This window comes from Myotis myotis, unplaced genomic scaffold (genome assembly GCF_014108235.1).
Source record: "Myotis myotis isolate mMyoMyo1 unplaced genomic scaffold, mMyoMyo1.p scaffold_m19_p_10, whole genome shotgun sequence".
NCBI lineage: Eukaryota > Metazoa > Chordata > Mammalia > Chiroptera > Vespertilionidae > Myotis > Myotis myotis.
Window position 1 is genome coordinate 65,133,884 of NW_023416314.1, and position 72,089 is coordinate 65,205,972.

The 72,089-nt window shown below is 39.9% G+C and overlaps 2 protein-coding genes and 1 long non-coding RNA gene across 15 annotated transcripts in view; 1 reads left to right on the forward strand and 2 right to left on the reverse strand.

Annotated features, from left to right (window-relative positions):
- LOC118663787 (putative olfactory receptor 5AK3) overlaps positions 1 to 4,872 on the reverse strand; it is a 10,030-nt gene extending 5,158 nt beyond the window's left edge. The window contains exons 1-2 of the mRNA XM_036323744.1: positions 4,849 to 4,872; positions 3,952 to 4,033 (exon numbers count right to left, since the gene is read on the reverse strand). Coding sequence (XP_036179637.1) covers positions 3,952 to 4,033; positions 4,849 to 4,872 — 106 coding nt within the window. The remainder of the gene's footprint in view (positions 1 to 3,951; positions 4,034 to 4,848) is intronic.
- A 2,532-nt stretch (positions 4,873 to 7,404) lies between these two features.
- LOC118665033 (fatty acid desaturase 2-like protein FADS2B) lies at positions 7,405 to 39,069 on the reverse strand. 13 transcript variants are annotated; one of them, XM_036325861.1, is made up of 12 exons: positions 38,446 to 39,054; positions 31,084 to 31,194; positions 27,486 to 27,683; positions 25,780 to 25,881; positions 20,482 to 20,607; positions 17,936 to 17,996; positions 16,754 to 16,830; positions 16,463 to 16,560; positions 14,799 to 14,895; positions 12,702 to 12,781; positions 11,333 to 11,458; positions 7,405 to 9,849 (listed from the first exon to the last, which is right to left on the reverse strand). In XM_036325861.1, exons 1-12 carry the CDS (start codon positions 38,833 to 38,835, stop codon positions 9,798 to 9,800), a joined length of 1,518 nt encoding a protein of 505 aa, XP_036181754.1. In that variant the 5' UTR covers positions 38,836 to 39,054; the 3' UTR covers positions 7,405 to 9,797. The 13 variants fall into 13 exon arrangements, 11 of the variants coding, with proteins under 11 accessions (XP_036181754.1, XP_036181756.1, XP_036181755.1 ...); XR_004970518.1 differs by lacking the exon at positions 7,405 to 9,849 and adding an exon at positions 12,208 to 12,314 and having other exon boundaries at positions 38,446 to 39,055; XR_004970519.1 differs by lacking the exon at positions 7,405 to 9,849 and adding an exon at positions 13,381 to 13,506 and having other exon boundaries at positions 11,408 to 11,458.
- Positions 30,829 to 60,423, forward strand: LOC118665036. Its single transcript, XR_004970520.1, has 4 exons — positions 30,829 to 31,013; positions 46,774 to 46,870; positions 57,901 to 57,991; positions 60,370 to 60,423. It is a non-coding gene; the product is annotated as an uncharacterized LOC118665036 (long non-coding RNA).
- Positions 60,424 to 72,089: the final 11,666 nt, after the last annotated feature.

Here is a 72,089-nt window from a genome sequence, read left to right on the forward strand (position 1 = left end):
TATGGAGTAAGTACTGTTATTGTCTGAATTTTACAGAGAAAGGAGCTGAGGCTCAGCGATGTGAAGTGAGTCAGGCATGACTACATGCCTAGTACAACATGGAGTTCAAATAAGTCAATTTGAATACGGAATTGGAGATCTCATTCATTAGGCTGAGCCAGACCCAAAGTTTAAAAAGAACCAGAATCCAAGATGTAAACTCTCTTCATCAGTTAAAATGTTGTTTTTAACAGTAGGGGAAATCTGTTTGCAGGTTCTCTATTTGAATTTAAAGCTCCCCAAAAGAGCTTAAAACAAAATAAAGTGTATTGGTATTTACAGCCCTCATATCGGTCACATTTTGCTCTAAAATAAAGCATTCTGTGTGTGTGTGTGTGTGGGGGGGGGGGGTGGAGAACCAGAATCTTCTGTTTTCTTAAGAAAACACATAAATTCAGCGATTCTATGTGAAATGTTTTATGTCAAGGCAATAGATAATATTAGCACATACTATGTGCCAGGCACTGTTCTAGGCACTTGAGACACATGGAAATCAAGAACATATGGATATGACTCATGGAATTTGCATCTTTGTGTGTGTGGAGAACACACTGCAAACAAAGAGATTCACTAATAAGCAAGACAATTTCTGCTACAAAGAAAATACAATACTATGAAGTGAAGGTGCCTGAGAGGAGACCACCTCAGCCAGGAAAAGCCTCCTTAAGGGATGATACAGTGGGGAAAGCAAACCCAACTGAGGGAAAAGATGGCAACTGGCTTGAGCTTGCTTGTGTGTGCCAAGGACAAGAATGCAGCCTGGAGGGATTGAAGGGGAACATGTTACATACACATGGGATCAGAGACCTAGCAAGGATCTTATCATAAAAGGCCTTGGTGTAGGATAAGGAGTCATTGTAGCTTAAGCAGAGGAAGTGACATTAGATCATTGCACTGGACAGATTGCTCTTGCTGCTGCCTGGAGTATAGATTAAAAGAACAAGAATGAAAATCGAGAGCCCATATATGAGACTCTGTGGTTTTTTGATTGAGGGATAATAGTGGCTTGACTAGAGTAATATAAGGGAAATGGAGACAATGGTACTTTAATTATGCTATTTTGAGAAGGCAGCCTTTAAAGGAATTGATTTTGGTCTGAAATTAGGAAGTAAAAGAAAGAGAGAAATGAAGTCTGACTCTTAAATTTTGGATCTGACCAATTGTGTGAATGGTGGTGCCATTTAACGGTGATAGAGAAGACTGAATAGGTTAAAATGAAGTGCAGATAAATCAGATAAGACATTACCCAAAACCAACAGAAACAATCCTCGGTGTAGTTGAAACATAAACGTAAAACGAATTTCAAAGGCGTAAAGAACCTTGTCAAAACGGAAAATGCTGAAAAGCTGCTAACGGGTACAGAGGGGCCTAAGGAGACAAAGACTGGATTCCTCGGGCCTCTTTAGAGAACTTTTCAACAGCTGCTAACACAGTAAACAATCCCATGAAGCCCCCTCAGCAGCATGGGGCACATGGCAACGCAGGGAGCTTACTGCAAAGGCAAATGGAAACCAAACCACCAGAGCTCACAGTCCTTGTATTTCACTCATCATCAGTGAATAAAGGGGATAATTTCTAGAGAGGAAAGGACAATCCCATGATCACATGGTTAGTTGGAAGTAGATGTGTAATGATTAAAACCCAAGTTCAGGGCTCTAGAAACACCCCATTGTGGCTTAGGGCAGCCTGACTTTCTTGTCTCTTGGCTCTGCCCGGTTCTTTCCCCAATAAATCATGTATCAGAATGCACGTACTAGAATTTTCTTGTTGTGAGTGATTGTTTGGGTCTGTCCCAATGAGAAGGGGATCCAAATTGCTCTTGGGCAACCTTTCTCAATTGCCTGAGCAAAGGGTTTCAAGTCACAGGCCTTAACAATTCCATCCACTTAGGCATTTTTTTGGTCCCCATACTGAACAGAGAGCATCAGAATGACACTTGGCTTCTGGGCAGCAATTACCAAAATTTTTTGGAATGCTTGTCATGAGGAGAAAGATTATTTACTGTTTTCATTACTAGGTAGTGACATTTTGTGATTTCTGTTGTTGCTCTTAATTGGGAGATTTTGTAGGCCACATTGAAATCGTCAAACTCAAATCAGCCGAGGCCTAGAGGTTAAATATTATTTTGTCTTTTGTAAATAAGCTGTGTTATCATTACACTGAACAGGACTTAAAAGGTATAAAAAAGTCCAGCCAATGTGGCTCAGTGGTTGAGTGTCGATCTATGAAGCAGGAGGTCACGGTTCAATTCCTGGTCAGGCCAGATGCCGGGTTGTGGGCTTGATCCCCAGTAGGGGGCATGCAGGAGGTAGCCTATCAATGATTCTCTCTCATCATTGATGTTTCTCTCTCTCTCTCTCCCTCTCCCTTCCTCTCTGAAATCAATAATAAACAATTTTTTTTAAAAAGGTATGAAAAAGTACCTCCTACCTACCAACCCAATTATCCCCATTCTGAGGCAGTGAAGGGGTGTGTCCTGGCAGAGGGCCTGGGCATCAGGGGGACAGGAACCTAAGGAAGAAGGTAGTGGTTATTTACTAACTGATATCGTGGATTCCGTCTTTTAGTAAATGATACAGCTGAAGTGGTTGGTTACTATCTCTGGCTGTAGGACTAGTCTCCAGACATGTTCCTTGAGGTGGGGTAGACCAGAACTTTCCAACCTGTTTTCTGGGACATCCTGTCATGCTGAATATTGATTCCCTCATTTTTCAGTTTAGCTGGATGGGGCTTGGGCAGCCATAATTCTGGGTCGGTCATCTTGTGGGATGAGCATCCGGTTCCATTTATCCTTGCCCTTATATTTCATATAAACATTCTCATTTATGTTTGTATCATTACAGAAATTTTTTCATGGAATTGAAATATGGACTCTTTCTCTCTGTTTATTAAAATGATGACAAATTTTCAAACATTAGCAATAGAATGCTTTTAGAAGATGGTGATGACATGTCCAGTACATATACTCCAGCCTGGATGTTTAGTTCCTTCTTGAGATGAACCCAACTCAACTTTTGCAAACCAAACAAAGCAAAATTAAATAGACTTTGTTCCATAATGCCTTCTCTCCATATTTGACTTTGCTCATTATCCACTTTTCTAAACCTTCTCCTCTCCCACCTTCTGCCCCATATCTTCTCTTCTATTTTTTGCTAGGACTCAGCTAACCATTATTTTTTCTGGCTCATCTTCTCCCCCCAACTCTACATTGGGAACATTTTTAAAATTCTCTGTCAAATCAAGTCTCTCCCTCTACTCTCTTTCTTGGTTATCTCTCTGGAGAGTATGTCCAAGTTAGTATAATTTTTCCTTTATTTCCTTGACAAAGTCCAGAAGGGATTTTCTCCAATTACTTGTTTGGCATCTCCACTTAGGTTTTCTTTCAATACTATAAACTCAAGATGTTTAAAAGCAACTCTTCCCTTTTGTTCCATCTTCTACTTTTCTGTCCTTAGTTAATGTCACCACCTATAATATGTAAACTTTGCATTGTCTTTAGGTTTCCCCAGTGTTGAGGTACTTACCATGTTCCATAGATCCAGGCTCCACACCTGTCTCCATCTATTTCTTTCTGTTTCATGTTTGTACCACCAGTTGAACTTAGGTTCTCATGATCTCTTACCCAGGTTGTTGCAACAGTCACCTTGCTGGTCTCCCACCTGCATGCCACCCACTTTTCAAAACTTTCGTTTGTATGATTTCAAGATGGTTCTTTCCAGAGCCCAATTCCAATCTCCCCCTCGCTCCAGCTTGAAATTCTCTGTGAACCCATCTAGTCTACTAACCAAGCATATACTTTCCAATCTAGCATTGCAGATTTATTTTCAATATAAACCCAATTTAACTTTCCAAGCTTACCTACCATCATTCTAACTAATTAATTATTTATTAAAACATCGGTTGGACACTCACTTAATGATAAACAATGGACTGCTGCTGGTGATAAAATTGTGAATAACAGCATCAACGTCATAGTCCTCATGGAGTTTTCAGTCTAGTGGGTGTGCAGGCAGAAATAAATAAAATTTGTGAGGTGCACAGGCCATAAGAGCTTATAAATGGAGAATTAACCTGTTCATTTAAATCTGGGAAGACTTCCCAGAGAAAACAATGCTCACACAAATAAGAGAAAATTACTTTTGAATGCTGCTGAAAAGCCATGGCAAAACACACGTATGAAGAAATGATGTTAATTGACAGTGAGGGAAAAACCTGCTGCTTGCAAGTGTCCCTAGTAATAGACACCTCCTGTTCTGTTCTCAGCACAGAATCTTGTTCCTGCCTCAGGACTTTGCTTCTAATGATCTTGCTCATCAGGATCTCAGAGCAGGCTTCTTCACATTCTTCTCATGTTCCCCTTCCCCAGATCCCTTTACCCAAACTAGTTCTCTGCTTGTTATTCTCTCACACTATCATTTTATTTTCTTTACTCTCAGAGGCCCAGTGAACGAAATTCATGCACTCAGGGGGGATCCCTCAGCCCAGCCTGCACCCTCTCGCAGTCTGGGAGCCCTTGGGGGATGTCCAACTGATAGCTTAGGCAGTTGGACATCCTTAGCGCTGCCACAGAGGTGGGAGAGGCTCCTGCCACCACCGCTGCATATGCCAGCCGTGAGCCCAGCTTCTGGCTGAGCGGCACTTACACAGGGGGAGCACACTGACCACCATGGGGCAGCTTCTACATTGAGCGTCTGCCCCCTGGTGGTCAGTGCACATCATAGCAATCGGTCATTCTGCTGTTTGGTCAATTTGCATATTAGCCTTTTATTATATAGGATATATAGTAACCTTGATTTTTGTTCTATTTACTTGTTTATTGACTGTCTTCTCCATTGAAATGTAAGCTTCAAGAGGCTGGCTCCTGTCCCTCTTGTTCACATCACCAGTGTCTGACACCTGGTAAGTGCTCAATAAATGTTGCCAGATGAAAGAGAATAATGAAGATAAATATTTATATGCATAAATAAAAGATGATGAAAGATAAATGTATATATGAGAAGGTTTATTCTATTTTGAGTTAATAATTGATTTTGCAGAAAGTTAACTATGTTATAGTCTCGTAATGAAGCAAAATTTCCTAAAAATTCCCCCAAAGATGAAGCTGCTACACAATTTTCACCAATTCTTTATTGAAGAGAAGAGATATATTTTGTTGTTTGCATAATCTGAGGTTTATTTTTAAAAGTCAGCTCCTAGAAATTTATTTTCAAATGCATAAAAAATAAGGGAATTAATAAGTGGATGGATAGATAGTAAATGAAAAAATGTTTGCTAAGATGTTCAAGTTGAAATTTAGGTGATGGCTATATTGATGCTCACTGTAAAATTCTTTCAACATTGCTCTGTTTACAAACTTTCATAAATAATGTTGAGAAAGGAAAAATACCTGAGCATATTCATACCCTCAATAGAGTTTAGGTTCAGTCTCCTATATTTTCTGCATCTTTAGAGTTGATGATTAGGTGATTAGCAGGGAGATAGTCAAGAAAGTTTTTTATAATATGCTGATTATGCAATACTTATTGTTTCATTTGTATACTTATATTTGGCATAATTTCCAACCAGGATAATTGTGTACTCACTTGGTTAATCAAAAGTTTGGCAACTAGAACCTTTGGCCCTCTCCTCTTCCTCCAGCCTGCGCTCTCAAAGCTGGGCCCAGGGGAGTGAATACAGTCAGACCTTGAGGGTGACTCCTGAGTCTTAGTTGTTGCAACAAGAGGAATCATTTTCTCGATTGTGGGGAAAGTCTGTCATCCTTTCATTTTAAAAATGATTCACTACCTCTCCATCTTGTGTTTCTGTGTGACTCTAAGGCTTCTCTTGCATTTGGTGGGTCTAGGGTGGGAGGAACCCTCACTATAATAACAATAACCAGTATCAGACGGGATGGGTGTTTCTGGCTTGTGAAACTATCCCATTTGCCTTGCTTCATTTGATTGTTCTGACTATGCTGTGATACATGTAGGCCAGGTAATATTATGCACCACACCTATTTTACACATTGAAGTATGGAGTGTATACATGACCTGGCCAATTTCATTGTAGAATATTAAAGAGATGAAATAAGAATCTAGGTCCCTGACCTCTAAGGCAGTCACTCTTACTTAATGCCTAACTGAAAACACATGCAATTTCTCAGAGGTGAATTTCGCCAGGAGGAATACAGTTTTAAAGGAAATAGGATTCAGGTAAGGCCACATAAAGACAGCCACAGAGAAAGTGAATTTTCCTTGGGTTGAAATCATGCTAAGTCATCACAAAATCCCAAATCCATGTCTTTACCCTGTTCTTCCATGTTTAATGCAGTTAAAGGTTAAATCTCAGCTTGACTACGTCCAAGTGAAACTTGTCTGAGCTGAGTACTCTTTTAGGATTGGTGAGTAGAAGTTTGTCAACAGGAGCTCTTTCCAAGTGGCCACTGTGCCTTTCATGGGCCCCTCCCGCCTTCCCCTTCCCAGGTACGTGCTCTTGCTGAGGTAGAAATGCTTATTTCATTAGCTTCTGGGAAGCTATTAGAGATATTCCAGAAACACCAACTGCCATGTCTTCTAATGCCACTTAATTCCCCATTACTTTGAATTTTCTGGCATGGAAATTAATGAGCATTGACTATGGAGTCAGACATCTCTGAGTCTGAAACGCTACTCCACCACTTTCTATCTTGTGACATCAGGCAAGTTGCTTGGCCTCCCTAGGCCCCAACTTTTTCTTTTATAAAATAAGATTAATTATAGGACAGTGTCATGGGACCATTAGGAGGGTTAAATAAAATAATGCCAATGAGAGGTACAGTTCAGTACTAAGTGGCTGGTAGATACTCTTAAGTATTGGTAATAATTTTAATAATTCAGAGTTAGAATATGGAAGTGCTTTTCCTATATTAGAAAAAATTTACCTTTCTATGTAGTTAGAAAGAATTACATTTATATACATCCTTTCCTTCCTTCCTCCCTTTTTTTTCCTTCCTCCCTTCCTTCCCCCCTTCCTTCTTTCTTCCCTTTCTTTCCTTCCTTCTGTACATCTTTACTGATTCTGCAAGCTAGGGTGTAATAAAAATTAATTAAGGAGTCACACAAATGAATGTAAAATTATACCTGTAGTAATTGTTATAGAGCATATCACAGTGGAGAAGCTTCCCTGGGATGTGCAGGTGAGTGACAGCTAACCAAATGAGAAGGTGTGAGAGCAGGGAGAGTGACAGAGAGGTTCAGACACTGGGTTCAGGAGCAAAGACCCTGTCACAGAAGAAACTGTGAGGACTCAAAAGAAGCCATTGGGGCTGCAGCAGAGAGAGCACGTGCCAGAGTGTTATAAGGGGGGGCAAGGTACACGGGGAAGGGACAGTGCAGGCAAAGTCTGTAGGCATTTTTCCAGGTTGTTCTTTATTCAAAGAGCCATGGGAATCCATTGAAGTGTTTCAGGGAGGACTGTATTATAACAATCAGGAGTCATTAGAAACCTACATTATGAAGGGCAGAAATGGAATGCCCTGCAGGCTGGATCATCTAAATTCCAAATCAGTGCTCAGAGACCTTGGAAACTGTCATAGTAACAGGCCTTGGTTCTCCTCCTCTGGGAAATTTATTGAACAAGTAATATAAATATAGTCATGTGTCTCCCCAGACGCAAATACCAGTCACTGCAGGGTGAGATAGAGAAATCAATTGAGAGACTGAATTCAGAAAAAGGACTATTTTATTGACTAGCACTAGTAAGTTAAAATGTATTCCATTATAAACTTTTGTTCTTACCTAGCACCTGTTTTGAACTGTAAGTGAGAGCAGGGAGAGTGACAGAGAGGTTCAGTAACTAGTATAGTGTGTCTGTGCTTTTGCTCATATATTCATGTGGGAAGGGGGGTGGGAGGGGGAACAGCTTACAGATGACCTCAGCTGCAGGGAGAGAAAGCAAAGGGCATGACCTCCATTTAGTTTTCACGTTTCCTGTACATCATCTGTCTAAATCTCCCAGATTTGTTCCATTTCACAGTAACCAACTCCATTTGGGGAATTGCAACATGGGCTAGTTTCCACCTTGAGGAAGGAAGGTCTTGAGGTAGTGTGTCCAGGGAGAGGTCTGGTTGTTATTTCTAGTGACTAGGAGGACAAATCATGCTTGAACTTCTCTGGGAGTTGGATAGAGAAAGCAACCACTGTGCTCCATTCCTACTTGCAACCTGATTTCAGGCAGGAGTAATCTGTAGATCCACTGGCAGGAGGATTCGTGGCTCTTCCACCCAGGGCTTACATTATGAAGAATTATGAAGTCAACAAAACTTTTCTCCCTTTTCATTCCCTAACCAACTTCCCAATTGAATATTACTGGTAGTTTAATGCCCAGTCCTCCCAGACTACCCGTTCTCATTTTCTTAGCTTTGGCACGCATGGCTTACCCTTAGGACATGTGAGTAATTTAATGTATTTTCCTTCATTGCCCCTCCGTGGCCCCTGCTCCCTTTGAGTCAACCCCAGTGGCTTCTTTCAAGTCTCCACACTTTTTTTTTCTGCCACAGGGTCTTTGCTTCACAACCCAGGGATTAAATTAAGAAACAAACAAACAAACAAACAAACAAAACAAAAAAACCCCAAATATTTTGCAGAGTTTGGAAGAAGGGGATGAAATGCTTCCTGGTAGAATGTCAGACAACAGATAAACCCCTAACGCGGGGATGGAAGACGTGCCATTTGTTTTCTTTCCCTGCAGACAAGGTCGTGTGTAAACTGCCCCCTCCCATCCCACCCCCCACCCCCTGACTAGATGAGCAAAAGCACAGACATATTAAACATCACTATACTAGCTACTGAGAGTGTCGACTCATCCTTCTAATATTGAAACTCTTTCGTCTTAAGACATGCTTCAGCAGGGGGTTATGTAACAGATGAAAATGCCTTGACATAGCCTATGGTCTAGTTTATAGAAAATATATCCCTCTCTTGCAGTAGGGTCACCTAGAAATGAGGTTTGGCAGTTCTGTTTTGGTGGTTAGGGATTAGGCAAACAAATCTTATAGTCAGGGAGAGTCTATTCTTACTTTACCAGTTGCTGTTGGGACTAAATGTAGAGAGCACTTTTAAGAAATGTTACAACTTGGAAACAAATTATATATATATATATATATATATATATATATATATATATATATATATATATATGTATATATATGCCAATTACAGATGTGCAGTACAATAATGAAAATCTGAAATGAATATTTAAATATTTAGAGATTTTAATGTTAATTATACTCAACATTTAAAGAAAAAGAAGTTCAACTGTTTAAAAAAGGAAAAAGCAAAAAATTTGTGCTTTACCAGGAACTTCTAAAATGTATGATTCTCTTCAAAGAGCATTTGCCCTGTTTTTCAAAAAGTGCTCTATCTGAAGTCTCTCCTTAACCTTCTTCTCATTGACCCTTGACATTGTCAGTGAGACTTTTACATGGCTCCTGTACTTATGCCCAGCAACTGAGATGATTTGAATAAGGCCTGTTGGTAGGACTAAGTTAAAGATCTTTTGGAAAAAATAATAACATTGGACTCCACTTCCCATTTGACACTCTGGTCAAAGCTATCTTGTGTTCCCTCTGCTTCTTATTTGCAGAGGAAACCTTCAGGGAAAGTTATCATGTATCCTTAGAGTTCACACTCCTGGCACACTCCAGTATGCCAATGGCACTGATAGGTAAGCAGGAAGTTCCTACACATTCACCAGCCTCCTTGAAAGATGCAATTACGTGCACATCAAGGCTGGCATCTGCATCATGTTTCATAGTATGCATCCATCCAGAGGGCTGCGGATTTCTTCAAGGACCTGTGGGAAGAGTGAACGAGATTATCAGGAGGTGAGACTCTAAGATAAAAGCTGCTACTCCATGGAACATATGCTCTTTTACTTGGTTCAGGGACACGTTGTCATTTCAGTTATATGTGAAAAATATCTTCTTCTGTAGCCCAGTGAAGGGAGTCAAATACACTGACTTGTGTTTTTAGCAGGTGAGGTCACCTTTCCTTTATGGAAGAGATTGTTCTTCTTTCAATTACTCTCTTCTGTATCCCAAACCATCACCTACCCTTTTCTCTCATTTTTTTAAAATCTTTTGAGATTCTTTAAGATAAAGCATGCAACTGTATAACAATCCATCCAATATACATCTACCCATCTTATTTTATAATGTGCAAGATACTTTTCTAGGCTCTGGGGATGCAACAGTGCATAGGAGAGAGGTAGGTCCTGTCCACGTGGAGTTTTTGGTCTAGTGGGAGACACATATTAAAGAATTTGTTACCTAATTTGTTGTTTAGTCATGATTATGACACAAGTCACGAATGAAGAGAGCCAGGTGCTGCAAGAGCATGTGACTTAGTCATAGGCGTCAGGGAAGACTGAGGAGGAAAAGGCATTTGAGATGAACCTTGAAAAGTGAATGAAAATTGACAAGGTGATAAGGACAGGTTGGAAGAACATTCTAGGCAGAAGAAAAGGTGACAAAGTAAGTGAAATGGCAAGGGCAGGGGGTTATGTAACAGATGAAGGGAGGCCAGGTATCTGGAGGGCAGAGAAGGAGGAGGAGAGGGGTAGAGTCGGACACTGGAGCACTAGGCAGGATCAGATCAGAATAGGACTGGCCTTGTTGGCTTCTTTCAAGATACTGTTGTGGTTTTACTTGCTTGTCTACCCGCCCCCCCCCCCCCCGCCCCAATCCTAAAAGGAAGTCATTAAACCCAGATCACTGGCTGTTAGTCTGAGCAGCACAATGCTTTCTAGGGAACTGAATGCTTTGGGATGGATATGAATTTCCAGTTCCCTCAGGGCTTGCCATTCTTGGTCAGTTACCCCTGGGGTCAGTCTATAGAGGATCAGTCATCCCTGCCCGATTCACACATTTATGTCCTGCTGGACTCTGCAAGCATCTTCGTTTGCAACCCTGGAGCCGAATCTTTGAGAGTCCCTCCCACCACTTAAGTTGTCAAGCATGCAAAGGCTCTATAGGGGACACAAAGGCAAATAGTACACAGCCCTGGTGTTAAGAAGCTTGAACTTAAGTAGAGCAGAAAGGCATTTCCACTAAGAAATACCTAGAAGGCAGAAGGTACATGGTAAAATTATTATTATTATTATTATTATTATTATTATTGTTATTATTATCAAATCTGCAGTTGATGCTGTCCATGTCCATGCCGGGCATACAGGAGTCTCTTAATAAATGGTTCCTGGGTGAATGAATCACAAGCCAGTGAATAGTCTGGGGACATAAAGAAAAATGAGAGCTGAATGGAGGAGACGCTGCTATTACCTGACAATATCTCCAAATGCCTTCAATATGGGCTTATTCACATACTGCAATCCATGCTTGGCGCACAGGGACCTCACCAGAGGTGCCACCTTCTGATAATTATGGCGGGGCATAGTGGGAAACAGACTAGGGGAACAGAAACAGGAGATACACAACTTAGACATACAGAGCAACCGGAAAGAAGTTCTTTCCCCCGTTACTAAATAAAATTATGTCAGCAATGCAGACCCAACCGTGACTTTGCACAATACTGCTACAGGGAGTTAAAAAAAACTCTTGCCAAACACTCTTCTCTTATCTCTTAAACTTCTGTGAGCCCTGTTGGTTGGCAATGTTTGGGAAGAGCTAAGAAAATAAATATTAGCACCATAAAAAAATATTTATATTTGGCAGCTCAAATGAAAGTATGGATTTATTTATTTATTTATTTATTTATTTATTTATTTATTTATTTATTTACCATTCTAAATTATCTAGAGAGCTGGAGATATTCACCTTCCATCTCTGTCTGTCTGTCTGTCTGTTTCTCTATCCATCTAACTCCAGCATCATGAATACATACGTTCTAGTAATGGCATATGGGGAAAAGTTCTAGGATAGGAGTAAGAAGTGAGGAAAGACGGGCTTTCATCCAAGGCTTTAACTAATCAGCCAGATGACTTTCTTGGGTTTTTATCTCCTCTTTGATAAAATATAAATAATAATAATTTCTTGTTCTGCTGGGATTTTAATATGAAAGAAAGGATAAAAAAAATCCTATGAGTAGGTATAAGATCTCTTCCTTCACTATCACAGAAATGGCTTAGATAAAGAGGTTATAGAAAGTCTCTCCTCTGAATATTCTGGGGAGATTAACTCAAAGGGTTATCACTTACTCTTTCTTTAGGGCATGTTTGCCTAGCTGACCCATTGGTAAAGTATTTCCAGATACCATTTGGAAATTGCAGCAGAGACTGGATTTCATTGTTGGTTATTTTGTAACCTCAGTGTAAAGATATAGAGAGATAGGCATGTAAATTAAGTTGCAATTAAGTTTCAACCTAACTTGGTTACCCAGGTGTCATGTTTTTTCTTGGGTTTTGCCAACAAACCGAATGCAAAGAAAACAATCAACAATTTCTAAATCCATGGGAATCTGTAAACCAAATCACTGGTAGTTTCTAAGATTTCACTCTATTTACTCACTATTGTTCTACTTCCTTCTTTTCTTTTTTACCCTTAATGTTAGTTGAAAGATAGCAGTCTTTAAAGAATTCTGGTTCATTTTTCCCCCTCTGTGATCCCAACCCTAGGGCTCTGCTCTGGACTGTATGGAGGCTATTATAAGTCAGAGCCCATTCCCCTATCATGGGTTGTTTCTATCACTTACTGGTGCTCAATTTGGAAGTTCAGGTGCCCAGTGAACCAGTCATTGAAAAAGGACTGTTCAACATTACAGGTTGCCAGGACCTGCAAAGAAAAAGTTTACATTAGATATAAATAAGCTCAAGTGTCAAACAGAGAAAATGTTTAGTTCCCTCTCCAGCCCCACCCCCCCGCCAAGGCAATCATTCAATAAGTGCTCATTGATTACCTCTTTTGTGTAAGAAACGAAGAGGAATATAAAAGATAGGTGGTCCCAGGTAAATAGCTTACAATTTAAAACATAAATAAGACATTTTGCAAAGAAATATATATAAGGTAATAGATATGAAAAAGTGCATAGAATTTGAGGGGGCTAAGTCACCATCAGCTCTTAGATACAAAAGACTAAGGTGTCACCAATGAGGACCTTGGCAGATGAAAGTGAGAATACAGGATTTTGGGAGAGATTGTAGGGTTTAGAATCTATTTCCATAGAATGGAATTGAAGGGCTTCTCAATGGGGAATAAGGCATTAAGGGTTTTAACCAAGGGTTCTGTGCATAAAAGTACATTCAATGTAAAGATTTTCCTTTGTAATCTAATGTATTTTATTTTATACATTGAAAAGTATTATCATGAGGAGATTGTAGCTTCTTCAGACTGCAAAGATTAAGATCCTTTGTGAATGTTATTTTACTCAATACCTTTCTAAGGTTTAATTCCAGTTGAGTTGACATTTTGCATATTATTTTTGTGGTTGTTCTATGTCAGCATTTCTCAAAGCATTCTTCAGAAAACCTTGGGGTTTCCTAGGACTTTTTTCAGGGGATCTGCAAGGTCAAAATTACTTCTGTAACACTTCCAAGACTTTTTTTTTTCCTTTTCATTCTCATTCTCTCATGCTTGTACAGCAGATTTTCCCAGAGGCTACTAAGATAGGATGGCACCATCACTCTGAGGTATTGCTTTGATTCTTATATTAATTAATAATGAATTCATAAATGTTTGAAAGTATTTTAATTTCAACTACAGTAAATATCCATGAATATAAATAACTGATATAAATACAAACTCTTTCAGGTTCGCAGTGACTTTTACGAGTGTCAAATGGTTCTGTAACCAAAACATAGGAGAACCACTACTTGATGCCCTATGGAAGGTCCACTGAACTTGGGAGTGAGTTTGGAGAAGGAAGCAGAATTATGACTGGATTCCCCAGTCAATCGTGGCACAGCAGGTGGAAGGCCGAGGAGGTAGGGCTCTTCTGCACTGGTTAGAACTCTGAATCGTTCACAGATGCTCAGAGAGCATGTCATGTCTCCTCACTGAGGCTCTCTACCTATACAAAGAAATGAGGTGCATTCCAGTGTCCTTTTTGGTGTAAATTCATTCTGTAATTGAAAAGCTGTGTCATGTGGTCAGCAAATCTTTTCTATAAAGTATCGAACTGCAGATATTTTAATTCTCTGTCAGAGCTACTTAATTCTGCTGTTGTTGCATGAAAGCATTCATAAATAATATAAAATGTATGAACATGGTTGTGTTCTAAGAAAACCTTATTTACAGAAATAGAAAGTGGATCAGATTTGGCCCTTGAACTGTAGTTTACTGACCCTTGGTTTAGAGCAGTGGTTCTCAACCTTCTGGCCCTTTAAATACAGTTCCTCATATGACCCAACCATAAAATTATTTTCGTTGCTACTTCATAACTGTAATGCTGCTGCTGTTATGAATCGTAATGTAAATATCTGACATGCAGGATGGTCTTAGGCGACCCCTGTGAAAGGGTCGTTCGACTGCCAAAGGGGTCTCGACCCACAGGTTGAGAACCGCTGGTTTAGAGCAAAGGCTCTGAAATCAAACTGCCTGTGTTTAAAACCTGTTTGTAACACCTATTAGCTATGTGATCTTATGCAAGTTACCCAACTTCTTCATAACTCAATTTTATCATTTGCAATGTGGGAGTAATCGTAGCACCTATCTCATGCAGTTCGATGCACAGTAGTTGACAGTGCTTGGTCTCTGGCAAGCATTGGATAAGAATGAATTCATATTATTGGAGATAACCAGACTCTAAATCATTATGCTTTGAAGGATCCTCTCCCAGGAACTTCATTACTACCTGAGTACTGAGCCAGTCTCTGTTCTCCTCTCTGCTCATTTTCATTGGTATGTGGCTCATCTGTGTAACACATGCAATCCAGGGACTTTCAAGAAACCTTTTGGAGAATAAAAGGAGGAATTGATGACTCCTTGAGGTGTTACAGTTCCAATCACTGGGCTTACATAATTGCTGACAGAGTTGGCTGAGTATTGGAGGAAGTAAAAGTGACTCCAGGGTTCGAGTAAAATAGTGGTCATTTATTTTTCTCTTTAAATCTAGAAATGACACAGTAGGCATTTGGTCACAAGACCTACCTTGCTGCCTAATGTGCAGAAGCAGTGCCCCAAAGTTTGCTGTAGCATTGGTGCAAGGATAAAAAAGTACCTAACTTAAGGGCATACACAGCCTAGGCTTTGTCATCAGATAGAGCTGGGTTCAAGGTCTGGTTTGGTACTGCCATTGGACCTTACAAGCTCTGTAGCCTTGGGCAAGTGATTAAATCTCCCTTAGCTCCAGCTTCCTTAGCAGAAAATAAGATGATACTATCTACAATACAGGTTCATGCGAGGATTGCAGCAAATAAGAGAATGACTATTAAGCCTTTAGCAAAGTGCCTAATGCAGAGTAGCTATTATTGTCTTTACTAGAGGCCTGTTGCAGGAAGATTCCTGCAAGAATAGGGCTTCCTGAGACTGCAGTGAAGCAGAGAAGGGAGCAAAGTCCACTGAGGCGGGCTTCGCCCCCTTCTCCGCTGCCTCGCTCCCTCCCTTCGCCGCTTAGCCCTCGGCTCCCTCCCTTCTCTGCCACCTGGGCTCTCTCCCTTCTCTGCTGCTATGCTCCTTCGCTGGGTCACGGGTCCGGGTCCAGGTCCCGGGTCCCGCGGGCAGCATCGTGCGCTGCCGGCCCGCCTGCAGTATGGAAATTAGCCGCCATCTTTGTTGGAAGTTAATTTGCATATCACACTGATTAGCCAATGGGAGGCGTAGCAAAGGTATGGTCAATTACCATGTTTGTCTATTATTAGATAGGATTATTATGTAGGATTTAGAATAACAAAATAAAATAATGAGGGGGGTAAATTGGGAAGTTGAAGGGGGCTATTCAGTGGGAAGTCATTTTTGGTTTTGGGAAAATTCCTAGTCATAAAGACATGTGTTAGACAATACTCATGTGAATGGGCCAAAAACAAAACAAAACTCGAGGACTGTGTTTGTGACTAATTGTATAACAGGTTATTTTAATTTCTGTTCTGTGGAAAGTGCAAAGCATTCCAACAAAAGGTTTTAATGTAGTTGGTTGGTTTTTTTTGCACCAATGCTCTTGATTGCTAAACGCAATGGTCTGATCATGACGCTGAATAAATGTGTCTTTTAAAAAAAATTTCTTCTCTTCCATTATCTTTGGAAGGATTATGATGTCCAACTGGATTACAGTTTTAAAAGATTTTTGGGTCAGGTGAAATACTTTATTGGGAATTAAGAAAATGGGCACAAAAAGAGAAGATTGGGCCAATATTTTTTTCTAAGGAGCACTTCTTACTCAGACATTTCAACTTTTTTTTTTTCCTTCACAGTTACAGAGAATGGGGCATGGTGTCATAATCTTATGCTAATCACAAATGGTTTAGATAAGGAAGATAAGAGAATTATCTAAGGAATAAATGGATATTCTTGCTTTCTTACTTGACCAAATATATGAGCAATACTGTTCCGAAGATTCCATAGAAAGGGCCAAATGTGATGAAATAGCGGATGTAAAAACTGCTGACCCAGACAATGTCCTGCAGAGAGAAGTGCCTGAAAGTTAGATGCTCTGAACATAATCTCATTTCCCCCTTCATTGGTCTAGGGTCCCTTCATGTACTGGCTAAATCTTATGTCTCACTATTCAAAAAGCTCTATCTGGAAGAGACTAAGCACTTTCATTTTCCATTTTCTGCTTGATTTAGCTTCAGAGAATGAGTTGTTACTCACCCTCCAATATCTTCCCAGGTACATCACTTGCATGGATTGCAGGTTGAAATATACTGGCATGAGGAGGGGAAGCCCAACTGAAAACAACAATAATAACAAAAAATATGTTGAATAAATGACTAGAATGTGTCCTCAGTGCAAGTCAGCAGGGCTCTATCTCCTTAACATGCCACCCTGCAATGTTGCCTCTGAGAAAGACAGAAGGCTTGAGATCCAAAATGGGATTTTTTGATTCTACGAGGCTAAACCAGGAATTTGGTTCAAGCTCCCTCAAGAAGACTAGGGAAGCTTTCAAGATTTGAGTCATTCTTGATGGGGGCATCCTAAAAGAGCTTTTGCTGTGAGCTTTCAAGTTATCTCAAGGTCTATGGAAACCTTCCATCCTTCACAATCCTCAGGATAGGGTCTGGTCACAATATGTCAAGGTGGCATATATAAAGAAGCTGTACTCCTTTCTTGGCTTAAGAATTATTTACCTGCCTTTCCGCCAGGGTCAGTGAGGCCAGAGCACAAACAAGTCTTATGTAGAACCTTTGGGTTTTCATAGACTCTCTCCGTGACCACACTTTAGTCAGGTCCTCTGAGTCCTCTTCTAGACTAGGCTGTGTCCGCCTGCAAACTCTCAAACTATGTAACCTCTCAGCACAAATGATTTCATCCTTCCCACATACTAAGAAACTTGAACAAATACTAGCATAGTTTCTAACAGCTCAAGGCCACATCCCTGGGATGCCTTTCTTTTCTTAGAGCATTTATGTTAGAAATCTTACAATTGTAAATGCTTTCTCTGTCCCTCTGAGATATATCTTCTGTGACCCAGAAATGGCTTCCTTAAGGACTTTATTCTTTTCTTCTTGTAGGTGTTTAGTCTTTCCACAATTAGAGTCCTAGATTCAAGACTCTTTGATTGGCATCCTGTCTTCCATCCTTATCAGAGCATTTCCTTTTTTACCCAATATCCAGAGTGATGAAATGCCTATTAAAGATTCCTATTTGCTTCTCCATTTTTCCTTTTCAGTTTTCCACACCAGTAAGTCTAAAAGAAGGCATTCTGCTTTTCTCAGTTATAAGATAACATGGGCTGGTCTCTCTGTGAGAATACACCAGTCATGTCTTCTAGCTTGACTACTGCTTGCTTTAAGGAAATGGAATGATAAGGAATTTGGCTCCAAGGAGACTCACCCATGTAGAAGTAAAGGTGCTGCTTTTCATAGTCAATGTATTTGATTTTCTTCTTGCCATACTAAAGGGAGAGAGAATACAACTTAAATAAGAGACAATACTTCTGGCCATTACACTCGAGGACATCTATGTGTTTGTGAGTGTCTAAAATCTCTACAGAAAGAGCCATCTGATCAGAGTTCATTGGTTGTTGAACTTAAGGCACTAGAAGAAGCAGAGGTGGAGTGGGGAGAAATATTGTGGCATCTTTTTGCCTTAATTAAATATGAACAATTCTTGTATAGATGGTTTATTCCATTTGACTATGTGGATTATGATCATTTTTTTAAAATTTTATTACCTTAGAAGCCATTTTGAGATTTTTTTGGTCCTTCTGTGGAGTGGTGATTGAAAAGGCACATTTCTGATGAATTTTTCTAGCTCTTCTTTAACAGTGGTGTTTACAATTCTGCTTGAAGCTCAGTCTCTATCTACATTCATTCAATAGATACCATGTGATAAAAGATACAGGCATGGCCTCTCCTATCTGTTCCATCTTTCCTCATTTGTGTTCTGATCATGGATCTCATGCTGTAATTTACTATTTGTAAAGTACAGTGATATTATATATATCAGTACTGGAAATTTGATTTATTTTCTATGGGTCTCCATTCATTTAATCTGTTCTCAGTGCATGAAGACAGAAAATACCTTGAGAGGAGGAATAAAAGTAATGGTTATATCTTCAATAACTAGCAGGCACTCAATAAATATTTAATTGAATCAATGAATGGTAAGTCACATCCTGCTGTATATTTTATCTGTATATTCACTCAGTTACACTATAGGCAAGGTTTGACTCTTGCTTTCCCCATTCTTTTAATACTTTCCCACCTACATATAGATTTCTTCTCTTATTTGGAAAGTAGGTCTGATCCTTTCTTCTCATATTGTTATAAATAAAAAGAAATATCATGGTGATGACATAATAATAGCTATTTGCAGTTACTCTCAAACTTCCAAATATTTAAGTGGTAGAAAAATGGAAAAGGAAATACATGAAGAAAGCTTGGGAGCTAGCAAAGCTAGGAGAAAGGCTGGTTTTGAGTGTCATTCTAAAGGAGGATGCTAAGTCTTCCCGGAGCATAGGAACTGGCACATAGAAGATTTAATTAATGCTTGTTGAAAGAATGAATGTTTGAAGAAAGTGATAGAAATATTGACAAGAAAATGTGAGAATGCAAATATTCTAGACTCATCCGAACTATTTTTTGACGTGAAACAACTGAATTTTAGAGTATAAATAATTTTAAGTAATGTTTTGTGCAGTAGCTTTGAAACTATGTTATATAGATCCCTAAGATGCTAGGGATATGTCCCAAGAGCAACTGTAAAACTTGGGGAGGTGGCCCCAATAATTTGTGAAGCTCTAGAGAAGCCCCTTCTGAAGAAGGTCAAGCTGCTTCATGAACTTCAGTGGGACAAATCTCTTTGTCAGGGGGGGATGATAAATCAGATGCCACAATTTTCGTGATGAGCATGAAGTTCACAAACATCAGAGAGGTCCAATTTGTTTGTGGAGTCCTGGTCAAAAGCAACTGATTCTCAATCACAGCCAGGGCTTTTGTTTTTCAAAATATAGGCAAGAGAATTTATTTCCTAATTCAGATGGAAAAGAGAGGACTACAAGACCCAGACAGCAACCGACTAAGCTAGATTCTTATTTTTATAAAACTCCAGAATAGTCCTAGTCCTAGGAACATAGCAGATTCTTCCTAAGTACCCAACTCCCAGGATCGATGTCCTTAGACCTCCTCTAGTGAATGAAGACTTCAAAGAAACTTGTTGACTGTCCTTTCCATGATGACATTAAGTGAGGTTTTTAAAAATATCAACCATTGAGAAATTCTGGAGTTGACTTTTTCCTTCCTTTTTCTATATTTTAAAAAATATAAATTACAGGTGTGGTCTCTAAGTATCTTAAGAAGCATTTGGGCTGTGGTTCATGTGTAAATGTACCAAAATAAACACAAACTAAAAAGAATAGCATTGTTTCTTCTAACTGAGCTAGAATTAGTTGAAATCATTAGAGATTTAGATGTTTGTGCTTTAGTGCTTATTGAATGTACTGACCTGTTTCCCTGAGTGAATGTCTCCATATTCTTGGAGAGTCATTGCTGACCTCACATCACCTGGTTTTACTACCTAACATTAGCATATGTTGCTTCAAAGCTAGTGACAGGAAGTGGGCAGGTACCTGCTTGTCATCGGGATTGCTCAAGCAGAGTGATATGAGTTATATTTCTTACACTAGGAGGTTGTACTGAATGATTTTTAAGGACATAGAGTCATGCACTCCACACCTCCTAATTTTACAATCCCAGGTTCAGTTATTTCAAATCCACATCCTGGACTTAAAAAGAGAGATGTTTTCAGAACACGTGTGAAGTTGGAAGCTCTAGTTTGATCTTTCCAAAACAAGGCAATAGGCCTTTCTAAGAACATCTTATAGGAACTTCTAGAAACCACTTCTAGGAACTTCTGTTGGCCAGGACATCTAAACATACCTTGATAGGTTGCAAATCTCCAACCAGGAAAAGTGGACCCACATCAATATCTGGGTCTTTTGGGTAAATGTTTGGTTTTGTGTGATGTTGGAAGTGTCGGTGATTCCACCATTTCACTGACAGGCCCTGAGGAAAAGAGAGGATTCATTAGTGGTGGCAAGATTTCTCTTTTGAAATGCCCTTCAGATTAGAATTTTTTACATGTATCTCCAAAGTCAAAACAAGATATTTGAGCTTCTCAAACTTGCTCCCACTGCTGGGTCACAGAATGATTCACTGGACAGGCATTCTCAAAGCCTACAGACAAATACTCATCTGAGTCAGGAACATAAATTCAAGCTCAAACAACACCTGATGGTGAAAAATTTTAAGAATCTGGTGAAATGAAACAATTTCCTATCTTTCTATTTTGATTCTCATTAAAATTTCTGGCCCTAGGTGGTTTGGCTCAGTGGATAGAACATTGACCTCCAGACTGAAGGGTCCTGGGTTTGATTCTGGTCAAAGGCAGTTACCTTGGTTGCAGGCTCCTCCCTGGCCCAGGCCCCTGGTTGGGGCTTGTGCAGGAGGCAACCAATTAATGTGTTTCTCTCACATTGCTATTTCTCTCTGTCTTTCCCTCTCTCTTCCTCTTCCTCTTCCTCTTTCTCTCTCTCTCTCTCTCTCTCTCTCTCTCTCTCTCTCTCTCTCTCTCTCTCTCTCTCTCTCTCTCAAAAAAAATCCTTGGGTGAGTATTAAAAAAAATATTCTTATAAAAAAAATTCTGGATGTAGGTGGGGCAGAGAGTAGTTTTTCTATTTAAAAATCTAAAAGGAAACCTCAGCTCTAAAACTTTAATTAGTTGTGTAGAAAAAATGGCCCCAGGAATTCTACTTCAATGAATATTTCAAAGACTATGAATTTGAAGTGATCTCCTAGGGGAGCTTGGCTCAGATCATTGCATGTCCAGGCTTCAGTGCTCTCATCCTATCTAATAAAGAGGGAACATGCAAATTGACCATCACTCTGCCACAAAGAGGGAAGTGCCCATAGCCATAAGATGGCAGTGCCCAGTCCCCTCAGCCCCGCCAGAATCCTTCAGTCCTTTCAGTCCAGCAGGGCGAGGGGGAGGGGTGGAGCGGCAGGTGCACAGTGCAGCCGGACCCACCCTCAGCCCCCCCAGCTTCCCAGGGCTGGCCCGAGGCGCAGGCAAGCCTGGGTGGCTGGGGGGCTGAGGGCAGGTCCAGTTGCACTGTGCTCCTGCTGCCCCCCCAGCTGGGCTGAAAGGACTGTGGGACTTTTGTGGGGCTGAAGGGACTGGGCGCCGTCATCTTGTGGCTATAGGTATTGCCATCTTTGTGATGGAGCGATAGCAATTTGCATATTCCCTCTTTATTAGATAGAATTTGACATCTCTTAATAACTGGCCAATACATGTTTTAGATCTTCACTAGCCAATACAGTAGCCATAGCCATTTGTGGTTATTGAATATTTGAAATGTGACCAAATTAAGATGGATTGTAAGTGTATAATACATATTGAATTTTGAAGATTCAAGATAAAAAAATACAAATATCTTAATTTTTATACTGATTACCCACTGAAATGATGATATTCTAATACATGGAGTAATAAAATTACCTTTTAAAATGTAGCTATTAGAAAATTTAAAGTGACTTACCAGGAACACACTATACAACTATGGTACAAGAGATGTCTTTGAAAAATCTGTTAGCATTGCCTTCCCATAGTCTTCACTGCAGATTTCTTTTAGCAAGCCAAGCCCTCAGTCATCAGGAGCAGTAGTCTCTTCTCATTTCTAACATTCCCTAATGTCCTTCCAGTGGAATCTCTCTCCAGTCCAGCTCTCTCTCCTGAATCTCATGCTTGAATGGGAGATCACTTTCAAAACATTTCCTTTGGATGTCTCATGACATCTCAAACTCAACATGGAGTCATCAGTTTCTGTTCCCCCTTTTGGGGCTCCAATGGACTCTGCATTTCTCCTATCAAATTGTACACCACCCACTCACTCTTACAATTGTGTATTCACTCATTTATTCACCCACTCATTATGTACTTTGAAGTTTGTCCCATGTATCAGATACTGAAGTAGGCAATATTTAGAATATAAAGATAGACATGATAAGATGGGATTCTCACATTTATGAAACATATAATTTAATAAGTGCAGGAGACAACAAGGACACTGTGATAAGCAATGGTTCTCTCTTTCAATTAAATCCTCTGATAGCCAATATCTTGGCCTCTTCTACCAGCTTACTATACCCTTCAGCCAACAACTATCTATGGAAATTGGTAATATGAGAGACAGGGTTTGATTCACGAAGGTCAGAGAGTGTCTGCTCAAGGTTGTGGAACTTAGAACAGTGGTCAGAGTGGTGTGGGTGTGATCTAAAGCACCTGGCTCCTCCCTGGCTCCTCTGTCTGGAAGCTATAATTTCTGGAGATAAGGGAGAGAGTGATCCCTGGGGAAGTAAGGATTATCAACTTCGTGCAAAACAGGCTACCGGGCACCTAGTTCCATACAGGAACCACCCTAAGTCATTCATTTTCACATTATGTCCTTTCTTAGGACAGTAGCCAGGGTTTGGACTGAAACCATCCTGAATCTAAAGTCCTGCTACTAGGTGTGTGCCCTTGACCAGTTTCATCATCTGTAAAATGGATGAGGTTACTGGAAGGATTACAGGAAATACCATGCTTGACACTCTTCCTCCTAAAATGTTTTAGGATGTAGTCATGGAAACAACATAAGCCAGATTTTTAAGGAAGGTTTTAATTTCAACTGTTCTGCTTCTTTAACTCTATAATAACACTTGATTCTTATAGTCTGCAAAATATGCATATGGGAGTGAGGGGTGAAAATATGCTACAGGGAGTCCATTTTGATTTTCATGTTGCACAGAAGTCCAAAATGTATGCAGACATTTCATGGTTTATTTTCAGAAACACTATTTTCTTATGTGAGCATGGCAAAGACCAAAATGTATATATTTTTGCACAGCTGGTGGATGAAAATTCCAAAAGAATTTCAATATCTGTGCCTTTTCCAGGTGGGAGGAGGGTAAATTAATGTGAAATCAAGCTTTGAAATTTAAAATTGTCATACATGTACAAAGCGGGGATGTTTGCTGTTTATCGGATAATTTTCTTTGTTACCCCCCTGCCCCCAGCCCACCTTTCTTCCCCACAGGTAACTCTCTCCTGTGCATAGTTGAAGCCTATATTAGTTTTGCTCAGAAATCACTAGTTTTGCCTGAGTGCACTTGATTTGCTTTTACTTACTTTTAAAATCTTTATTGTTGAAAGTATTACAGATGTCTCCCTTTTCCCCCATTGATCCATTATAGACCACTCTTGATTTGCTTTTAGAGCCATTTACCATTTATTTACTCTGGTCATGAGTCATCAAGATTATATTCAAAATTGTTTCTGGAGACACAATTTATAACAAGAGAACTGTGTACAAATTTGGATCAATGGGAAAGCAGTAGTTTTTTTTAAAGTACTAGCAAGGGTGGAGTTGATTGAAATATTCCATTCACTGGCACCAAATCAATTGTCAATTATCTCCAGAGAAGATGAGTCTCATTTTTCCTCTGACTTCCTCAGAGTGGGGGAGGTAGGCTGAGAGGGTACACTACCTGAATCCCACAATCCTATAAAGAACTATCTCTAGCCGGAACCGGTTTGGCTCAGTGGATAGAGCGTCGGCCTGCAGACTGAAAGGTCCCAGGTTGGATTCTGGTCAAGGGCATGTACCTGGGTTGTGGGCACATCCCCAGTGTGAGGTGTGCAGGAGGCAGCTGATCGATGTTTCTCTCTCATCGATGTTTCTAGCTCTCTATCTCTCTCCCTTCCTCTCTGTAAAAACTCAATGAAATATATTTAGAGAGGAAAAAAAAAAGCTATCTCTGCTTTATTTCTGTGTTAAAGATTTCTAAGTGAATCCCAAAACACTTCATCCAACACTAGTGGATAAAGGGCCGAATAGTGTATTTACAGGAATTTTACCATTAAACTTGTTACATAAAATGACAATGTATTATTCCTTCTAACCATGTGGGAGAACAGATATTTCTGACCTTAATCCTGACTCAATTCTGTTATTTTAAGGTATTTAAGCCTCATTTTGCTCAACTGAAAACAGGGTAGGATTAGATGGTGATTCTAACCAAGTATCTTCCAATTCAATATGAAATCAGTTCAATAAGAAAAAACAAAGAGGCTCTGAAGCAGGGCTTATGAGTTTCTCCTACGAGGGTCTGGCTTGAATGGAAGGATTTGGCTTAGTGAAAGGCTCAGAGGCATTTCCTATCTTCCTGAGCCAGAGCACATAGTCATCAAATCCTAGAATGTCATAGAAAAACAGAGATCAAATTTATCTCCTAATATTACAGATGACAACACTTGAGGGCCAGGGATAGAAAGTGACTCCCTCAAGGTCACACAGTGAACTTTATCAGAGTCAGGACTAAGAGTCATTATTAACAGTCCTTGGTTGACTTCATTCATTCATTCAATCATGAATTAATAAGTAATTAATTCATCCATCCATCCATTCATCCACTCATTCAACAAATGCTCATTGAAGAACTACTATGTGCTGGACACTTTGCTGGGTGCTGCATTGCAATGGTGCATAGGACACTGTGGCTGCCCTTCTGGAGCTTATGTTAGTGAGGATAAGACCAACTGCCATCATGGGCACCTGCTTTTTCCAGCAGACTGGGTTTTGCAACCTTCGACTCTTGACCAAAGCCATCTGAGCTTCCTTGCCCACTCTTCCTCTTTCTCTTCATTTTTATCTATTCGTCTGCATCATTTCCTTTATTTCTTCACAGCCACACCCTTTTAGGACTATTCAGGTTTGCTGGATTTCCCTAGCTTCCCAGCAGTAAATGTTCAGAGCCCTCCTAAAAATATTCCTATTCATGAATTTATAGGACATATCTTCATTTTTAAAGGCACAACCCTTCTTCTGTGAGGAGTTCCTTAACCGGGTGCCAGGGATTGGGTCGAAAAGCTTACTTGGGTAAGAAAAAATGTTAGAGCTTCTTAAATAAAAATAAATCTTTATAAAAATTTAAAATTCTATTTTCAGCATATGTATTATAATGTAATCTTACATATTTGCATATATGCATAGTATCTACACTGCTAGTATATTTATATTTATTTTCAGGGTGGCCACAAACATTTTTTAATGATCTGAGTGCACAAGCAAATTTGGAAACCACTTCCTTAGGAAATGACCTTTGAGAATTTCCTCCTACTCCCTGAACATCCTGTACCTTGAGATGACACATCACAAATCTGTGCATCAGGTGGTTCCACTTGGACTTCTTAAATATGGAAAGATGACCTGTGTCATGCTGCAAAAATGAACTCTGGGCCTAGAAGAGATAAAGTTGTTAGAGGAGCTGAGAAGGGAAGAAAAATTAACAAATGCGTCCACTAGTTGATTCAGGAGCCCTTTTGGGAAGAACAGTAGGAGATTTCGTCTGACCTCAAGGCAAATGCACTTTCTGTTTCCCACACATAGCACATTCTGTCCTGCCTCTGTGCCTTTGTGCAGGTGGTTTCCTCAGCCTAGAATGCTCTCTTTGCCACCACCATCAAAATCTTCCGGTGTGGAGTGGAAAGAGCATGGCCTTTGGAGTCAGGAAGATGTGGGTTCTAAACCGTTCTTCACCACTTCTGAGCTGCAGGATTCTTAGCAAGTTATTAGTAGCTCTGAAGCTCATCCTTCATCTGATAAGCAGGGATAATAGCACTTCACTCTTTGGGCTGTTGTGCAACATAAATACATGTAAAGTTCCTGGCCAAAGTTTGCTTCTTTTCTTGCTTCTAAAGTTGCTTTTCAAGGAATCGTGCAATGTGGCTTTCAAGAAATAAGTTAATATAAAATATTCTGGAATTAACATTGATATTAATTCCCCATAAAACCTTCCCCATTTATCCCATTCAGAATTAAATGCCTTTTTCTGCTCCAACAGCACATGCCTGTCCCTCTCCTTGGCATCAATGTCATTGTGTCATGTAATATGTTTAGATACTTCAATGGCAATCTTCCTCACTGGATGGCTCATTTCCAAGGCAGGGACCAGGTGCATGTCCCTTTGTGTCCAAAACACAGTGTTGTGCTCACAGAAGGCTATGTTCAGACATTCATACTTTAGTCAGCAAAGATTTATCGAGTCTACATGCCAGGTGTTGGTTGTCATTTATGGCAGAATCTGTATGTTCTTATTCTCATACTAGAGGCCTGGTGCATGGATTTCTGCACCGGTGGGGCCCCTCAGCTTGGCCTGTGGTGATCCAGCCAAAACTGGCTCTCCAAAATCCCCCAAAGGGTCCCGGATTGAGAGAGGGCAGTTCTCGGGCGAGCACCCCAGAATCAGGTTCCCTCCTCTCTGGTTCTGGGTGCGTCACCCAAGAACTGCAGCTGCCAAGTCACAGCAGCTTGGCAGCTCCTGAGTTGAGTGTCTGCCCCCTGGTGGTCAGTGCATGTCATAGCTACCAGTCAGATGGTCGAATGGTCGGTCGGTCACTTAGGCTTTTATATATATAGATAAGATGTATTCTCTGCTCTTGAAGAATTCATGGTCTATGCATTGATAAATGTTGGTTGGTTAATGAATGAAAAATAAAGATGAATGTTACGTGACTGAAAACTGAACTTCTGTGGACAAAATTGGGTAAGGAGTAGCAACTGTCATAAATTAAATATTTGCATTATGCCAGTGATTGTGCTAGGTGGTGTTCACATTAACTTGATTAGTCCTCCTCAGAAGATTTTTATAAAAAAATTGTTATCCCCCCATTTTACAGTCAAGAGAACTTGGGCCCAGCAAGGTTTGATAATCTGCTGGGTCAGACACCAATGATTAGTTTGCCAAGAAGTATCCAGCAGCAGCTGACACCAATCTAAAGAGAGAAGAAGAAACTCTGAACCTCCCCCCAAAAGCCATTGTCTGGGCTTAGGATACCTGCTTACCTGAGAAATTGTGAGAAGAAAGGAAATACATATTGTAATTGGCCAGCCATTGCCAAAATGCCACAGCATTAGCCAAGCCAGCGCTTCCAAAATCAAGATCTGGATGAGGTGAAGGGAAAAGAACCCCAGGTTGGCACTGAACATGTTCATAGCCTCTAATGTCCTCCGCAGTTCTTGGAAATCTTCCACCAACTGGGCCTGTGAAATATTCAAGGAGGAAATTAGTTCTTTCAGGAGAAAGAAAGCTCAAATGATCATAATTACTAATATATTTTATTAAGTTATTAATACCTTAATTTTATAAATAGAAATTTATGAGTATTAATATATATAATAGGGCAGAATTAAAAACAAAAAACAATGAGCAAAAAAAATCCTTTGAAAAATGTTATAATAACTTTTTTTTCTTTAGAAAGGAGAAAGATGAGGAGTGGTTTGTCAACTGTACTCAAGCTGCATGGAACTTAGAGTTAATGTCTTTTTTTTAGGGGTGGTGGTGGTCAGTAAAGATATATAAAAGTCAGCCTGGTCAGCATGGCTCAGTGGTTGAATGTTGACCTATAAACCAGGAAGTCACGGTTCAATTCTCTGTCAGGGCACAGGTGGGCTCGATCCCTAGTTGGGGGCGTGCAGGAGGCAGCCGATCAATGATTCTCTCTCATCATGCTTCTATCTCTCCCTCCCTCACCCTTCCTCTCTGAAATCAATAAAAATATATTTTAAAAAAAGATATACAAAAGTCTAACAGTTGTTTTTGAAACAATCAGTATTATTTCAGGTGTTGACTGATTTCTGGTTATGCTTTGGAGAACTTTGTTGTCTGTATGGATCTATGTTACCATAGATACTGGTACAGTTTATAAGTGATATTTTACAGTTTTAAAAAAGTATTTTTATTGTTGACAGTATTACAGTTATCCCCCATTTCTGCCCCTTTGTCCCCTCCACCTGGCCCCTGCCCCACCTCAGGCCTTCACTTCACTGTTGTCTGTCCATAGGTTATGCATATATGCATATAAATTCTTTGGTTAATCTCTTCCTGCCCTCCCACTCTCCTTCCCTCTGAGATCTGTCATTCTGTTACACTGTCAGTTGTTTATATGTTCAAAGGGCTGGTTCATAGAAGATGATGAAGATAAATAGATATAGGTCACTTAGATTAGCTCAATGGATAAATTCACTGTGAGATGCTCAAAAGAGCCCCAGAAACAAGACAGATCTCTAGTGGCATTAGAGTGTCTGCTTGCTGGAAAGGTCCTGGTTCTGTGCACATGCACCGGGCATATGTGCATGTGTGTGTATGTACAATGCTAGCCTCCATTGTCACATCATACTAGAGAGCCAGCTCAAAGACTGGGCAGAAATATCTCTTAGCTTAATGACTATTATGGGGTTGAAACCAGGCCTGTTGGGAAGGTGACAAGAGTATAAGAAAGAGCAGGAATGTTCAGATGTAAGAAAGGAAGAAATCTGAAATAAAAAAGAGCTAGAAACATAATTCTAGAAGTCAAACAATTTCATTTAAAAATTCACTGATGCAACGTTTAAAGGATCTACTGCCTGGGAAAAGTCTGGATGGGCTCATCGATGAGGCCCTCATCAACCCTGGAATCTGGAGGCCATAGATAATTTTAATAGGTTGTCTCTAGAGTGCCTCAGAGCTTGGTCATGTTTTCCAACCTATTTATTTACAGAGATAGGGTTGCCAAAGCCCAGAAGAGTGATTGGTCTGAAACCATCAGCAAGTCAGTGACAGATGCCGGATTTAAACTTACACTTCCTGACACCCAGTTTTGTGCTTAAACATTAATTGTCTACATATATATATATATCTGGGTAAATACAAGACAATAAGTATTGTCTAAAAGAGTGTTGATCTCTGGGGGTAACCCTAAATTTTCTTTAGTTTTCTATCCATCTGTACTTACATATGTATCTTCACATAGATGCACTAAAGAAAATTTATGGTAGATCGTTACCTCCAGAGACCAACACTCTTTTAAAAAATGAACACTTATAGCTCTTAGCCATTAGTGGGAGTTTCTTTTCCCTAGAGAATATTTTTGGGAAAAACAAAGCTTTGCATCATCTTCCTCTTTTAACTCAGGGCCTCCTGCCCTAAGTGATATAAAGTTCACGATAATGATAGCATCTAAAATTTATTGAGCATTTACTGTGTTCCAGACACTGGTCTGAGCATTTAAATGCCTTTAACTCTTTCCATAATATTCCAACAACTCTGATGATGTTGGTTCTATTGTTGCCATTTACACAGAGAGAAGCTGAGCTACAGAGAGTTTTGGTAAATGGCCTAAACTTAGACAAATTATGGCAGGGCTAGGTTGTGAGTCTAAGCTGTCTACCCTCAGAGCCCACCCTTCTGAACATAGAGCCATGCTTCTTGACACACAAATCCTTGTGGATGCACATGGATCTAAGCAGTGGTTCTCAACCTTCCTAATGCCGCGACCCTTTAATACAGTTCCTCATGTTGTGGTGACCCCCAACCATAAAATTATTTTCGTTGCTACTTCATAACTGTAATTTTGCTACTGTTATGAATCGTAATGTAAATATCTGATATGCAGGATGTATTTAAGCGACCCCTGTGAAAGGGTCATTCGACCCCCAAAGGGGTCGCGACCCACAGGTTGAGAACCACTGAGTGAGCTGAAGTGTTTGTCTCAGGTCTACACATAACCAGTTCTATATCCTCAGATTCTCCCTGGACCTCTGTGAGTTTGATTCCTCATTTCTTAAAGTGGAAATATAATCCTTATTCTACCTGCCTCACAGAGATAGATGGGGTCAGCACTTTGTACAAATTATTTCCAAAGAATTATAAAGTGCAAGCTGTTTATTAGCTGAAATCCCTTTAAGCTTTATGTAAAATCATCCTGGTGATTTTTAATCTTATAAAGACCCTGTCCTTTGGAAGACAGTGTTCAGGTAGCCAAAGTATTGGAGGAAGAAAGAGTGATGTCCTTCCTTGGGAATCCCTAATGGATAGAGGTCAGAAAAGAGTGACTTGGAGTCCCAGTATTTCAACACACCAGCTGTGGGACTTTCAGAAAGGAATTCATTTTCCCTGGACTATAATTCCCCCAAATCTCAAAAGGGCAGTAGTCAGAATATAGTCACATCTTTGATGCAACAGCTATTTATGTAGTTTCTATTATATGTCTGATCCTGTGCAGATGAGTCCTGAGGACATAGGGATAAGCCACATAGACACAATCTCTTCTCTCATGGAACACAGTGTATCAGAGAGCATAGACATAGACATTAAACTAATAATTACAAGCAGTCACTGGCAAAAATTATATGTATAAATTACCTGGCATGGAGTAGGTGTTTAGAGACATGGAATTACTGTTTGGCACAGGACCAAAAATTCTATTCCTTTGTTTCACAGAGGTTTCAGAGTTCTGAGTTGGAGGAGAACATTGTTTGGAAATATGTGGCATTCACTTATTCATACTACTGCAGGTCCACCCAGGCATGATGGCTGGGTGCTCACAGAAAATGGTAAGTTGAACCTGAAATATACCTTGGCCCCATCCCTCCACATACTCTTGAGGCCTGAGACATCACTCACGTTTTTGTTTCTCTCCTGGCTTGGCTCTCCTGGGGCAAGCTCTCCAATGAGCAGTGGCTTAAGGTACAATCGTGCAATGTCAATATCCAGGTGCATGGCTCTGAAAACATCCTGTAGACCAGAGGGAATTGTTAGAGGCTAGAAGTGACATGCTTATCTACAGATTAGTCCCCTTCCTGACTTCACCCTGTGCCCATCTTGAGAACCAGCACAGACTCTGTTGTAGAGAATTTGCTTACAATTCCTGGTTGATGCTTCAAGTGGACTAAGCAAAACTACCCTTGGAAATACTCTATGAAAGCTGGAGATCCACCTACTGAATGAACTGATTCATTAGGCAAGTCCAATGCAGCCAGATTATCCCCAAGAATTGGAAGAGACCTCTATATTATTGAGAACCAGAAGAAATAATGGCTTGAGTTTATGGGCCATGATAAATCTTTCAAATCCAACAACATGCTTGGGGTTGAAGTTGCTTACACTAGCTAAGGCATGCAGCAATCAAGACTGGCTATGCAGATCATGTCTTCCATCCAAGTCTGCTGCTGGGTTCTTACCCAAGGACCAGAGGAATTGGGTTCTTGAATTAAATTATTTAAAAACAAAAACAAAAACCACAAAGTTGATAATGGTTGTTTAAGAAAAATATGGAAGAAAATGTGGGAGTATAGCCCTTGAGCTCTGGGTTATCTGGAGTAGCACACTCTTGGCTAAGTTTGTCACTGATCCTAAAAACATGAGGCAGTATCTGCAGGGGCTTGTGGTAGCCAGACACAGAATTGAGTTGATCAATTATATTTTTCCATCTCAGGTCCCTTGCTAAGTAAATATTTCAAATGGCTATGAGAAGCAGGAGTGGTTCCTATATCATGCTTATATTTGGAAGTGAGAAACATCCTCTTCCTTTGGGGATTTAAAGTTTTGGAGGGAGGGGGATTTTCTAAGAGGAAGATGCTAGACTTTCTGCTATTATGGCTTTGGGGATGAGGGTGATTAAAAATGAAGAAATATAAACAAGGTTGTAACTTGAATACATGGAAACCATACACATTACTCTGAGTTATGTTGTTGCATAGTACTAATTAAGTAGACACAGGAGCAACCTTCCTGTATATAAATCCTAGCTTTGCCACCTACTAGCTGTGTAGTTGTGGACAAGTCTCTTGACCTAGTTGTACTTCTCTTTTCTCTAACATGAAAGAATTATATGTATTAAGTGAATTAATTAGAATATGGTTGGCAGATAGACAATTCTCAATATATGTTAGTTATCTTTCTTGTATATCTCTAGTGATAAGAACTTACTACTTATCTTCTCTGCATGCAGCAATTCAGATATTTTCTTCCTATACTCCAATTTCTAATGTGTTGTGAGATCTGAATTATTTTGGTAAATATGATAAATTCACCATCTTTAAATCATAGAGCAACTTTAGACATAGCCAAGAACTATATACCCTACTTATAAAAAGGTGCTTTTATAATGAATAAGGTTAATTGGAAATCTGCAATATCAACTCTTTGGATTTATTTCACCTAGGTTCACTAATGTGAAAAGAGATTTGTATCTGCTAAAAGCAGTCCAAGCTCGACTGTCCATTCTGCTTCTGCACACCTCCTCTAACCCCCTTGGAAAATGCCCAACTGTATGATTTGAAAGGTGTTTTTTATTATCACATTCAATGATTCTGAAACTTAGTTCCCCTAACCACGAAGAGAATAATTTAGTGATTTAGAAGGTGGTTAAAGTATTTCCTGATGATCCATGCTGAAAAATCATGGTCTGCTTGCTGTTTGGGAGCAGATTAGAATGCAAAGCATTCTGATTGATAAAGATCAGAGTGTAAAGGAGAGGTAAGCTATTGAAATTTCATCTTAGTCTGAGCAGTCATCCAAAGTCCTGGAACAGTGTGCTGACAATCACATTCCTCTGGGTTCAGTATTTCTTCTGACCCGCTGCAAGGTTCAGTACTGTGAGAGCAAGTACTGAAGACCTACACAGTGTTCCAGAACAGTAGGCATTGCCCTGCTCTGTGGAATTCTTTTCATTGTATTGATGGGCAGTACAATAAAAAAGTTTAGCTAGTCTTAGAATACTTGATTTAGAAGAATTTCCTAATAGAGACTGAATGTTGAGTCAGTTGTGAAATCCCCTCTTGAAAGACCTGCAAAAACGAGTTCTGTTACCAACATTCTTGGGCAAGTATGTTCCTGCTGAAGAAAGGAGAGGGGATAAAATGAAGGGGAAAAGAGATACTGCCAATATTTATTGAATGTATCCTATGTACAAGATACTCTATAGGCCAATTCACAATCTTCATCTTTGTTCTGTGAGGTTTCATTGATTCTGTTGTAAAAGTTAAAGAAACCATGGCTCAGAGAGGAGAAATGTCTGGCTCCAAATGCCACAGTGAATAGTAGAGTCAGGATTTGAATTCAGGGCTTTGTGACTTTAAAGCCATGAAGCTGTAAAGGTCCATTCCAGCCTTAACTTGTATATATATTTTTGAAAGGCCTCTCAAGAGAGGAGCATCATCGGATTGTTTGGGGATGGTGCTAAAATCAGTATGTATTTGCTAAGTATAGAGTAATGGTGTCTCTCCACCTTAGGTTGTAATCATGTGAATCACTTTGCCTCTGGTTTCAACCTCTCTCCCTAGGCTTAGCTTTTATCATACCCTTCATGAACCATGTTATTCACTGGATCTCTCCCAATTCAATAAACATTTCATGCCTCTTCATGGTTCTGCAGTTTTGCACTGTTTCCTTGCCTTCATTGCCTTCCTCTGCTTTCTCTACACAAAAGCTCTCTTCACCCCTCAGGATCCAAATGAAATATTTCCTCCCTGAACCCACCCAGGAAAATTATTCATGGTCTCCTCTGGGCTCCTATGACACTTTGTTCCTAGAACTTTTCAAATTATATTGTAAGCAATCTGTGTCTCTACCCTTTCTCTAGTGGCCTTTGAGTTTTTTGAAGCTTGGGACCATGTGCTATTGATTCCATTATACATAACATCTATCAGTATGCCTGGAGTATGGCATGTGATCATGGATGTCTAATGGGTAAGGGAAATGAATGAATGAATACATGAATATACGGTTTTTCTTTTTTCTTTTTAGTCCTCACCTGAGGATATCTTTCCATTGATTTTTAGAGAGAATGGAAGAGAGAGAAAGAGAGAAACATTGATGCGAAGGAAACAGATTGATTGGTTGCCTCCTGCACATTCCCCAACCAGGGCCCCGGCTGAGGAGGAGCCTTTGGAGGTCAAACCCAGGACCCCTTGGTCCACAGGCCCATACTCTGTCCACTGAACCAAACCGGCTAGGGCTGAATATAGAGTGTTTATAACAAGGAGAAAGTTGGGATCATCAAAGTGTTGAACTCAGAGGATATAGTTCTTAAGCACCACTGTCCCCTTCCTATCCTCCATATCTCTCATTTTCTGACCTTTCTGCTGCTTTAGCCTCTCTCCTTTTCATCTGTTAGCCTTTTGAATTTCCTCTCAACCATCATCTGTAGTTCTAAACCTATTCATAAATTTATATCAAAATTTATTATTTTCAAAACAGGAAAAATGTTATTTTCACAACTAGCTTGGTAATCCTGATAGTTTTTTGCTGCTTCTTAATGGGAGACAACAAGATGTGCTTTACTGTAAAAGCAGTATGATTCCTAGTGGAAGAGAAAAGTACATAATGCCAGAGACAAAATCTTGCCTTTACAATTCAAGTACTGTATCCAGGTTGTGCCCTGCATGAAGGCACCCAGCCAGGAGGGAATGTATGGGCTGAAATTCAGCCAGCACTCTGCTTGCCAACTCTTCAGCTGCAACCACCCACAGTCACAGTGCAGGCTAGTAGGGGAGCAGGCTGGTTTATACTGGGAAGATTACTTAATCTTTTTTTCTAAATGTGAATAATACTACTACTCAGTCTGCCCCATAGGTTCATTAATTCCTATGTTCATTTATTCAGTCATTCCAAAACCGATTGAGGATCTAGATAAGTGGTTAAGCTTTGGAATCAGACATCATTAAATGACTGCATTTTTATATTATTTAATTCATCTGAGGTGGGTTAAAATTTCCCAAAATTCAGGAAAGAAAAAACTGATGACAAATGTCTGCATGAATCAGAAAACAAAATAACTAGAACCTGATTTACTCCAGAAAAGCTCATCAGAATATTTAATGCTCAACCACAGACACCCATCGAGTAATTTCTTCGCTGCTCACCCTTTTCAGATTTCATCTGCTCCAAAGCAATGACTAGAACAAGTTTGCCTCATATTTTGGGTACAGCATGAGTTGTGAGTAGGCCGATTTGTGAGGAGAATGCAATTTTTGCTATTTTCTTGGAAGAGAACCAGTTTGGAGTAGAGAATGTCACATGAACTCACCCAGATTTCTTTTCACCCTCAGGGATAAGCAGAGAGTTATTTTTCTCACTGAAACTCATTCTATTTCTTGAGGACTTTCCATATTTGAAAACTCTTCCTTGTACTAAGATATTTTTTCTATGATACTTTCAGCTGAGCTCCAGCCCAAACTATCTCTCTCTTTCCACTCTCCCTACAAACCGGCTCCCCTGTCCCATAATAGATATCACCACCTAGTTACCTAAGCCAGATATCCATAAGTCAGTTTAGAGTCCTTCATCCTATTTACTTACGCAGTCACTCATAAGTGAATGAATGACCTTTTATGAGGAGGATGAAGGCTTGGGGAAGAGTCGCTGTGTAAATAAATTTAAAAAAAAAAAGGCGCGCACTCTGGACAGGTGTAGTCATGAGTCCGGGGCCAACACAAAGAGACTATTTTTGGGTCCACATTTTCCTATCAGGGCATAACCTACGAAGGCCTCTCAAGTCGTAGAGAGAGTATTGGACATCAAGGCCTCTGACTTTGTTCTGCCCTCCTTCCCTAGAGAGCATGGTGCCCTCCACCTTGTACGCTCTGTTTCCAACAGATGGCACCCAATAGAATCAGGATTTCTAAGCTGGTAGTAAACAGAAAGTGATAATCACACCCCGGAGGCTACGGATGTCGGAGATATGAATAGTTGTAGCTACAATGGAATGGAACTTTATTAAAGTGTCCGACATTGTTCTGAACACTTTACAAGCATCAGTCCCATTTACCATAAACCAGTTAGATGGGGAATGCCGACGGTGAAGCTGAGGTGCAGAGCATTCCAACAACTGTCCCAGGTTCATTGAAGGACCCCAAATCCCAGGCTCTCCATTCACTGAGTAGTCACAGCATGTTGTGGGTGTCAGAATTTCCCAGCACCCTCCCAATCTTCTTGAGCCACCTTCCCTTGGAGAATCTTTTCTCTGAACATTTGTAGATTCACTTTCCTAATATCTGAGGTCCATGACTGAACATGCTCAGGATTTTCATTCTCAGGATATGAATCCTAAGGCGGCATGAGTATTTTAATCTGGGGTTCTGATAGTTTCTATTTTATTTATCAATTCTCCTTATTGGCTAGAATTAGATCAGAATCACATCTTTTCCTAACTTCTGGGAGGTAAAAATTATCAGCAAATTAGAGATTTATCATCTGAGCTGCCTCTAGCTTAGAATTTATCCATGATTTTCACGGTGGCTGAGACCCACGACTTTGCGAACACATCCTCTGAGTTCATTCTATGACTTGAGTTAGGAAAGCAACAACCATGTTTTCCCTGAGTTGTGGGAATGCGGGAAGGGATACTTAGGGATCGGTAGTATTTTTTATTCCATTTTATTTTTGTTACTTTCTCTTTCTATTCTTGCACACATTATTTCCACCTCACTTCTATCCTCAGCTCTCTGGATTCCTACCCACCACCTTTCTTCCTGATACAAAGGTACTCCCATCCCTTGCTACAAGCCCATGCTCATTTTCTCAATAAAAGGCTGAACTTTGTTTAAAACATATGTCTGATGGAAGTGTTGGGGAAGTAGCAAGGTACGTTCAGAAATGTATTTGCCTGACTGTAGAATGAAGATATGAAGATGGTGGAAGAAGAAGAACCTACTCCACATATTAATTTTCTGATTTTGGGTTAGTTAGAAATTTTTCTAATATGTTTTTATTGATTTCTAGAGAGAGAGAGGGAGAGGGATAGAGAGATAGAAACATGAATGAGAAATATCATTGAACATCTGCCTCCTGCACCCCCTCTAGTGGGGATTGAGGCCACAACCTGGGCATGTATCCTGATTAGGAATTGAGCAGTAACCTCTTGGTTCCTCGGTGGACACTCAACCGCTGAGCCATTCTGGCTGGACAAGGTTAGTTATATCTTTTTACTCTCATTTCTTCAACTGTGTAATGTGGGCAATAAAATTTCTAATTGGCAAAAAATAATCTTCCTAATAGAATATTTTAAAAGGGCTTCCTAAATGCATCTAAGGATTCAAAAGACCTTCCTATTAAATGTTAAATGGAAATTTTATTTGTAAGGACTCAGCTACAAAGGTTTTTATGGTAAAACACCTCCCTGATTTCAAAATTTGGCAATATTACTTGGTGGCTGTGTGCATTATTTGCCTCTTTGAACATTAATTTTCTCATCTGTAATATGGCGATGGTATCCACCTTCCCCATGGTGAGGTTTAAGTGAGGTGATGCATTTGAATGGGTCTAAGGTATTCTAGGCATCCAATAAATGTTACACTATTTTATTTCCTTTGCTGCTTTGGTGGGTGATGAGGAGAAGTAATGAAGAAAAGTGGAAGATTGGGAGCTAAGAAAGATAAGTTTTTGAATCTGAGCTCTGTTGTTGGGCGACCTTGGGCCAATCAGTTATCCTCTCTGATTTTAATTTCTTCTTCCATAAAAGTGAGTTGTATTACCTCTTTGACACTGAACGAGCTGCAGGACACAAAAGAGCTCTGCAAAGCCTAAACGCCTATGTAATTGTAGGCTTTCACCATTGTTGTTAACAACATTTTTACTGGTATGCTTAACAGATGAATCACTGACTTTCTTTTAAACACTCCAAATTAAAGAGCCCGAGAAATTTATACTTGGGTACATTTCCCCCCCAGATTTTACTCACCTATTTGTAGCTTTCTTCTTACAAAACAGCAACTCCATTTCAAAGCAAAACACCAAGAACAAAACGAAAACCAGAATACACAAATATAGTACCCACTGTCAACATCTGAGCTCATCCCAAACCTGATTCAGATAATAGCTAGACCTTGAGGCTTACGTTGTTTCCGAATCCTTGCCGGATAGGAATCCTGAAAAATTAGTTTGGGAGGAGATGAGCACCTACTTGACATGCCTTTGGGAAGAGAGTCAAGGTCCCACCCACCCAGCAGCTGGAACAGAGAGAGGATAGAACTTGGTGTTCCTTACCGTGGCATCTTCCCCCGCGTAGTGGTTGAGAACCCGCCGGCCCCCTGGATGTCGGTCCGCCCAGCTAGTAACATCGTAGACCTTGCGATTGATCACCAGCCACTGGTCGGTCTCCTGATTGTGTCTCTGGATCTCCTGCCAACTGTACAAGTTGAGGCTCTTTCTAGGTGTGTCACCTTTCCCATCTGCCTCCTGCTTTGGGGAGACCTGTGCTTTCCCGTTTGCTTCTGGTTTGTCGTTTGCCTGATGCTTCTCCCCCAGGGGCAGCTGACTCTTTCCTACAAGGCTCCCATTGCCTGCATGCTTTTCTTCAATCTTCATCATCACAGAAACCCTGAGATGTCTGGGTTGACTCCTGAAACTTTTAATCCTCACCTCTGATTGGATCATAAACTAATCCCTCGTTCCCTTTTATTCCATTTGTAGTATGATGCCTGCACAGAACACTTCTTTTTAGCCTAATTTTCTCTTCCCAAACTTGATGGTGAACATATCCCCAGCCTCTCACTTCTGTCTGTCCTGAATCTTTTCTGCCCGGATGGAGGCTGAACCACCTTTCTCTCCTCACTTCTCTCCCTGCTGGCTGGTCTCTTAGCAGCTTCTGTCACCATTAAGTCCTTAAGTAAAGAGTTGTGACCAATGGTAGGCCGGCACAATGTTGTTGCCCGCCCCCCTCCCAACCCCCCAGGAGGAGGGGCTAGGCTCTGCCAAGTGACTTTCTGCTCTGCATCAAGGTGGGTTGGGTTCCTAGCTCTCTGAATGAAAACATTCAGATTTCTTAATTCAACATGTGAGCAGAAGCTTTCAAAATCTCCAGGATGACATGAATGCTTCATGGACTTGACAGCTATTTCTTCGCAGGGCTTTTAAACTTTTTAAAAATACTTTTTGTAAAGGTTTATATTTACCAAAAGAGCATGTCAACAGTAAACCAGTTTCTCTCTTTTATCTCCCTTTGAAAGCTGTCCAAATCTGTCAACACACCTGAAAGTAACAGCCACAGCTGTTTGCTAGAACACATGATTTATTTACAAAACCCTGGTCATGTGCTTTATCTGGTTGAATCCTCACATTAACCTTTTGAGGGAGGTGCTGTTAGTGTCTCATGTTCCAGGTGAGAAAACACTGGCTGAAGACCTCAGGTAAGATGAGCCACAAACACCTTATCAGTGAGAAGTAAATCCTGATTTTCTGATTCCAAGTCCTGAACTCTTTCCATTCGGTTCTCTGAATCTAGACATAACTTGACTCAGTGGTTTAGAAATGAGGTGAAGAAGAGATTACAGGGTGATGGTGGTGGTGGTGTCTTAATGTTAAAAAGAAATAATAGAAAAAGCCTATTTTCATATTTAGAAATTAATACTGAGTAAATCATCAGTGTTTCAGCCCAAGATTTATGTACTCAGGGATTTATTCCAGTATGATTTATGATTTATAAATGTTAAAAATTGGCAATGGCTTAAATGTCCAACTATAAACAAGGCTTTTTTTATGTATAAATGGAATATTTTATATATATACATATATATGCATATATATAATATTTAATTACATGGACTAATGTTTGCAAAATAAGAAGTAAAAAATTAGTAAATAATATTCTGCTCATGATTGGAGAAAAAATGTTAAAATATTGGCATTAGTTCTCCCTGTTATTAAAGTTTTTTTTCTTTTTTTATTCTGTGTGGTCCTTTAAAAAAAATTTTTTTTTTTTGCAAATGAAGACATGTTACTTTTATAATTTAGATAAAGCAGGATTTTGTTTTCTTAAATAGGGAACCCAAGAAAGAAAGAAAATGCATAGATTTTGGAGCTAGAAGAATCTGGGACCATATTTGAGCTCTTCTACTTATTAGCTGTACAACATGATGTGAATTACTTTACTTCTTTGGTTTTTCATTTTTCCATCTGTAAAGTGAAAAAATAAACACAATTCTCAGAACTACATTAAATTAACATAAGTGTTATGGTATTTACAGAAACCCTCAGTAATTTCCATAATTTCTGTATGGGAGTTTTAGAAATCCAACATAAATACATTTGGTATTCAGAAGCTACATTTTTAAGTCCAGGATAGCTCTGGAATTTCAGTATAAGTGAAGTTTGAAGACAAAAACCTGGTTGGAAGTTTGTGGGAGAGGGAGTCCAGGGAGTTTGCCTGCTTCGATATCAAATAGACATTTGTACTTGTTTTGTACAGTCTCTTTGAAGGCCAGGAGACTGTTTACAATCCTGGAAATAACAAACTTTAGAGCCAGAAATATCTCAGCTGAATATTCTTACACAAGATTCTTATTATCTCTGTGCCTCAGTTTTGTTAGTTTATAAAATGGGGTGAACAGAAACTATACTCATAAGTTTGCAAAGAAGATTAAATTCTATTATGTACTAGAGGCTTGCAGTCCGGGAGCCCTTGGGGGATGTCTGCCTGCTGGCTTAGGCCTGCTCCCTCTCGCAGTCCGGGACCCATCACTCCTTACCACCCACCTGCAGCGGAGGTGGGAGAGGTTGTGACCCAGCTTCTGGCTGAGTGGTGCTCCCCCTGTGGGAGTGTACTGACCACCAAGAGGCAGCTCCTGCATTGATCATCTGCTCTCTGGTGGTCAGTGCATGTCATAGCAACCAGTCGTTCTGTCGTTCAGTCGATTTGCATATTAGGGTTTTATTATATAGGAAGGGAAGAGGTTAGCATAGTACCTAATACCTAGAGGTTGCAATAGATGAAGCAGCTGTTATTATTGTTATTGTAGATATTTTTATTTTTGCTTTGGAAGGTAGTCACCTGTGTTTGTTATTCTTTCAGACCCTCAAGCCTCACATAATTTTATTTGTTTTAAAAGAAATATTATAGAAAACACCTTCATTATTAAGGCCAGGAAGAGAGACCAGAGGTGTTTGATTATGAAAGGTGAAACTCTTTTGATTCTGCCTTTTGTCCACCCCAAAATAAAGGGGACATCTGGGACTTTTTAGGCTAAGAGTTCTGTTCTATCTTCTCTCAGGAGGAACTGACTCCCCATAATTTCATTCTTATTTTACTCAATTCTGTGGAATAAAGAGAGAAACAGGGTAGTGGAAGAGAAATGGATACATGTGAATGAAATGATAGCCTACCCAGCTGGTGCAGAGGGGTTAAGAACTAGGAGAAAGCCTATGTAGTTACCTAAATATTTATTTATGCTTGTTTGATTGATTGACTCCTAAAGGTGCATGCCTGAGATGTTTTCCTTCAGGATAAGAAAAGCCATTAGCCCAGCTGGTGTGGCTCAGTCAGCCTGTGAACCAGGAGGTCATGGTTTGATTCCCAGTCAGAGCACATGTCTGAGTTGTGGGCTTGATCCCCAGTAGGGGGCATGCAGGAGGCAGCTGATCAATGATTCTCTTTCATCATTAATATTTCTATCTCTCCCTCTCCCTTCTTCTCTGAAATCAATATATTAAAAAAAATTCTAAAAAAAGAAACAAGAAAAGCTGCTAGAAAGCCTCCAGAGATCAGTTGAAATGGAACAGAGAACACTTCGATGGGCTCAGTGGGAATTTCCTTCATTACACCCTCATAATAATACTAAAATCTCCCCCAGGTGAGGGTTTACCTGCTGTTTTCTGTGCACGTGATGCATATCTAGCCATGCCCATTTACTGTGCATGCTCACCCAAACATACCTCAACATGCTATGATGTAAGCAACAGCCCTATAAAACCATCTGGTCTTTTGTTCTTGGCGAGAAACTGCTCAGGGAATGACCCCCAGTGCACTCCTTGTTTGCTGGCCAGCAATAAACTTTCTTGGAATGTGTTTTTGGCTGACCTCTACCAAGTGGCTGGACCCCATTCCACTCAATAACAAAATGAGATTAAAAAAAAAGGGAGCAGTTAAGAAAGAAGGAAGTGGTATGGAGTAAAGAAAGGAAGTGCCTATTACAGTGGTAAAAACTGACTAGGTGACGAGGATGCTGGTTACAGGTGATCCCCAACTAACTGCTTGCCTTATACCTTCACTGAGACTGAGTTTCCTTATATGTAACATGGGAAGTTGAAATTGACAGGGCTCCAACGATGCTTTAAGTTTAATAGTCTATGAAAAGATGAGCAAACCTTCCTAACCTCATTTTATAGGGAAGTGTAACAATGGGCTTCTGTGTAGGTTTTGTGTACTGGTAAATAGCTGTAGAGTGTTGCTGGCCAACAGGAATGAACCTGCCCTTCCCAGAGGGACCTCTTGTGGTTTTGGAGCAGCCTAGAGCTAGTTCCTACACTGGCCTTGTCACAGACGGAGAGCACACAACCTTTTGCTTGCTGAGGGCCAGTCTCTCCCTTCTCATGCAAGGCTCAGAAAGTATTCGTACTGGAGGTTTTCTTAGCAAAAGTCCTCAGCACACTGTGCTCCCAATAAACATTCCTTTTCAGAATAGATGCAAGTTCGTCAGAACCTGGGTATATGTTGGTTGTGTGCAAATCGTCCCCAGATCAGCCTTCTGGAGATCTGATTCCCCCCAAGTAACTCATCTTCCCGGTGATGTTCTAACTCTGGGGGAAAGGAGGTGAGTGCCTCGTCTCAGAGGTAATGCTGAAGATTTTCTATAAGGATAGGATTCTGGAATATCAATCGTACACGTAGCTTTTTGAGAAGCTAGCATCTTTCACCAGTGGAGTCATTCGTTTATTTACAGATCTGCCTGAGCCTGTTATTGAGTAGCTTCCAGAGGGCTGGCATCGTGCTCTAGGGCTTCATAGGCTTTTTATAAAAAAGGTGTTTCTGACCTCATTTTTTTCATGGAAGTCAGAGTAGGGGTTAACCACGACTTGAATATATGTATTCACTTACTCAGGAGATTTGAGGTAGTATCCTTGGCCCAGACAGGTTAGACCAGGGCCTTCGGAATCTCAGCACCCTACCTCTCAGCCTGAAGCTTGTCAGACGCATATAGCAGTTTCTCCTGACATTAAGGACCTTTACAGAATTTATCAAAGCTTTACAAAGAATTTAGCATTTTCTAGTAGCCATGCTAAATAGCCTGGAGATGAGAGGTGAATAAAACTTCCTTTTCTCTGGAGAGCATTTAGTTTCTTTTAGAGAGTCAGACTTCCAGAGTTCACATTCAGGACTATTGCGTCTACCTCTGTGAACTTAGACAAATGTCTCAACCTCAGATTTTTATAAAATGGGGATGATGCTCATAATACTGAATGGAATTTTTTTTGTGTGAAGATTAAATATGTTAATTCATGTAGAGCTTAGCATGTATTAAGTTCTCTGTAAGTGCTAGCTACTAGTATTACTCCCTAATCTCTGAGTCAGCATATTATTCAACTGTAGCAAATATCTGATGAGCACTTGCTATGGCTATGTAGGGCATCTTTACAATAATCCTGTTTTCTTCTTCTTCTCCTTCTTCTTCTTCTTCTCCTCCTCCTCCTTCTCCTCCTTCTCCTCCTCCTCCTCCTCCTCCTTCTCCTTCTCCTCCTCCTCCTCCTCCTCCTCCTCCTCCTCCTCCTTCTTCTTCTTCTTTTCAATTACAGTTGACATTCAATATTATTCTGTATTAGTTTCAGATGTACAGCAAAGTGGTTAGAAAACCTAGTACTTTACGAAGTGGTCCCCCTGGCTTTAAGTACCCACTACATAGTTATCTCGATATTGTTGACTGTATTCCATATGCTGTAATCTACATGTCTGTGGCTATTTTGCAACTAATAATTTGTATTGCTTAATCTATTCGCCTTTTCACCCAGTCCCCCAACCTCTCTCCCCTCTGACAGCTGCCGGTCTGTTTTCTGTATCTATGAGTTTGTTTCTTTTTTGCTTGTTTGTTTATTTTATCCATTAGATTCACATAGAAGGGAAATCATATGGTACTTGTATTTCTCTGACTGGTTTATTTCACTTAGCATAGTATCCTCTGTTTTCTTGAAGGAAGTAGGAAGACAGTCAAGTGGGGAAGAAAAAGAGACAAGTGTGTATCAGTTTGGTAACTGAAGTAGCGAAAAAAAAAAAAAAAAGGGTTTCCAAGTACAAACCACAGACTGAAGAAGCAGGTTGAGTTTTCCCCCTCACAGTGTTATGGGCTTGGTTCTCTGAATCATCTTCTACCTCTTGGAGTCTCATCTCCAGGCTCCTTGTCTCCTTTCAAATCAATACATGAACATTCTCCAACTTTGCGATGTCATAAACCAACACAAATGGCCCATGTTATGCACAATCCTATAGTCATGTCCTCAAAATCAGAGCATTCTTTTTTAGGTAAAAAATGAAAACATTTAAAAAGAAATTCTACAACAGTCTATGCCACTTTTTGGTCCTGAGGATTCAAATTCTACTAATAAAGAAAGGAAAACTTTGAAAACAGCACAGAGATTGAGAAAGCTCTGGTTTTGGCATCAGCAGGACTGATCATGCTTTTCTTCTTAAAAGCTGAGAACATTTATTGAAGTCACTTATCCTCTCTGAACCTCCATTTCCTTCTCCATTAAATTGGGTATAACGATACATATTCTGCCTATATTTTAAAGTGTTGTGAGGCTCAAAAGAGATAACAGAGATGGAAAATACAGTTACAAAGCAGAAATTTGTTACAATAATTGTGATTTTACAGGAAATGCAAGATTTTCCCAAAGTATCCATGAGAACTCTTCCAACTGGATCCATTTTGCCCCAGATAGCAAAATAATTGCTCTTCTTAATAACAGAATCATGCAGAATGTGGGACTGAATGTAAGGGGATTCGATTCTTCTGTTGACTCGGTATGATTAGTCGCTATCTACCTACCTATAATAAAGTGCTTTGAGCTCCGTGAGGACTGACATTATTCATACAAGTGCCTGTGAACATACCCATTCTTATCACTGGCTGATCGGCTTTCCAGAGGATTCCTCTGGCTTGGGACACGCCCTGGCTCTGTGCGAATGGAACGACTACAGGAACCACACACCCAATTTTCCCAGGGCAGCTGCTCTGGGTGCTGCTTTATCATTCAACAAAGTTTGTTTAAAAAACACCCCAATTACCTCCGGATGCTTTGGGTTGAAGAGTCTCATTATCTCAATGTGGACATTCAGGCAGGACTGCTTGAGTCACAGACACTCCCAGCACTCACCTGGTCCCCTGTCAACTGGCAACTGGCTGGCCCAGGCCCTGCCATGGGCAGGATCCAGGTGGGGCAGCATAGCCTTATATTCTCACAGACTCATCACAACCACATTCTTGTGGTATCAGCTACTGCCTTATTTCATAGAGAGATAAAAGAAATGAAGACCTATTTCTGAAAAATAAGCATGGATACCCAAGACTTTGTGTTCACCTAGTCAAAGAAGAGATGAGGAAGGCTAGACGACAGAGTAGGAAATTACACTGTAAGGTCCAGGAGGGCAGGATTTTTGATTGTTTGGTTCATCACTCTATTTATAGAGTCTGACCTAGGATCAGCTCCTCACTAAATATTTGTTATAAACAAGTGAATAAGTGCATGAATGAATGAGCAGAGGAATGAGACTGAGTTTTAGGTTCGCCAGTGACTTTGTTATTGTTGTTGTTATTATTATTACTATAGTAAAACAATGTTTTTCTTTTTATTGTTATTATTAGTTTGTTTTTTAGTGCCATTTCTCAGGCAGGGGAAATTAGATTCAGAGAGATTAAATAGCTCAGAGGGATTAGATAGCTCAAAAATGGTGAAGTTGAAAATCACTCCTTAAACTTTTTTCTCCTAAAGACTCTCTAATATTCAAGGAAAACAAATAAATGCCCTGGTGGTCATGCTTCAAGTGGCTTCAAGTGACTGGTTAAAAGAGATTTATTTTAAAACTTCATGGAGACTTTGCTTTTTGTTCAGTTGTATCCAGTATCTCATCTCAATTTTGGAAAATCCCGTAAGTTTACCATGTGATTTCATGAGACCATTGGCCCATGAAACACAGATTTGGTGAACCCTAAGGAATGCCATTTGGCCTCTGGGACATGGAAGCCACATTTAGAGGTGTTTATATACCCTTTCTACATACCCTATAGATGCATGGGGTCAAGTGTGTGGACAAATATTACTGTAACATGTTGATATATTGAAACGGACTCCCTCCCACAACTGATGTCTTAATCTTTCTTCTCTCCTTTTCCTTCTCTTCTTCACTTTGCCATATCCTCTTCTTTTCCTCCTCTTTTCTTTATTCCCTGTATTTTCCTTTCTTTCTTGGACCTCTCAGAGATTAATAAAGTATGTCTCTTCCCCATGTCTCTTTAAGAGAAAAGATAGATAGCATTGTGTTTTTCAAGATCTCAATGGTTCTTTCTCTCAGTCATGTTTGTGAGTCTCTGTCTCTCTTTCACATTGAAGAAAGAAGATTTAACCGGCCAGAGTAAGCTGCTCTGCAAGCAAAATCTAAACAGGTCCCTGTGAAGATAGCAATCCACTATGGTTCTCCATCCAACATGTGAGTAAAGGATACCACCTGCACAGTGACTGGCGGATTTAGCAAGAAGAGCATTATTTGTACAGAAGAAGCAAGCCTGAAAAGGCCAAGCCAGGAGAAAATGTAAATAGAATTAGCAAAGGATATGGTTCTGGGGTGAGTGTTCAGCTCGAATGTTACTGTCCCCATTGTTGGTCTTTGATTGAAGAGATAGAGAAATGAGAGGAAGAAATAGAAAGAATTCTTTAATTCCTACCCAATTCTAAGGAGGGTGGGGTGGCACTGATCACATCCCTTGAACCAAAGTCCTAAGAATATGTAAGAAATTGTTCCAAAGTTGAAAGTTAACTGTCCACGTGATGTGGTGCAATGTTTTCAAGACTAGTTCATGCTTTGGAACATTTCTCTGGAAAAATGTGGTTGGATTCTGGTTCACAGTCTCCGTGGTGGGGGTCTGGGCTGAATGACAGGTGTAGTCAGCAAGAGTCTTTAACCAAACATAGTAGAATTGGCACCTTATGATTAGACTGTACAACTATGCAAAAGCAGCATGTGGTTTTGTGGTGAGTGAGATTACACTGGAATTTCCTCTGCTAATTCTGTAAGATCCACCATAACATTGTCAGCAACATAATGCATGTGATCTTTCAATTGACTACTTTGTACCCTGGGCCAAGTCCAAGTCACAATGAGTATGGCATGATGATAAATAATATGGCGTCTTCTCTCACAAGTAAAATGAACTCATCCAGGAATAGCACATCTGTTTGAAATAATGGTGATGAGGACAACATTAAAACATTTAATAAGCACTCAAGATATGTCAGTACTACTTTAAACACTTCACGTGCATTACAAATGTTAACTTGAACAACAATCCTATGAGAAATGTACAGAAAATCTGACAATATGCCCAAGTGCACCCACCTCACAAGTGGTAAAGCTGGGAAGTCACTTATAAAGTGACTAATCTTTTAGCTACAGTTACTACTTCACCTCTCACCCATGAAACTTCCTTCTGCTACACAGACCTTAACTTTGTTTTCACAGTATGTTTTGTTTGGGAGCCTCCCTAGTCAGTCTAAGCTGGAGAACTCCTTTGTATCCATTAAGACTCATTTAAGGAAATATGTGAAGATTTCTATGACTCTCTTGTGTTTGTACTTGGTACATGACTCCACCACTATAAATTATCATTTTGTGTCTACATGTTTGTCTTCTTGAGTAAAGTGTAAGCACTAAGTGAAGCAAATTTATGCTTATTTCTTCTTATCCTCAGGACCAGGACCAGGTCACTGCCTAATGAATGTTTTATGAGTGAATAATGAAAGAATAACTAAAATAACCTACTTACCTGAATAGAGCCAAAATTTGGACAGTAAGCAGAATAAAACTCTAGGCTACCCAAGTGAATGGTATAGCATTCAAGCACTGAAGTGCATGGATGGCCCTCAGAGAGCTGTGGTTGAAATGTATCAGATTGTATAACCATTATCTCTTTCTAATGGACTTTCCCCAATCTCTCTCTGATGATATAGCTCCATTGGAGCAACCATGCCCTTGTAATGAGACACCTCTTTTCTAGGCCACAGTGGCTAGTCCAGGAGACCTACCCAGCCTAGGTTGAGCCAGTGAGCTTTTTTTTTGGGATTGACTACTTTCTTGAATGGAGGAGATGTACATTTAGAGAGCTGTTGTCAATAGTTATTTTCCACCATTGGGACCAGGAAGCCAAAAATGTTCTTTGTTGTAAGGAGATAGTAAGGAGATACCAAGGAATAAAAGTCAAGCGCATACATTCAGAAAAATATCCTGGGTAGAACTCTAGTAGTACTCACCTGACTGAGATATATGGGTTCCATGAGAAAACGGCCATTTATATTGTGTACAATACTCTATTCTCTGGTCTAGCATGATAAGCATTTAATAATAAGGTGTTTTTTTGTTTTTGTTTTTTTTTTCCAGAGAATGAATAAGTAGGGTCCTGAGCAGAGAAAATATCTGAAAGAAGGAAAGGGACAGCTGGTGTCAGTTACTATGGTGCCAGAAGTTCTTGCATCTCATGTAGGATTTCTAGCATAGCTGATTCCATCATTTCAACTGAGAATCTTTTGCTCTGAAAAACACGTCAAGAGTTCATTTGGAAAGAACTTTTGTACATGTTGAATTCTGGGTGTCAGCTTGTGGAAATTCCTATTTACTTAGTCTGGGTGGGGTTCCAGAGTCTGCATTTTCCAAAAGCTCCCCAGGTGGTTCTGCTGAATCCCCACACCCTGTGTTTTACTCACCTTCCAGTTCCAAGCTAGACTATTTATTGCATTAGATGGGTGTTTTAGGTAACATCAATTTATTATTCATTTAACAACTACTTATTAATTATCAAATGTGTGTAAGGCACAGCATAAACTGATCGATTGCTCTGCTTTTAAAATTCCTATTAGGAAAACAATTTATACCTCCTTTAAATGAATAAAAAAGTAATACTTACACCTAAAACTAGTAACAAAATAACATTGAATGTAAACTCTAATTGAAAAATAATGTTTTAAAAAATACTTACTTTAGGATCAGAAGTTTCATGGTACCATCTCATTAGAATGTAAGAGAAATCCTTATATGTATGAAGTCACAAATTCTGACATAGGAGAGGGTCAGAGAGTACGGATTTTTTAAAAAGCGAATCTTTACTATCCTAAGCTGGAGGAATTTATCCTGATCCTTTCTGCTTGCTTCTCAGAGAGGTGAGGCACAGACCTTGTCCAAGCTAAACAGGAAAGCTGAAACTCTGACCATAAAGTAATCTGCACCATTGTGAATTATGAACTTGGATCTGAACTTAAAGATCCTGAAAGTCATGGGACTGGTGGATGCCTATTCAGAGGGGTGGTGGCTTAACTATGACAGGGAAAACATTGATTCAGGCATCTGGGGTTCTAGTCCCCATTACCGACTAGCTGAAAGCATTATAAAGCCATTTCTCCTCTCTGGGTCTTCATATCCTTATCTTCAGGAATTGCAGGTCAAGTTGTTATCAAATTTGAGGGCCTGAATTCCAAAGAATACTGAATTAGAAGAAAAAGTTATCATTTTGGCTGATCATGTGGTGTTAAGATGTTCAAAACCACAAACACAAAACTTGAATGCCAAAAGGCATGGCAAAACTTGATAGCTGGCTCATCACTCTAATATATGTATCATCTTTACAATTTGAATGAAAACAAAAAACTTTTAATAGAGTAGTTGAGGATGCCAAGTTAAGGAATACTGCATTAGATAATATCCAGTGGAAGATAAAAAGAAGCCATGTCTGAGAGTTCTTCAGTTCTCTTATCTGACCACACACAAAGTATACTTCTGATTCTGCTGTGTCACACAAGAAGATTAAATCTACAGATAATATGAGATTTGATAACAACCACTTATCTCCTGAGGACATACGTGCCAAACATCATCTTAGGCATTGTTAGAGTTACACTGAAAGGGAGAATGTGCGATAACTATGCCTCAGAGGTTCATCATGTTACTCTACTGCATTCTCTCTGCTCCTGCACTAGACTATGTGTAGAGAGTCACAAAGAGGACATGTGCACACCATGCTGACTTGGCAGGGGACTCATGTTCATTCTTCAAAACTCAGTTTAAGCAACACTTTTATTTTTTCATGATCAACCTTGATAAAACTGAAACTCTTCCTTTGTGTTCTCCTTGTCCCTTGGACATGTATGATTCTAGGTCTTGTCATATCTTGCTTGCATTGTCATCTTTCTCTTAGTAGACAGGAATCATGCCTTTTAAAGGTATTTTATTGATTTTTAGAGAGAGAGGAAGGGAGAAAAGAAGAAGATCGATATGAGAGCACAACATAGATGGGCTGCCTCGCACACGTCCCCTACTGAGAATTAACTCAGAACCTGGGCATGTGACCTGACCGGGTAAAGAACCAGCAGCTCTTTGGTGCACAGAGGGATGCCCAAGCAATGGAGCCACACTGGCCAGGACAGGATCATGCCTTTTGACTTCTGCATTTCTATTTTTTTTTTGCAGGGGGGGGGGGTTTGAAAATGACCTTTATTTATTTACTTATTGGTGGGGCCTTAACATAATTTTATTATTCTTTTTAAAATTTTATCTTTATTATTGAAAGTATTACCGATGTCCTCTTTTTCCCCCATTGACCTCATCCACCCTTCCCCCACCCCCAGGCCTTCACTACATTATTGTCTGTAACCATGGGTTATGCATATATGCATATAAGTTCTTTGATTAATCTCTTCCTACCCCCCTTCCCTCTGAGACTCGTCAGTCTGTTCCATGCTTCTATGTCTCTAGATCTATGATGCCTGCATTTCTCAAACATGGAACTGACTCATGCTCAGTACTTGATTACAGAGTAGATGAATGGGTCAATGGTTGACTAAGATCCAGAGATGTTCACATTCTACTTTATCATTTATTCCCTGCAATGGAGGGGCAAGGTGGATGGGTGCATGTCTCAGTTAAAATAATCTCCAGCTCTCTGCTCATCTTAGCAGTGCTAGGCTTTGGGACTTATTTTAGTGTCATCCCTGATTGTTCCCTTCCACCCTAATTGGAAGTATCTTCAGGTCTTTCATTCCAGGTGCACTCTTTTTTTTTTTTTTGGAAGTGCTATTTACACTCATGTCATTGGCATCATCTTTAGATCTGATGATAATTGCAAAGCCTGAAAAACAAATTCTCAAGAAAAGATGCTTTCTGGAGGGCTAATGAACTCTTGATGTGATAAGATGAAGACCCAAACCTTCATCTTCTGAGAGATGTTTGCTACTGCATGTGGCAGTTTCATGTCTCTGGAGGCTGATGGTCAGTAATAAATACTCAGTTCTGTGATTGATTTTCTGATTCTTGTAGTTGCTATTTTACTTTTTACTGCATAACTACTATGTCCCAAAATGTGAACTGCAATATCTCAAGCAGTCTTCACACCTAACTCTTACCCTCATCTGGCAGGAGAGATTCAGAATAAACAAGAACCTGCTCAAAGTCACACAGTTTCTAATTAGTGTTATTCAGCTAATTATTGAATGCCTATTTATTGTCAATCTGCATGTTAATAACCCTCCATCTTTCCCCCTCTGTTTGGACAGAGACTTTGGATATTTCATGAAGAAATTCTCTTCAGTTTCTGACCAGTTCACAGGGGTTGATTCTAATTAGGAGGAGTTGGTGCTGAGGACCTCTCAGTCCTGTGCTTTCACCAAATATAGAACTGGCACTCACTGTGCTCCAGGCAGTATATTAGACCCTTTAGGAGATGTAAAGATCAATAGGTTAGTTCCGCCCTCAGAGAGCTCAAAATCTATAATGGGAACAAATAATTTCACAAAGAATGATAACACAAGGAAGCATCTTAAAACTGCCATGGAAGTGGTATAAACTGCCTAGTATGGGGAATCAAAATTGGAATGATAATGGTTTTCTTGACATGACCAAGGAGGCTTCATAAAGGAGGTGATAGAGAATTAGGCCGCGAGAGATGAAGAAGCTTTCCAATGGCAGGGGCCAGAGGAGAACATGTGGGCAGAGGTCACAATGTGAGCAAAAGTCTACATTTGCAAAAATATAGAATGGGAATGAGAATACTCAAAGTTTCTGGATCACAGCATGAAGGAGAGCCAGAATTTGGAGTAAAATGGGAATTATAATGTTAGTGTTGGATTCTGAAAGGGTTTGAATGCAAAATTTAGGTGATTGGATCTTAACACTCTTGGAAAGTCTGTGGATTTCTACAATTTTATTTGGTAGAAGAGCCTCAAGGGGGAGTGTTTTTAAGAACTTAATTAAAAGATTTATGAATTGGGCAGGACCATGTAGGACAGACTGGAGGCAAATAGAACCTCAGAAGGTTTGTGCAATGGCTTAAAGTGAGAGGTGATGAGGACTTGAAAACAGATGGGGGTGGTGGGGATAGAGGGGAGAAGTGGCTGCCATCTCCTAGCTTTTTCATTGAAAACACAGGCATCATCCCTTAACACTTTTATTGAGATACCGGAAGTCAATTCCTTGTGAAAACTTCAATTAGTAGAATCATAGCTGCAAAAGATTCACTTTTCCCTTCCAAGCTTCTGTTTTGGCAAAAGGGGAATTCATTACCCTGTGCAAGCTCTACAGCTCCCGTCCTTTGTCTCATAAGATGGGTAGAGAATATAAATTGATGATAGCCTTCTTTCAACTTCTCTCTGTTTTAAAAGAATATCTGAAAGAAAATTTATTGGAGATTAGGAGTGAGCATGACATGGAGTACTGGAGGAGCCCTAGAGTGGGAATCAGGAAGTTGGAGTTCCTGCAGTGGGTCTGTCCCTATCTAAATGTGGCTTTGGGATGGGATAACCATTTCCTCTTTCTGAGCTTCCATGTCCTCCAAGATCAAATGACAGGGTTGGGGTTTATGAAGTTTCCAACCTTTCCCAGAGATAGAGCCCATGGTTCTGATATTCCTTCTGAAGAATCTAAGGTATGAATCAGATGCATGAAACATGTAGCAATGAGGCTGAGGCTGGAGTGAGGAGCTTAAGTCTTTGGAGCTCCATGAGACATGGTCAGAAACCCAATAGGCATTGCAGATTGTTAGATGATCCCAGATGATCCTTTAAGCTCATCATAGTGACATGAGTTTCCAGGCAGAAGTTACATACTGAGCGCCTTACCACCTTTGTGCTCCTGAGTTGTTAGAAAGTGGGAGCAGCTGGTGAAGCTACATTCTGAACATGGGGGTTTTCTTTCAGTGACTCATACATATCAAATTTGTACTTGCTTCAAGTTTCAGCACTAGTGGTTCTCTCTTCAAAAGATACCCTTTCTCCATACATTTGCATGATTTACTTCTTTTGCCTGAAAACCTATCACTTGGATTGGTCCCTTTCAAGGCTCTGGGAGAGATGCTAGCAGTGTGCTCACATGATCACTGTATATGCATAATTTACAAATGTAAGATATTTAAATTATAGTGGATTATGACCACAATCTTTCTTCTCTCATTTTTCCCTCTGTCACACTTTTTCTTGGGTTGGCGACTTTTGAAACTTTCTGCCTCACTGTCTTCATCTACATAATGAAAATAATGACAGTATCTACCTCTCAGTGTTGTGAAGGTTGAATATGTTCACACAGAAAAAGTGCTTAGAACAGTGAGTGCCTGGTATGCAGTAAGTGCCTCTTATTTTATTCTTATCACTATATCTAGAAATTGACAACATAGTAGACATATCACCAGATTCAAGGTCTGGCCAAACCATTATAGACCTTAAGTAACTTACTAATTCTAAGAACATCAAGCAGAAAAGGTTCAAACTCCTTCTCCTGTAGTTGAAATAACTAAGGCCAAAGGATATTAAGTGGTTTCTCCAAATCTTATAGCTAGGAGGGGTCCAAGGTAGGACTAAGACCTAGATTTTCTGAGAGTAAGTGAAGTGGCTCTTGAGCATGAATCACATGCCTAGGCTGCCTAGAGCAGTTGATCACTCCCTTCTTTAGTGACTTTTACACACCCTCGTCATTTGGGCTCAACCCCAGAGAACAGACTGGAGAAGAACAGGATGTCCCCAACAGCCTGCCAAGAACCCTGCAGAAACCTGTGATGCCTAGGGCCAAAAAACTAATTTTGAATGGGTTGTATTTTAGAATTTAGATTTCTCTTTGAGGCTAGTCCCTGGCTTTAAGGTATGGCCAAAGAGCAAAGGCTAATCTGAATTTAAGTCCCAGTTCTTGAAAGCTAGAGCCATATCTTGTTACCATATGCAAGGATAAACTTTGGATATATCGGATTATATAAATGTAAAACAAAACAAAAACATTGGTTGAAGAATACATGGGTGAATTTTTTTATAATCTCAAATTGGAGAGAGTCTTTGTAACGATGACACAAATGTCTATATGCCATAACAAAAGGATTGAAAAATTTCATCACCTTAAAGAACAAAAATATAATAAATAAATAAATTAAATCTCTGCATGGCAAAAAAAACCCCGCACAAAACAAAACAAAAATAAACAACAACACACAAAAAAACCATAAGTAAAATTAAAAAACAAATGACAAATTAAGAAAATTGCAACTAATGTCCAAAATAAAAGGTTAATGATTTCTTTAAATAAAGAGAGCTGCCAGACATTAACGATACAGAGATAACATTCCTTACCTATCAGATGGGCAAAAGTCCAAAAGTTTACAAAACCCTCCTTTGATGAGCTTTTAGGGAAACATAACGGAATTACTGGTGGGAGTAGAATCTATTACCTCATTGGAAGGCACTATGGCAACTTTTATCAATTACTTTGATCCAGTGATTTCACCTACACAAAATGTAATATGCACAAGTTTTTTTATTGTTTGTATAGCAAAAATCTAGAAGCAATCTAGGTTATCATCAAAGGAATGATCACATAAATCATTTTTCACCTCTACAGGGGAAGATTATATGGCAAAATGAGAAGCTTTTTAGGTACTGTCATGGAAAGGTTTTCAGGAAATATATCTCTCTCTCTATAAAAACCCAGGACCTGGAACAATGGAATGACCGAAACGACTGGAATGACCAGTCGCTATGATGCGCACTGCAGCAGCCAACCAGCCTGATCGGGGCCCCGATTGCCACCCCCACGCTGATCAGGGGCGGGGCTGGCCAGCCAACCTCCCGTGTCCCCTCCCCCCTCTGCCCCCACCCAATCGGCCCCCATGAGGGTGGCCAGCGGGACCCCATCCGTGCACAAATTCATGCCCTGGGCCTCTAGTATATAAATAAATGATATATTTTTATTGATTTTAGAGAGAGAGAGGAAGGGAGGTGGAGATAGAAAAACATTGGTGAGAGGGAACCATTGATTAGCTGTCTCCTGCATGCCCCTTACTGGGGATTGAGCCTGCAACCCCACAACCTGAGCATATGTCCTCACTGGGAATTGAACTAGTGACCTCTTGGTGCAAGAATGACACTCAACTGAGTCACACCAGCCAGGGCTCCAGGATATATATTTTTAAGTGAAATAGGAAAACACAGTATAGTTTATGTAATATATTATATTTTAATAGAAAGCAGGATAAAAATATGGAATTGTATTTGCTTGCATTTGCATAAATTATAAATGATATCCAAGAAAGCAAAATTAAACCACTTTTAGTTAGTGCTAGGGAGTGGGATGAGGGATGGAACGGTATGGACAGGAAAAAAAGGGAAGCAAGAGGACTTCCAATGAATGCCTTCTTTTAAATTAAATTTATTGATGTGATATTGGTTAATAAGGTCATATAGGTTTCAGGTGTACAATTTTATGGTACATTATCTATATATTGCATTGTGTGCCCACCACCCAGAGTTAATTCTTCTTTTGTCACCATATATTTGACCTCCTCTATTCTCTATTATCCACTGCCCCCTTCCCTTTGGTAACCACCATACTGTTGTCTGTGTCTATGAGTTTTTGTTTTTCTTATTTGTTCACTTGTTGATTTCAGTTTTATATTATATATATGAGTGAAATCTTATGGTTCTTGATTATTTTCTGTCTGATTTATTTCACTTAGCAAGATATTCTAAAGATCCATCCATGTTGTCACAAATGGCAGTATTTTATCTTTTCTTATGGCTAAGTAGTTATTCCACTATATATATGTACCACATCTTCTTTATCCTATCATCCATCAAAGGACACTATCTATTTCCATGTCTTGGCCACTGTGAATAACACTGCAATAAACACAGGGGTGCATATATTTTTGCTAATAAATGTCTTTTAATTTTTTGGGTAGATACCCTGAAGAAGGTTTGCTGGGTTATGTAGTAATTGTATTTTGAATTTTTTGAGGAACCTACATACTGTTTTCCATAGTGGCTGTACTAGTTTACATTCCCACCAGCAGTGAATGATGGTTCCTTCTTTCCCAAAGCCTCTCAACCCTTGTTCTTATTGAACTAGGTGTGAGGTGGTATCTCATTGAAGTTTTGATTTGCATTTTCCTAATATCTAGTGAAGTTGAGCATCTTTTCCTATATCTCTTGGCCATTTGTATGTCTTCTTGGGAAAAGTGTCTGTTCAGGTCCTCTGCCCATTTTTTTTTAAACCAATGAATGTCTTTTTATACTGCTTTGATGAAATAGAAACAATTTGCCTATCCAAGAAGTAAAAGTAGATGTAAAAGAATTCCCAGCAGTGGCAAATATGTGTAAAGTGAGTTTGGACAAGTTGTTTAAACTTCATGAGTCTCAACTTTTTCATCTGCAAAATGAGGGAAATCAGAATCTGCCCAAAGCTTTCTTTCAGGACTTTGCAAAATCAAGCTCATTCTTGACTCAAGTCATTCACACTCTGTGCCTTCTGTGTAGAATGTGCTACCAGGAGGTTTTGGAGAACTCCAACTCTCACACCAATTTTCTCCTCAGAAGTCTTCTGTGGCCACTCTATATACTGTATTATAGTTCCCACTCTACTGGCCTATTTCTCTATTTTGATTTTTTCATAACTTCTCAATAGGGAGCTGAACTTCCCTTCTCTCTCTCTCTCTCTCTCTCTCTCTCTCTCTCTCTCTCTCTCTCTCTCTTCCTCTCTCTCTCTCTCTTTGATATGTTGCATCTCCTTTATTTAGTCTGTTGGTTTTGAACCACAAGAAGAGGGCATTGTTTGATTCTATCACAGTTGAGCTCCAAGGACCCAGAACCACGCCTCATGTCTGAGATGTATTTTTTTAAACAAATGAATGAATGAGTATTTAACCCAATGCAAGATGCATAGAAGAGGCTCAGCGGAGTTTAGCTATTTCTAGCATGGACTACATATCAGGGATTAGGCTGTGTGGTGCACTACCTCCCCATCTGTTATTTAAATAGCAGTTTGTATGACTATATTTATTTGTTTAACTATAGCAGTAAGACTTAACTTAAATGGATAGCTAGCATTTGGAGTAAGAATTTAAGACAATTCCATTCTCCTGCTTCCTGGATTGACCTTTCATATTTAATTAGACTTTTTGTGTTCTCACAGGATCATTGTAATCTCATTCTCATTTTGTTCCCAAATAGACAGGAACCAAGAAGCCTGTGCAACCAGGAGCCTGTGCAGTGCAAACTCAGAGTGAAAGCAGTTCCTCAGCTGCTGGTACCTTAGTGTCAGGTAATTGCTCATACAGTGGGGCCTTGACTTACGAGTGTCCCGACTAACGAGTTTTTTGAGATACCAGCTGTCTCTCCGCAGATTTTTTGCATTGAGTTGACAGAGTAATTTGAGTTAACGAGCTCCTTAATGAGCTCCTTAACGAGCTCGGTCTCAGAACGAATCAAACTGGTAAGTCGAGGCCCCACTGTACTTAGTTTGCATATCTAATCAGAGAGAAGGAGCCTAATTATCTCCTCCCTCTGGGAAGTCTCTGGAGAGAAAGCAGTGTGTGTTTTCTCCCCCCTCACCCCCATTAAGAAAAGTAATATCTTTGAACTTGATTTCATCTTGAGGATGAAAACAGAAGAGAAAAAAATATATTTTGTTTTTGTGTGCAAATATATATTTTTATAACCCTGGTTCCTGGTTTCATAGAGAAATGTTCAGAATGCCATAGGGAGTTAGACCCTTAAACACAATGTGTGTGCTGTGGTATAAGTTAAGTTTTCTCTACTTCACGTATTGCTTCCTTTGGGCCCTCTTTCACCACGTGCAATGAAAGGCTTATCTTCATGCTCAACTTGAAATGTATATACAATGTGAATATATAACATTAACATACCATTGTGTGTGTGTGTGTGTGTGTGTGGTTTTACAGTATGAGGTGGGGAGATGAGTTATTTTCTAACCACTTTACTTAATGTCACCAGCTTATCTGGCTAATTCCAGGCCCTTCAATAGCAAATTTTCAGGAGCTCATTATGTGGTTGATTACTTCAGTTTCCCACTACAGGATACAGACTGAATTAACGGGTAAACAAGCTGGGAGATTGATATGCAATATTACAAACGTTACGCAAGGGAATCTTTAAAGATTCTGCTTTGCACTTAACAGAATGACAGAGATGTCCAATGTGAGTTTGGAAGGCACAGGCTCTCCAGAGCTTCCTTTCAGTCCGTGTGTGTGTGTGTGTGTGTGTGTGTGTGTGTGTGTGTGTATTTCTTGTCTCCCTGATGTGCGAGAACATAGAATTTTGTGCAGCGGCTGCTTTCATGGATCAGGGAATTGTGGATGACCAAATGACTCATTTCAGTGTCAGAGACTGAAATCCAACCTTGTCATTTTCCTCATCTCAGCCTTCCTTCCCAGCATAAAGCAAACTGACTCTGATAAGCAGAGCAGGACCCAGAGGATAAACCAGGTGAATCAGAGGCATCGCTGCATGAGATTATCAAAAGCCCTAGGTAGGGAATGTGTCTTGCTCAAACTTGCAGCCTCCAGTAGGGTAAAGTGGGCAGTCACCTGACAGTACTTTTTAGTTTCCATATAACAATGCTTTAAATTCACAGAGCACTTTGAAATTTACCAATACATTTTATATTTATTATTTTGTTCAAAACAGATGCTAGTTCAATGCAGCCTTATTTTATAGGTAAGGAAAGAGACTCAGAAAGGTCACAGAGCACAGTTAGTGGCTCTGAGGGCTGGCACCAGCTCTTCTATCTCTAAATGGACTCTTCTTGCTCAGCCTCAGATGCCCTCATTTACAGTTGAAATAAAAATGACCGACTGAATGAATGAATGATAGTCAGGGTTGGAGAGGCTAGCCTGACAGAGAAGACCCAGATACAAGATCCATCAGGAAGCCCTAGAGAAATCCAGGCTGTTGGTGTTGAATTGCAACTTAAACTGCAGCAGGGGAAAATCCATTCACATGTTTTTATCTTAGGAGCCTTCATGCTCCTGATTTAGCAGGGGCCATGTGGGGACCTTATTCAAAGTACACTGGATGCTCAAAGCCAATTGGAGTATAGAGGCCCTGTTCAGAGTATGCCAGATGTTCAAGGCCACTCTGAGCATGTGAGTCTTAATCAGGGTGTCCAAGAACTATACACAGGTGCAAGAGCAAGGCCACAGTAATCTGTATGTACACTGCACAAGTGTGCCCTTCTATAACCCAAAAGACTGAGGTCACTATTTGGAAAGAAGCCTCTTTTATCTAAGTACTATAAAGTCATTACTGACCAGCCAGTGCCACCACTGGTGAGGCTGCTCCTATGTAAGGCAGGCTGCTATTATGTGGACCTGCGTTATGGAGACTATGTATTGTTACCTAACCGGTGTGCGGCTACCAGCTGTATGGGACTTTGCTTTGCAGAACTGTTTTGTCTGGTGGCTCCTTGTTAGTAATGGCTACATGGCCACTGGTTTCTACAATAAAGACTCTCTTATGTACCCACAAATTCTTATGTCTTCTCCATCGAGAAGGTCCAGTCCCCGACAGTTGGCATAGTGGAGCAGGATGAAGTTACTGGGTTCCAAACAGGCCACTATATTGAGTTCAAATCTGTTAAACACAACTGAACTAATAATCCTTGTAATTCCTGTCTTTCAGATGCCTCTTCTCGCTGCTCCTCTTCAGGTTGGCCTCTTGAGGTATGGGGAAGTGGCTTTAGAGTTTATAGTGAATGGAGTGGAAGAGTGAGTCTCTTGGATTTATGTGTGGGAACTTGTATTGCCGTCTTGTTCTCCGGTCTCTATGAAACTTTTCTGCCAACCTAGTTGTTTCTGGCATCTTCAGCTGGTGGTCCCTTCTCTCTTAGCACAGGAGGGGCACTGTGGTCTTTTCTGTTTCATGGCCTCACTCTGGTCTTGTAAATAAAATAACTTATAAATAATTTATAAATAAAATAACTAAATGAAATATATAATACATGAACTGATGATGAATGCTGCAGAAAAATAAAGCAGTGAGGGAGGGTAGAGGGAGTATGGGGGTGCAATTTAGGTTGGTTTGGTCAGGAAACATTTCACTGAGAAGATGACATTTGAGCAAAAACTTGAAGGAGGCATAGAAGTGAGCCGCATGGAATCTGGAAGAAGAAAATTCCAGATAGAAAGTAGGACTGTTTCTGGTATACATTGGAAAAACAGGAAGGATGTCAGTGGGGCTGGAAAGTAGAGGCAAGAGAAGAAAAATTGCAAATGAGGTGAGAGAAATAAAGGGGTAGGCTCATGATTGTGGGAAGGACTGTGGTTGAATTCCAGGTGAGCTGGCAGCCCCTGAGGTCTTGAGCAGAGGAGTGCTGGTTTCAATAATTGGTTGGTGGCTGTGCTGAGAATCTCCCTGAGATTCCACCTAGGGAGAAGGGTGGAAGCAGAAAAACCAGTTAGGAGGCTGTCACAATAATTCTGGTGGGAGGGATTTTAGTAGTTTGGATCAGAGTGGTAACAAGAAAGTGAGCATGAAATAATTGGATATAGATATATTTTGTAGTAGAGCCAATAGCATGAATGAATGGATTGGATGTTGGGTGGGATAGGAGGGGAAAAATCAGGATGACTTCAAAATTTTTGCTTGAGTAAGTAGAAAAATGGAAATACTCTTAATTGAGATGTGGAAAGCTATAGTTGGGTCAATTAGTAGGGGACAGTCAGGAATTCATTTTAAAACATGTTAATTCTCACCCTAGCTAGTTTGGCTCAGTGGAGAGTGTTGGCCTGTGAACTGAAGGGTCCTGGGTTTGATTCTGGTCAAGGGCATGTACCTTGGTTGCAGGTTCCCTGGCCCTGGTCAGGGTGCGGGCAGGAGGCAACCAATCAATGTGTCTCTCACACATCAGTGTTTCTCTCTGTCTCTCCCTTTCCCTTCCACTCTCTTTAAAAATCAATGGAAAAATGTCCTCGGATGAGGATTAACAACAACAACAATAAAAAACACACACAACAAAAACATGTTAATTCTGAGATGCCTATAAACATCCAAGAATATTTGTTGAGTAGGTATTTGGAGTGTGAGTTTAAGGGAGAGCTCTGAGCCATATAGATATATATAGGAGTTATCAGTATATGATCATGAAACTAGATGAGATCACCAAGGAAGAGAATGTAGACAGAGATAAAAAAAAAAAAAACTTAACATAAAAACATAACATAGCCTAACTTTTCCAGCACTCAAAACCTTTAAACTCATTTTCTGCCAGATATATCCACTTAGGTATCCCATAGGCACCTCAAATTTAACATGGCCAAAACTAAGTGCATATTCTGACCCCTTCCAAAATTTGCTATGTAACCACAGGACCAATATTCAGTTCAATGATTACACTGGGCAATATTTTTTGAGCTCTAATTGTGTGTCTGGCATTTTGCTAAACACTTTACATATACTATTTAATTCCATCCTTACAATACCATCTGAAATAGATGTTACTATTTTCTTTCTATTGCAGGTAAGAGACATGAGATTAGAAAGCTTGAATAAACTGCCCAGAGATATACAACTCATAAGTGGTGAACTTCGACCCCAAGTCTCTGGATTCCAGTACCCATATTTATAACTACCAAGACATACAGTATCTTCATATTTAGGAAGTATAAGTTTAGAGACTTGTATGAATGTTCAAATTTGTGACCTCTCACATTGTTTTGGATCATGGAATTCTTTCAATAATGTGATGCAAGCTCTGGAGAGTTGTCCTAGAAATATGTACATATGCAAAGAGATACAACATTTTGCATTCAATTTCACGGGCTCCTTTAAAATCTAATCTTGGACCCTGACCACTTAAAGATCTAAGATCGTCACAGAAGAGTTTCTGCATTGAGTCTCTTACATTTTTTCCACACCAACTACAAAAAACACTGAAAAATTTAAGTTACTGTTTTATTTATTTTACAAAGTATATATTCATATAGACAATAAATTAATACCACACATCTTGAGGAGCCTCCTTCCTACCTAGTCCTATCTACTCCTCCTCACCTGCCAAAGCATTGTATCACTTCCAGAGTCTCTATCCAGTGTCTCTTTAATGTAAATATAAACATAAATGTATTTGTTAGTTCTCCGCTCACCTATTCCTTTTTTTAAAACTCCAAGCTGCCTTTATTATTATTTTTTAAGGTAATGTAATATGTTCAGTTCTTTACTTTTATTGATACATACTGGGCATCTTTCAAGATTAATACATAGAGAGCTTTTTCATTACAATGTATTCGATCAGTCCCAGAGTGATGGACATTTGGGTAGTTTCTGTTTTCTGTTACAAGCAATATTCAGTAAATAACTGACAAAAATCATTTTGTACACATACAGAAATGCTATCAGATAGAGTTCCAGATGTAGACTAGCAGAGCCAAAGAGTAAATGCGTTTACAATTTTGATAGCTATTACAAAGTTGCTCTTTGAGAGCCAGAAACATTCTGCATACTCACCAGCAATGGAAGCAAGTTCCCGTTTCTTTCCAGCTTTCCCACAGCTGGCATAGTGTTAAACTTTTGAATTTTTGCCAATTGAATAGGTGAGAAATGTTATTTCAGCAGAGTTTTAATTTGCACTTTCATTTTATGGGAGGGAAGAGTGCCTTCTCACACGTTTAGGTTTGCATTTACATTTCATTTTCTGAGAACTTCCCTGGTTTCCATTTTTCAGTTGGATTTGGTTCCTTTGGACATTAGTAATTCTGTAAATATATGACTTAAGTAATACAGTTACTGAAATAAACATTACTAAATTGTATTCTACATGGCATTATCCAAGCTTCTATCTCTCTTACTATCTCTTTCTTTTGTACAGCCAACATGCCTACCGTGAGTTCTCATTGTTATTTCTCAATGCCATGAGGTTTTCTTATTGGCAGAACAAATCTAGCTGGATAATGAAGCCTGCACCATTGCCCCAAAGAAGATGAGATAGTCAACCCTTACCTGTTTGAAACTCAGAAGCTCATTTTTCCTTGAGTATCTCTGTGTGCCAAAGCATTTCCACAGAATATATATATATTTTTTTTCTGTGTTGATAATTTATCCTGGTTCATGACTTTCTCCACAATGAGCCTCTTTAGCTTTTCAATTTAGAAACAAAAACCCAAAACACCAAAGTAGTAAGTCAAGGAAGCCAGTAATGTTCTTTCTTTAATTAAATTTACGGGAAGCAAGGAAAAACTCTCCCACCAATGTTTACTCAATGGTAAACTTTGTTTGGACAGGCTCACTAGTACCTTTACCACTTATAATCGAAGAATGTATATTTGCAAGTTCCTAAATTTGCCCTGAAGGACATTTCTGCCAAGATATATTTGTTTCCTGTGTTTATAATTCACATGACAAATAAACCTCATTTTCAGCTTTCACAACTGTTGTCTCTCACTTGGTGAGTAATTTTTTCACTGTGCGGAACACTTACTGAAATAGTTCTGTTAAATTCTTCTCTCATTTCTGTGTAGAGATCGCTTGGATTCATTCACCTGGGAGATGGAAGCTATTACCGAATGAGATATTGCACTCCTACAGTCAAGCAAACCTTTTATTTTCAGTCCGAGAGCCATTACGTTCTCAGATTCTTCATTTCCATCTCCAATACCACAAGTCGGCTTTCTTTATTGGGCCATTTAAGAAAATTTATCTGTATTGTTGAAAGTATTGCAGGTCCCCTTTTGTTTCCACATTAACACCCCCCCCCCGCCCCCGCCCCCTACACCGCACACACCTCTCTCAGGCCTTCACCACACTATTGTCTGTATCCATGGGTTATGCATATATGCATATAAATTCCCCAGTTAATCTCTCCACGCCCCCCAACCCCACCCCCAACTTCCCTCTGAAATTTGTCAATCTGTTCCATGCTTCTATGATTGGGTCATTTTTTAAAAAATCACATTTTTTAAAAAACTACCTCCCTCCCCAAAAGGGGTTCGTCCCTTTGTGTGACTTACAATAGTCACAATGAATATAAAATAACTGTTCATAAATTATGGGCAGATGGCCAGGTTCACTCACTAACCAAATGATCCCCTTATGTCGACAGAGAGTGTGACAGAAAGTGTGATGTAAAGCAGTGGAAGGTGGCTGCATATATTAAGGCTGGTAAGATTGCCCAGGATCTCGATGTGCTTGCACTGTATGTGTCCAAAGGCTATAAACCTTAAAATATGATACACACCCCGCCCCATGACAGCGAGTGCTTTATTTCCATAAACTTCCACTATCCCCCTACTGATGTAAAGATGAATTTCATGGTAATCTTTACTAGAAGCCTCCCCATCGTTACATTCCCAGCTGGAGGGTAGAAGCTGCAAATTAACCACAAATGGATGCACAGAAGAGCTCAGTTAGAGGAATGAACCTCTTGGGGCTGGACCGAGAGCCCCAGTGCCTGTGGCCTTTCTGAGTCTCCAGCAGCCATTTGCCATTTGGATAGGTTAAAGGTGATGTCTCTGTTTTAACACAACTTGGTTTTCACATATTTTTCAGGTGTTCATATGTCTTTTGTGAATATCTTCCTGTAAAAATATTTTTTTTAGCTCTTCAAAGGAAGGAATATGTTTTACATGTACTTACCATAAACCTACCAAATTCATCTGTCCTCTCATTTTCTGGCACTTATAACTTCCAGGCACCACTCAGTTTTATACTTTAGAAGAATTAAAAAGAATTAAAAAAAAAAAAGCTTAGGAGAGAAGTTATAAATCTAGAAACATGACTGCTCTTGTCTATTACACTCTCACAGAGAGCAAGCCTATGTGTTCCTGTGGTGTGATGTCCAACACCTATCTTGCTTCTCTAGCCTTTTACTGAAGTGTAAATTCATCCTCAATATTCTGGACTTGCTTTAGGTTAGAGCCTGGCTGCAGGCATCACAGTCCCTCTGAGAAAACCTCGAGTCTGGAGCAAATCATTAGAATTAGAATTTAGCTCCAAGACCAGGCTCTTTGATGTGGCGGGAAAAGGGAGAAGGAGGCAGACACTGGATGTCCACCTCTAACCCTACACTATTGGATTTAGTTCATGCCATGTGGGTCCTCCATTTGTCAGAGGGTGAGTATAAATCACCGTGTGACTGACCATCCTCCTATGGCCTCCTGTGCTGCATGGGAGGGAACCAGGACATGTAGTCACTAACCTGCACCCAGGCTGGCTGTGGGGAGCAGACAGTATTTACTCATCGCAATTTCCTGGGGCCTGCCTTGAGTTTTATTCCTAGTTCCGCATCATATTGTATATGAGATTTGCTTCCTCTCTTGCCAAGTCATATTTAGATTCAATTAACAGTTGGCTCTTGGCATAGGGTTAATCTCCAACACTATTTAATAAGCCCTTACTGTATATTGCTCAATCAAAACTTAGCTTGCTTCTTTATGAGCTTCCAAGCATTATTCCACTTGTGGCTGGGGAATAGCATGCTATAGTGGTTTTTCAAGTTAGGACCTGGATTACTACCTTGTCATCTAAACCAGTCCATCCTGGTAAACACTGCTTCAAGGGTAGTGAGTCAGTCTTTCCAGAGGAGCAACAATTTTAATGGATTTGAGTCCATTAACAATCCTTCAGAGAGAACCTTGCAAATCTTGACAGACAGAGGACCTTGCATGTTTATACTGCCTGCTTCCAAAGGGTAGCAGACAGTACTTTGGAATATGAAGCAATATAAAGTCTATACATATTTTCAGCTCATGCCTCCAGCAAATCTTCAGTCTAGCTGAACAAGGTCAGATGGCAATTGATAAAATCATCCTCTGAGAGATCCCAATACCTGATCTCTACTCTTCCCTTCACACTCCCTTCTCCGCATTGACCTTAGATATAGAATGCTCTCCTATTTTTTTCTAACATCTTCCATCAAAACTTCCTGTGGATACTTGGGCTGTTTCCAGATCTTGGCTATTATGAATAATGCTGCTATGAACATAGGGGTGTATGTATTCCTTCTGATTGGTGTTTTGGAATTCAGCCCAAGTGCCCATGAGCAGATGACTGGATAAAGAAGCTGTGGCACATCTACACAATGGAATACTACATGGCTATAAAAAGAAGAAACTCTTACCCTTGCGACAGCATGGATGGATCTGGAGAGCATTGTGCTAAGTGAAATAAGCCAGTCAGAGAAAGACAAATACCATATGCTCTCACTAATACGTGGAATCCAATGAACAAAATAAACTGACAAACAAAATGGAACCAAAAACATGAATATATGGAACAGGCTGGCTGGCACCTGAGGGGAGAGAAGTGGGGTTGACTGAATAAAGAAGGTGGAGGGATTATCTAAAGAACATATATGCATACCTGATGAACAATAGTGGGGTGAAGGCCAAGGGAAGGGGAGGTTCGAGTGAGTGGAGGTGATCAAAGGGGGGTGGGGGAGAAAGATGGGCACCTGTGGTAATGTTAATATTAAAAATTTTTAATTAAAATAACTTTTTGGAGATAGCTCCAAGAAACCTCCCAATTCTCTATCTCATCCCCACAAAATAAAATTAGTCCACAGTCCTCAGTGGCACAAGAGCATGTTTTCACAAAACTGCTATGACACATCTTAGCACATTAAATCCATTTCTCTCCTGATAGACTAAAATCTGTGAAGACAGAATCTTGCCTTACTCATTTCCACGAATTCCACCAACCCTTATCATAGTGTCTTATTAGAGTAGGTATCACTAGATGAATAGGTCAAAGGAATCAATGAATTAGCAAATAGCTCTTTTGAGAAAAAGAAGTTCTTTCACTTTGAAGTGCTGACTGACCGGTAATGTATCTCCCAAGTGCATTTGCATTCCAAAAGTAACAGGTGGATAAAACCTTAAGCTCAAGTAATGCTATTTTAATCATGGCATTGCCAGACTGTAGATGAGTCAAGTGGTCAGGTGTTTGCATAAATTCTTTTTTAAAAATACATTTTTATTGATTTTTAGAAGAGAGGAAGGGACAGAAGAGAGAGAGAAACATCAATATGAGAGAGAACCATAGATCAGCTTCCTCCTGTATACCCCACACTGGGGATCAAGCCCACAATCCGGGCATGAACCCTGACCAGAATTGAATGGGTGACCTCTCAGAGCATTAGGAGGACACCAGACCAACTGAGCCACACCACCAGTGTTGAGTGTTTCCTTCCCACGTCCCGCGTGGGTCAGGGTTCAGGAACTGGAAGCAGAGCTGCACACAAATGAAAGAGAAGACAAGAGATAATTTGGGAATATTGGGGGGCCAGGCGGGCAAGTCCAACTCAAGGGGAAGGACTTCCTCCCGTGCTCAGGCCTCACCAAGCTTTTATTGATTCTGGGATGCACCCATAGCATAGCCCTTAGGCAGGTGACCCCCTGCAACAGGCAGACTAGCCCATCAGCAAGTATTTACATAATAATAAATGGGGGAGTAGTTTCAGCTACCACTGTCTGGACAAACAGAGGTGGCGCCTAGCTCTGACCTCTGCTAGGGCTTCAAAGGCACCCAGCCTTGGGGGGGGGGGGGGTCTCTGTCTACGCTTATCAGATAGTGAAGGTAGTAAACAGTTTCTCACACACTAGGGCTGCATGTATTCTTAGGTGGGAACTTTTGCAGAAACTTCTAGTGATGCTAAGTAGGTTATTGTGACCATGAATCCACTTCGGTACCTGGAAAGGTCCGTGAACATTTACCTGTTTAAGTTGGAGTTAATTCCACCTACAATAAAATCTTAACATTATCTTAATTGAAGTCATTCCTAGTCTGGCACCAGTGACTCCCATGGTCAGCCAGAACCTCTGCCACCAAAGCGTTGCATGACCATGAGTCACACTGCATGTGTGTGAGACTTTATTTCCTTATTTGTAAAGTTAGAAGTTGGATTCTATCTTCTCTAGAGTGCCTTTCAGCTAAATGTTTTATATACCCCAGGTAATGTACTTGCATAGAAACTTCCACCCTTAGCCTCTGTTTTTAGACTTTTTTGTTTATGTGTTTTGGTGGTTCCATTACTAGCAAGCTCTTCTAATGGTTATATCCTGTCTTTATTTATTTTTAAAAATTTTATTTATTTATTTTTAGACAGAGAGAGAGGAAAACATCAATTTGTTGTTCCACTTATCTGCGCATTCATTGGTTTATTCTTGTATGTGTTCTGACTGGCAATCAAACCTGCAACCTGAGTGTGTTGGGAGAAGGCTCTAACCAGCTGAGCACTGGGCTAGGGCTTGGTTATATTCTATCTTTATATAAGGTAATTATTCACATTTCTGTCCAATGCAATAGAAGTAATCTTTCAAAAGTGACTTTGCATATTTTTGCTCTCAATTATTTTTCACTCACTTATAGTTTTACTCCTTTTTCTTTCGAATATTTATTTATTTTGGAGGGGAGAGTCTATGGGGGTGGAAGTGAGGCATTTAATGTTATCCCCATGGACTGCATATAAGACATAAGGTAATATTTTCTACTTGATAAACACTAGAATGACTTATTGGGTGAATCTTAGATGTAATGAGTTCTTGCTTCAGCAAATCAATTAATTAATAATAAGGACTTCCGGAGTAAACTGTTGTGAGAAATTCGGTTCTGACTTGGCAGTAGAGTTCATATATAGGGATATGTGAAACTCAACAGGCAAAGGAGATCTTATGGTGTGGTCAGGATACTGATGGTTGAGTTTAGATTTTCTGTTGTGGTTTTGAGTAGAGAGGACAGAACTTGAGGAGTCTGGATGGCAATGCAGCGACTTCTTTGTATGTGGATGTACTGCCACCTGCTGGCCTTGTATTGTCATTGGCCAGGTTTTGAAGGCTACTTCAGTGGATTTTTAATATGGCCAGATCTAGATTCATTCTAGTAATGATTTCTTGTCTTGAGATCTTAGCAGGGTTTTTGATATATTTGTTATTGTTTTGCACTGGGATGAAAATCAAGATACATGGATTATAGTTCCAACAAGGACATAAACTTGCTCTGTGAACTCGGACAAGTTCCAAATGCTTTGGGTGGAGATTTTCTTATTTGCAAAATAGCCAAACATGGGTCATGCTTACTAAGTATTTATTGTGCTTTCAAAATGACATTTACTAAGTACTTTAGATGTATTATGCCACTTAGGTAAAAAAAAATTATATCCATTTACGAATGAGGAAACTGGCAAAGAGAGAGTGAGTAATCTGTTTGGTAAATGGCAGAGTTGGTGTTAACATTTCAGGAAGTTCTGATTTAAGAAAATATACCCTTAACCATAATGCTAAATGCTTTTAAAAAGATTTCTTCCAGATCTGGTTCTTTTAAAATCTTTTTTCTTAGTGAACTGATTGTAATAATAGGTAATGTTTATTGACAATTTGCAACTTGACAATGTGCTAAGATTGTGACATAAGTTTTTTTATTCATTGTTATAATCCTATGAAGCTAATTCTGTGATTATTCCCATTTTATGGAACAGGGCACTAAAACTTAAATTAGTTGATTTCTGACCTCCTTAATTGTTTACAGTGCCCATTTTCTTTCTGATACAACTGACATTAACATACCTTAAGGCTTTTAAAGGTGGTACTTGAATATATACAGTACTAGAGGCCTGGTGCACAAAATTTGTGCATGAGCAGGGGTGGGGGGGTGAGGGAGTGCCCCTCAGCCTGGCCTGTACCCTCTCCAATCTGGGATCTCTCAGGGGATGTTTGACATCCCTCTCACAATCTGGGATGGCTGGTTCCTAATCACTCATCTGCCTGCCTGCCTGATTGCCCCCTAACTGCCCCCCTGCTGGCCTGATCGCCCCCAATTGCCCTCCCCTGCCAGCCCTATCACCCCAAACTGCCCTTCCCTGCCAGGGAAATCTCGCTCCTAACTGCCCTTCCCTGCCGGCCTAATCTCCCACAACTTCCTTCCCCTGCTTGCCATCTTGTGATGGTCATCTTCTGGCGATCATCTTGTGACAGACATCTCGTGGCGGCCATATTGTGGTGACGTCATGCAAGGGAATCGCACGAAGGCATTGCATGAGGGTGTGACACCCCCTAGGCTTTTATTATATAGGATATACACTAATGTATATATAATAATATATATTTAGTACTTAGATATATGTTATATATATATACTAATACATATATATTCAGTTATCAGTCCAGAATTCTAAATTTTTTTTCTTACAGTTACATCAGTGTTTGCATCATATATTTTGAAGCTCTGTTATTAGGTTTATAAATGTTTAGGATTATGTCTTCTTGGTATAGTGACCCCTTTATCATTGTGGAATTACCTTTTTTTTTTTTTTTTATCCCTAGTCATTTTCTCTGCTTTAACATATACTTTGTCTAATATAGCTGCACCAGCTCTCTTTAGGTTTATATTAACAAGGCTTATCATTCTCCAGCCATTTAATGTTAACCAGTTTGTGTCTTCATATTTAAAGTGGGTTTCTCTTAGAGGCATAGTACTGATCTTGGTTTTTAAACAATAATAACAATTTTACTTTTAAATTAGTATATAGCACATTTACATTTAGAGTGATTATTGACATGCTTGGGCTCACGTCTCCCTTCTTGCTTTTTATTTCATCTGTTCTTTCTCCACGTTTGCCTCATTTTCCCATTTCTTTGAATTTGCCTTTGATTGAAAATTGCTCCTGGGGAGTGTAACCCCGTTTTTGGCATTTCTTGGACAAGTAGGGGGAAGAGAAATGGTCAGATCCTTGCAGGTGGCTGCAGTGAAGGAGCAGCAGAGCTTGCCCTCTGACCAATGTAACAAAGGGAAGCGGGGTGTGCACACGTTCTGGCCTGCCTGAAATGTAGCCACTATCCTTTTTGCTGGCCAGTAGGTTGAGAAGCAATCTCATGATTATGCAGGGGTGCCCTAGGAGTAAGTGGCAAAAGCTTACCTTAACTACTAAAGTAGTTCCTAGTTCAGGAGAAACTACAAATATGACTCAAATAAACAACTGGGGATATTAAGATATGGCCTTATGGTTTCATTTATCACACCAGCAGCACCGACTTTATAACTCCAGTCCTTGGCTGCATGCCAGGGATGAGATACTAGGCACCAAGGAGGTGACACAGCAATGAATGCAAGGTGGTGGTGGTGTAAGGTGGGACATCAACATCCAGAAGACACTGCCTGCTGGGACCATCTTCCCCAACACCTGGATTACTCCTGTTGAAATAAATGTGCATTTTCTAAAGAAGTCCATTTCTTGCTTTATGGCCAGCGGCTTGCCTGTTACATTTCTTTTTGGCAAAACTATAGGAAGAAAGTAAAAAATATACAGTCTAGTGGTGAGGATGTGTAAAATAGTTGATGGGGATGTAATTCCTTAGTCAGATCATGCATGCTGTGCATATTATTTCATATTTTGTTTTTAACATTAATGAATATAT

Coding starts and splice junctions, on each gene's coding strand:
- LOC118665033 (XM_036325861.1), bottom strand. CDS start 38,835: ATGATCCAATCAGAGGTGAGGATTAAAAGTTTCAGGAGTCAACCCAGA. Junction 31,195..38,445: donor ACGCGGGGGAAGATGCCACG/GTAAGGAACACC, acceptor TCTGGTCTACAG/GATGTTTTCAGAGCCATGCA. Junction 11,459..12,701: donor AACTTCCAAATTGAGCACCA/GTAAGTGATAGA, acceptor CTGTTCCCCTAG/TCTGTTTCCCACTATGCCCC.